The sequence below is a fragment of the Nymphaea colorata genome, chromosome 1 (genome assembly GCF_008831285.2).
Source record: "Nymphaea colorata isolate Beijing-Zhang1983 chromosome 1, ASM883128v2, whole genome shotgun sequence".
NCBI lineage: Eukaryota > Viridiplantae > Streptophyta > Magnoliopsida > Nymphaeales > Nymphaeaceae > Nymphaea > Nymphaea colorata.
Genome location: NC_045138.2, coordinates 20,996,156 through 21,067,927, shown reverse-complemented (window position 1 = coordinate 21,067,927; position 71,772 = coordinate 20,996,156). Strand labels below are relative to the sequence as shown.

Below are 71,772 nucleotides of genomic sequence, written 5' to 3'. Positions count from 1 at the left end.
TGTTATTTTACGTTCATGAAGCTTGCTGTTGTGGTGTTCAGTTAAATGAATCCCATTTACCTTCCTCTTCTTTCCCTTTCTGTTCTTTTGATCCTCTGAATCCTTGTAGTTACTCCAGATACTGAATCTCTTTTTCGCTGCTTGGATCTACAGCTTAGACACTGGCCACACGATTGTGTCAAGAAATGCATCCTGGGCATGGATCAGTTAGACAATTTACTAGATTTGGTGAGAGATGATGGATCTCTGGTTATTGATCTCCAACTTCTGGTAGGAAATCTTGGTCTCAACACTAGAACTGGTATTGGACTTGAAAATTGTATTTACATGAACTATGAGTTGCAAGAAGCACCAAGAGAAACCTAGCTTTACAAGAAGAACATCATGAAACTGAGAAACCTGAGTTGCAGATGACAAGGTTGGACCTTGATTCATGATTTTTAACACCACCCATTTCACATCAGGAAACTGACAAAGCACACTCACCTAACTTGAAAGGGTTATTTGCTTTCCCTCTTGCAAGCAAGCGTCTGTTTCGCATAAACAGTCACAGTTCAGCCTTTATGGCTGTCTGTTCTCTGCACAAATGAGAAATATAGGCTATCCATGGAGTATTTTAAGTAAGCCACCAAGTCTTTCGACCAGGGTGCAGTTTCTTCATATAATAAATGAATGAACAAATGGCTTCTTCTTAGAAGTCATATTTCCCGGAAGTCAAGCTAATAATATGCATGCTATTTAAATTCCTTCCTTCATCAAGCAGATGGCAGTTCTCTGTTTGCAGCTTAAGAGCAGGTGTAACATTACTGTCTTGGTTGATGAACTTGCAACTGAGAACTTCAACTGACAAGCAAAAAAAGCATGGCAGGCATGTCTGGAGAGTGACTAAGCTGGTGGCTGTTTTGCAGCACTACTAATGAATTAGACAGCGAAACAGCATTAGATGCCCTGTCAGATTCAGTTATGATGCAGATGAAGAATGATAGAACCTTCATACCAGATGTGGCCCATTTGCAGGGCCCTACTGCTAAACATTGTCGTATCAAATGCTGTCTTTTTGGTGTATAAATCATTTGGTACCTCCATCGACCGGTTGCTGCACATGCACTTCCTAACCAGCCATCTACCACAACAACATTCAAAGTAGCGATGTACAATATTGAGCTACCGCAACAACATTCGAGTAGGAATGTACAATGAAATTGGTAAAGCCGAGTCTGAGTTCGAGTTCGACTTGTTTAAGCTCATGTCACTTGATTCATACATTTTTTTTCTTTAAATAAAAATGAAAAAGTACAAAAAAGGTATTAAAATTTGAGTTGAGTTTAAACAAGTAGAGCTTCTGTAACTCAATTGGTTTCTAACTCGTGTCATTTATTAAACGAGTCGAGTTCCAGTCGAACTTATACGGGTGAGTTCGAATCAAGCCCAAGTTGGCTCGACTTATTGTACATCCACAATTCTAAGAGATGCCCTCTAATTGGGTTTACTTAATTGTCCCTATCTTTTGTCTTTACCTTTCCACCCAGTGAACTCTTATTGTTCTTTTGATTTGGAATATGGTCCTTGCTGAATTGAGATTGGGTCACCACCTGTTTCTTGTCTACTAGCAGATTGGGCACACATGTGGTTCTAGAGGTGCCTGGTTGTGTGTTCGTGGCCAAACACGTGTTGGCCCTGCGAAAGCTCGAACATATGTTCGAGCCGAGGGTGTTGCTGTGCTATGTCTAAGAAGCCAAGTCCAAACACGTGTTCGGTCCTGGGGCACCCGAACACGTGTTCGGCCCTAGGGTATTACTGTACTATGTCTTGATAGAAGCTAGAGTATATTGATGATTGTACGCAAACAACTAGATGAAAGGCTCTTGTTGGTTTACAATTTTTGTCCTGACAAAAAAAACCATACGGTGGGACCTTATATAGCTGAAGCATTTTCTTTATAAAAAGCTAACCATATGAATGTGATGTTCATGTCCGAAATTTTAAGAATCAAAATGAAATCATATCTATTGTTGTCTAGATCAGATTTTTCACAACCAGTTCAATTTTTACGTGGGAAAAAAATGTTCTTTATAGGGACCATATTGATATAGTTGGCAGAAACCTTCTAGATCCAAAATATTTCACCAAAATGGCAGCTTGGCAACTTTGGGTTCATGCTCAGGCTCTTCTTTTTCTCTTGTCAACGCATCAATGGTGTCGGTAGTGTTGTCTCTACATGGATGGTAGGAGCATTGGTTTCTTCATCTTTGTTCCAATTGATTGAATTGTGCACATCACATTTGTTTTTGTGGTTACCCAGCTTGATAAATTTTCCTTGTCCTTTTCATTCTTTTAAGATTTTTTTTTTGTTTTTTTTTTCTCCTTTTTCTTCATTAGACATTGGATATCATGTTTGAGATCAATGACGGAGTCAGAAAAATTGGCTGGAGGAGCACTTGTTTAGAAATACTTATATCTATTAGGACACTTATATATATGAGGATAAATGTTTAAAAATGTCTATTTAAAATTAAAGAAATTTTAAGTGACTGATATTTCAATTGGCCATGGGATAGTGATCGGGGTCTCGTGGGGCTGTTCTATATGACTGGACCTACTATTTTAAGCTGTCAATCACTAATTTAAGCTTTTACATAAGGGGCTTATGGCTCTAATGCCCCCACGGAGCCCCCACCTATCTATGTCCTTATAGTGAATTAGACAACTGAACAGCATTAGAGCCCGAGTCAGATTCCGTTATGACGTGGCCTAAGAATGACCCTCGTACCATATCTGGTCCATTTGCGGCGCTATTGATAAAAGTTGAGGTATCAAATGCTGCCCTTTTGTTCTACAAATTGATGACTTAGTGGAATGGGGCTGCTGCACATGCACTTCCTAACTAGCCATCCACCACAACAACATTCTATGTAGGGATGTATGATAATTGAGCTCGGCTCGATCTCAATGTGTTCAAGTTGAGCTTATGAGTCGAGCTCGAGTTTGACTCAGTTAACCCAGTTTGAGCTCGAGTTTGACTCATTTAAGCTCATGCCACTTGATTCATATTTCTTTAAATGAAAATAAAAAATACAAAATGGTATTAAAATTAATCAAAAATTACTGACTTACCCCTAACAAAATGGAGAAAACACAAGCCCAATCCACTTTAAACAAGTCAATCTGATATAATTCAAACTTGACTTGTTTATAACTTGAGTTTTAACCCAAGCTCGAGCTTGACTCGTTAAACAAGTAAAGCTCAAGGCGAGCTTACACGGGTGACTTCAAGATGAGCCCGAGTTAGCTTGACCCATTGCACATCCCTAATTCTAAGATGTTTAGTGAAGCAATGAACTGCCAAAGACCCAATATATGCCCTTTATATGCAAAACTAATAGGCTTTTTGTTTTGCTTACCTTTCCAGCCGATCACTCTCATTTTTCTTTTGTTTTGGAATATGGTTCTTGCTAAATTGAGATTGGGTCACCAGCTATTTCATGTAGGCTAGCAGCTTGGGCACACGTATGGTTCTCGGGGAGCTTGGTTGTGTGTTCGGGGCCGAACACGTGTTTGCCCCCGGGCACTAGTGGAACCAGAATTTTTTTTTTTTTTTGATGGAAGCACTCATTCGATTCTTATAATTTGTTTGGGGCACTTACATGTATAACAATCAAATATACCAAAATATTAACATATATATTAATTAATTTTGTGAGGCTGGTGTGGGCAACTGCCAGCACCAGCCACCATGTGGCTACGCCACTTCCCTAGGGGTGACTTCAAGATGAGCCTGAGTTAGCTTGACTCATTGCACATCCCTAACACGTGTTCGTCCCTGGGGCACCCGAACACGTGTTGAGGGTATTACTATACTATGTATTGCTAGAAGCTAAGAGTATATTGTATGAAAGGCGGTTGTTGGTGGACCATTTGGTGAAGTGAAACAGATTGCTCCTTGGATTGGGTCTTTGTTTATCATTGCTTCATACCCTTTTGTTATATGCTATTTTACATCCATTGGTAACTCTTGATAAAGAGTCTATGTTAATGGAGATAACTATGAAAAACAAAATTACTGTTTTTTTCTAACAAAAAGAAAAGCGAGGCGGTGGAATCTTAGATGAAGCATTTTCTTTACAAGAAAAAAAAACTGACCATATGAATGTTCATGTTCAAAATTTTAAGAATAAAAAATAAAATCATACTTATTGTTGTCTAAATCAATTTTTCACAACCAGTTTTGTAACAACCTGACCCACTCTTGAGCTTGGGCCCTTATTCTGGTAGAGATCTCAACCCCCCTAGCACTTTTGGTTTCAGCCTTAAAAATGTTAGAAATGAGACAACTAACATCTCCATTTATAAGTTCTAAAATATCTCTCACAAAATTCAATACGAGACTAAACTTTTAGCCTTTAAGACACATTCATTTGTGCGTGGAACCCTAGGTTAGAGTGTTAAACTGTGTTTTAATACCACTATAACAACCTGATCTACTCATGGTCTCAAGTCCCTAGTACAGCGGATCCCAACCTGCCCTCTAACAGTTTCAATTTCAACCCCAAAAAGACTAAGAACCAGGAGAACCAACAACTTAACAGCCATCTATATATGTTCTTGAAGATCTCTCACAATTTTTAATAAAAGGCTAAACTTTTGAGGTGTTACAAGTTAAATGTCTATGTAAAAAAAAAAGTGTTTTGTTTTTCAACATAGGAACCATATTGATATTGCTGGTGAAAATCTTCTAGATCCAAAATATTTCACCAAAATAGCAGCTTGGCAACTTAGGGTTCATGGCGAGGCACTTCGTCATGTTTGTCCAAAATGAATGACTTGTACACATCACATTTGCCTTTTGTGGTCATGCAGCTTGATAATGTTTCTTTGTCCTTTTTCTTTCTTTAAGAAAAAGTTTCTGCCCTTTTTTTTTCTTATTAAACATTTGATATCATGTTTAGGATGTGGCAGTTGAGAACGTTAGATGGACATGAATAAGAAATGTAGGGAGACAACTGGAAGCCTCTCCTCTCTTCCAAGTGCCCCAAGAGTTTAGGGCAATTCTGGAAAACTTCATGAACTTACGATTACTCCGTCAACTCAAAAGTAGTGTCTATCACTATTTTTAGTTCAAAAGAGTAGCACTCACAAGAATTGAACTGATGACTTGGTTTTCACTGCCCCACCAGCCCAACCAGTTGTGTTATGCCACACAAGGCAAAATGAATAAAGAGACTGAAGAGGTTGGGCTTGGTTTGAATGGGAAGCATCTGCTTGCCTCAGATCTGATCTGATCTCATTCTCTTCATTTTTTAGATCCACCAAGATAAGATCAAATCCAACCTCTTTATTTAGATCAGGCATTTGACAATACATGAAAGTAAAATGTGCATCTAAAAAATTTGATGTTAGATCTGATTTTATTACTAGTTTGATTATCCATGGATGTTCCTGTGGACGTCTGATTCTTGACATTCAAACGAATCCATCCACAAGTATGCCAATGAATGGATTCTGATTGGATATCCGGCAAAACCATTTTAAATCAGTCTAATATTAAAACGTTCAGAAACCATAATACACAACTAGACGAGATTTGGTTTTGCTAAATAAGATCTGAGTGGATTCGAATTCAGATTTGGTTTTACATAAACATCCGATTGGGTAATGGATTTTTCGTTTTTCCACGTCCTCATCCGATTCAATTTTCAAATTCAGACACTTGAATTCATTATCGCCGGAATCTGACTTGGATTTCAGATCCAAAACTGCAGATAGACTGGATCTGTTAGAGGCTACATCCAACCCATTTCCATCCCTATATGGGGCAATTTATCTTGTTTGGTAAATAAACAAATAAATAAATAGGAAAGGTACCCTTTTGGTCCCTTTTTTCAATAACATGCTGAGTTCCTTCTGTTAACTGGAAGCTCTGAAGATCTACCTGATTTTTTTTAAAAAAACCTTGTTTCAGCAAAAGCATTGGAGAAGAGAAAATGGGTTGCAAAATATGATGGGAAATGAACATTCTATTAAGGATATTACTATTAGTGCACTGAATTTTATTAAGCACAATAAGTTTTATTCATTCCATAAGGGTGATCATTTTTTTTTGTTTACATGCGGATGATTTTTTAAACCTTGTAAACATGATGTACATATACCTTTTTGGTGAAAAATAACTTTTATCTGATACAAATATAAGAATGGATGCATTGATATTTTGAAAAATGAATAACCCACAGTTCCCTAGCTGTGGTACATTTCTAACTGTTATATCTCTGTATATAATTGGCCTTCAGTGGATCATTTTTCACATGCAAAGCTTCTTTGAGAGATGTATCAGGATATTAACTTTCATGATTGAATTGGTTTTTAGGTTGGTTTAGTTACATTCAATCTCTATTTTTCGTTCGTGTTCTTGTCGCCATGAAGGACTCGACTGTCGTTTCTTTATGTTCGATACCATTTTAATCATAGATGTAACTCTCCTTAAATCACCCTTTAGGCACCGCCTCAGAATGCCGTTGCTGTTGCCGTTGCCGTTGCTTTCTCCCGGCCCTCCTCCTTCTATGCACCTTCAACTCTCCATTTGTGCAAATCTCCCCCACTGAATTACAGTGCTGTCTTTGACTGCTGCAGCATTTGTACAGGCACAGGCTCACAGCCTCTAAATCCCATGGATGTCGCTTTCTTACAATGGCGTAGCCACATGTGGGCAGTTGCCCACACTAGCTATTTTAAAATTCCTTTATTTTTACATTGATAAATTTAATATTACTTTTATACATATATAGGTGTGCCTATAGATATAAATGTTTCTAAATAGGTGTCTCTCCAACTAATTTTTTTGGCTCCAGCATTGCTTTTTTACTAGGACCACCCAAGTCCCGAAGCAACCTTGGACCTGAGGATTAGAGGAAAGCATCTCCCAAACTACAATGACTGTCATCCTTGCACTCTCTCCCATCCGACCCCTCCCTCCTCCTCCACATGTCAAAAGGACAAAATTCTAAAAGAAAAAAACAAAGAGGATGACAGGAAGCTAATCTGGTTTTAAACTTTAGGGCATCAACTCTTTGTACTGCAAAAAGGGAGACACTAATATGCAAGTCAAAACAAAATAGAGATGTCATTCAATGACATAGAAAGTAGGCTTGATACCTCAGGGGGATGAGAGGAAGGTAAGAGTCAGGGTAGGAGCTTCTGCTTTGAATTGAAAGGTAGAATGAAATACTCCTTCAGTTTTACCTAAAAATTCTAATGACTCATATCAATTCAGTGGCAGCCATCATTATTATTAAGACAAGACTGACATTGCCTTCAAAGTATCAAGCTTCAGTTCCCTCACTACTATATAATCTCTATGACATTATAGGTCAAACTTATGATACTCTACAACAAGGAAGAACTTTATCTCCAGATGATTGAGACTCATACAAGTTGGATTTGCACTTCTTATAGGATGCTAAGTTGATCCCGACCTTAGAGTAAAGCATTGGCTCTTTCCATAACTATTCGAAGTAATTGCAAATACACCAATTCCATTTGTTATGATGGATAACTTTAACTCAATTGGGAACCAATTCAAAAATCTAGCAGAGCCCCTTCTCTCTTTGTTTTCCTTGCTTTCATTGAAGGTAATGAAATTGCTGAAGTAGTTGACTCACGCTGCAGTTGCACATGGTAACAACAAACAAGGGAGCAACAATAGGTCTTCCACGTAGGGGTGAAAATGAGTTGAGTCGAGCCCGAGTGCAGTCAACTCGAACTCAGCTCAACTCAGCAATTACATGTTGAGCTCGAGCTCGGCCCGATTAAGGCTCGACAAACTCATTTGAATAGAATTGATATTCATCATTACATGTTGAGCTCGACCTTGAGCTCGATGAAGGCTCGACAAACTTGTAAACTCGTTTGAATACATCGACTTGTTTAAATCTCGACAAACTCAATTAAGGCTCGAACTCGACTCGACAGTTATGTGTTGAGCTCGAACTCAACTCAATTATTTGAACGAGTCAGACTCATGAACTCGAGCTCGACTCGTTAAGCAAATGACTCAGCTTGAACTAGTTCACGAGCCGAGCTTTAACAAGTTGAGCTTGAGTAGTTCGACTCATTGTTGACCCCTACTTCCACGGCTAGTTGCGGGGATGCTCTAACACATGAAAACACTACATTCAAGAGCTGAGGGGCTGCATTGCTAATCTCAAAAACTTAGTTGAAGCGTGAGACTTATAAAGACTTGGTATGGAAAAGGTATATAGGATGAAGTAGATTAGATTATCCTTCTTGAAAGCGGATTTCTTGGGCCAAAAAATCGAGAACAGATTGCCTCCAAAAAATCACTGGGCGAAAGGAGATTTCTTGGACTTTCACTCTCTACATTATTGAACTATCCATTGCTTCTCAACATAGATACCATCTTCTGGGTCCACAAAATAGTCAGGCTAAAATGGTAACACAATAGAAGAACAATGTATCTCTCACATCTTCAAAGTCAAGAAGAAAAAAAAAAGTTGGGGTCGGGAAGCAAAAGTTATTATCTTATGCAAAAAGAATATATGTACTAAAGCATGTTGTCAATGGAATCCTTCAATGTTGGCATATGATTGTTAAAATTTCCTTAAGTTCCATTTGTAAGATTGAATGAATTTGTGCAAACATGTTTGGCCTACCTTGCCTGCAAAGCCCTTAACAGCCATTTTAAATGGGTAAGCAAGAAACATCCGGTAGCTCAATGGCTTGAAGCTTTCCCGAAGCTCTATGTCACCATAGTGTGGGGTGTGGGTGCGGGTATTGAAACGGTACATCTCAAAAAATTTAGGTGTGGTGGTGCGGTAATGGTATTTTATTATTATTATTATTTTTAATTTATTATATATATAACATAATAAGTATATTATTGTAATTTAGTTATTAATGTATATAACATACTTGAATAATTGTATTGCATAGAAAAATATCAAAACAACATATATTATATAAGTAATGTAGTAATATGACATTCTAATTGAACTCGGATGTGAGTCGGAGCCGCACCCATGTTCGGTGCGCACCCGACTTGATGCGGACTCAGGTGCGACAGTAAAATAAAAGAGTCCGGTGACTTAGGCTATATAGAAAACTATTAGTAAAGTTTGAGTAGTATTTGCTAGCAACAACAAAATAAAGTGATCGAATGATTCGAATCCAATGTAACACCTATGGGTATATAAGAAATCTATCAAATAGATTCTCTTTAATGAATATATCCGATCACACGTTTGAATTTGAATGTCGAATTCAATGATCCAATAAGAAATGATACTCTGAATCATATAACTAGACATGAGTTGGTTGATACTCCAATTGCCATAATAATCGATGCTCAAACATAGACTTTGGTTTAGACTCAGTTCAAAATTACTGTTAGAGAATTTGTGGTTAGTCTCACAACATTAGACTTGTAATAAACTTGGCTCTATGACTGCCATCATTTATGAGAATGCCTACAATTGTCTGAGATAGATTGACAAGAAGGTGTAATATATATAGTCACAGAAAACACGCTTTTCTTCGTGATAAATTAATTGGTTGTTTAAAACTAAAAAAACACGTTATTTTGAAAAAAATATTAAAAAAACACATTTAATGCCTTTTTAATCCCTTTTTTGCATTTTTTTCAGTTTTTTCACTTTATTCATTTTTTTTAGTTTTTTATGTCAAACTTTTTTTTTTCATTTTCTATTTTATTTGTTTCAAATGTACTTATATTTTGATGTTTGTGTTATTAGTTTTTCACTTATTTTATTTTTTTTCTATTTTTAGTTTTTTAAAACTTTTAAAAATTTACCGCATTTTTTTTCTTTTTTCAAGTTCGCTGTATTGTACAAGAGAAAAACCACTGTTCAAACTCTGAGACATTATTTGTGACTATAATCTCAACATAACATTTAATTGTGCTCTTCTCTATGGTTTGGTAAACTAGAAAAAGGGAAAAACTGGCTGCTAAATCGATGCCTTCAATTAATTGAATAATCTCTTTGCAAACAAAATTCCATTGTGATACAAGGAAATAATAGAAGATGATAGATTTGATACTTCTTTGCCCTCATTTCACTAGCATTTCTAAATTCAATCTTTGCTCAAGGTTGATCACGGGCCTCTTGCCTCAGAGGCCATTCACTTGCTAAAGAATGTTTTTGAGTAAGTGCAGTTCTAGGAATGGGTTAACATTGTTGGGGATTGGAATCTTTTTTCTGGTGAAACTGGATCTCTTTTTGGATTCCATTTATTCCTATCATTTTGCAATCAGACTTTGGAGCCTCGAGGGGCATAGCTTAAAAAGGGCAGCTTGGGAACATTATGCTGCACATCTCTAATTCGACCTGTGGTTGACTCACTCGGGTACTGTAAAAGGGATCTTTCATGCAGGGTGAAACTATAGTCACAAATAATGACTCGAAGTTTTAAGCGGCAACGTTTTTCTTAGGTATAATACAATACGGCGAACTTGAAAAAAGATAGGGGGAAAGTAAAATAAGTGAAAAACTAATAACATAAACATCAAAAGATAAGTACATTTGCAACAAATAAAAAATAGAAAAAAATTGTTTGGCATTAAAAAAAACTGAAAAAAGGGGCTAAAAAAGCATTTTTTTTTCAATTTTAATGTTTTTTCAAGAAAACATGTTCTTTGGCTCCGCTCGGGCAGTGAGATTAAGCCTCCTGCTCACCATAATCAAACTTTGAAAAAGAGCTCCTAATTCCAATTCCACATTTCCAGGCCATCAAACGGCCCCTTATTGCTTAGGTGTTGTTACCATTACACATAGTATTTTGATATAAGATTTCAATCGCTTCATGTTTCAACAGTTTTTTTGAGAATGTTTAGCATTGGGTGCGTCTTGCTTTCATGGATAGGTATTTTCTCACTGTACATATATAAGGGAAGCGGGGACGAAACCCCAACAACTATTTTTCGAGGAAGTTTACAGCAAATTACCAATATTATAAATATTCGTATTAGTTGTAAATTTTATGTAAAAAATCATTTAAGACATTCAAGATTGATTTGAAAAAAAGAAAAAGTAAGGACTATATAAACCCCTAACCAGCCTTGTATCTTACTGTAAGAGGGCTATATGATGCATATGGGTGGACATACATGGATAAGCTTGGGCATTGGGTCGGGCTGCTGCTGTCGAGTGGGTTTGATAATTTTTTAATATTTATTTTATTATTTATATATATAATTATAATAGTTTATTACATTTAATTATATATATATTATTTTATATTAAAAATACATTTTTAATTTAAACAGGCCGAGCACAAACCGGGCGCGGGCTAGGGTTTTAATTATTGGGTCGAGCCCAGGCCTAAGTTTTGGGTGTCGGGCTGGTTCGAGCCCCGACTCCTTATCAGGCCAGCCCACTGCCTAAGCTTAGCTATGGACATATGTTAACAAGACTGCAACTTAGTTGTATGGATTCGAACCTAATGGTGATTAGCTAGAATATTGATCAAGTAGAACAGAAAATAGCAAAGAGAGAAATTTACTTGATCAGGACGATTTAAAAATCACTTGATAATCGAAGAAATTATCAAAAAAGGAAAAAAAAAAAAACGAACATATGACTTTGTTTCGTAGAGAGAGCCGTGGTGATGGGTATGGCGCGCGTGAAAGCCCTTTTAATTTGCACCCTCTTGTCATGTTATTTTATTATCAGACTTTAAACTCATGAATTTTAATATGAGTGAATCCGTAAAAAATGGATTATTCGAGTCAGGTGATACAAAATTGTTTTAAATTCGTTGACCTTTTTCAGAAAATCTTTCATTTAGATGACAAACTTTGGCATATATTTCAAGGTTTGAGCTTAATGTTCCTAATTTTTTGTAATTCAAGTTTTGTTTTTACTACCAATTTCTGAAAATTGCTGTTTCTTTTTAACATCAATTGGTATTGTAGATAAACATATTAAGTAAGGCGATGGAAACTGATAATAATGCCTTGTTATTATATATTAAAAAAAGGAAAGAAAGGTATTTTTGGACTTGAAAGAACCATGTAGAAAAAGCATCAATCTTTTGGGGCATTTGAATGATACCTTGGTTTAATATGTTTTATGAAAACCAAGATTTTTAATGAGTTTCAAAACACTTTGTTTTTTTCTTTTTTTGGATAATACATTAAAAACCTGGTTTTTGAATAGCCTAAAAAGGATTAGGTTTTTCACTTCCTTTTCTAATATCAGGTTTGGTCAAAACTAGATCTCAAACCCAAATATTTATGACACCCACATACTCCAATAAATTTCAAAGCTGGTTTTAAAGTATCACCCAAGCAACTCATTTCATGTTTCAATAAAACATGACCTGACTGACAGTTCTTGTCAAGGAAAGTCGAGGTTGGCATAAAAACTCTAAATTATATGGTCCTAATATGAAATTATAATTTAAAAATAGTTATATATATATATATATATATATTAGTGAAGCTTGCCGTTAGACCTCTTTTAATTTAATACTGAATTGTTCTTTTTCTCGTTTGGTATGTTTCAATATGACGGCAAGCATCGAATAGAGTTACATCCTTCGTTGCCACCTCCTCCAAGTGATCTTCAAATTTTAGGATATTAAATTAAACTTCTTAGTCAATTCATTAATTAATGTCTTGTATCTAATGCTATTATATTTTGAAAATTGGCCAAATCCGATTCAAAATTCGGGTTTGGTGTGACTTTTTTTTTATTTGCATTTGAATCTGAATTTGAATATGCATGTGAATATGATTAAAGATATATCCGATCTAAATTCGATCCGTTGACATCCCTCATTATATCGAGGATCCAGTCAATAAACGGTACCTCATGCATTAACCGTCTTCCTCAAACTTGACGATATACAGCGGACAACAAGGAAAGCCATGCATGGACGTAGGTGCAAGCCAATAAATCGAAATTCTATTCAAAGATTTATAAACCCAATACTTCAAGTTTGAGCACTATCTTAACATTAAGAGGGGAAGAGAAAATTGATGTTTGAATCTTCGATGTGTCGATAACATTGCTTCACAGGATATGGTGTCCACGGTGATGATGGTTGGCAAATTCATGGCTGAGGCTTGGATTGGCCGAAAACTAGGTCACCGGGTCAAAGAGTTGACCTGAATTTTTATAGTGCATTTTTTAATAAACAGATGGAGAAAATAAGTATGTCAAGGCATAATATTTGACTTTTTTATCAACTGAAAATGAGTAATATGTAAATCTTAAAGGGATTGATAACGTACATATTGTCCACAAACAACTGTTAATGAAAACGGATCCTATAGATAATAGCAGTGATATACATCACCGGTATAGACTAGGTTTTGGTACCAACCTTTGGAACTGGTCATAGGGACTCTTTTTTATCAAATTGGTTAGTTAATGCACATGAATGTGGCGAATCGATGGAAGCAAATACATAGGTTATTATGTACTTCGTAAGCATTGGTACTGAAGCAAATACATATGTTATTATTTCATTTTTTATGATTCATATATTATTAAGAAAAATAAGAAAAAAGTGATTCACAAATGGCGGAAAGAAAAAATGAGAAATCATATGGCGTCTGTGTCGAGAGGAAACCGTTAAGAGGAAGGAGCAAGACTCCGGTGACGATGCACTGGGTTCAGGCGAATTCCTCCGATTTCGGGGGGTTCGCTTCCTCGTCCACGAAGGTGTGTCACCTTGATCATCATAATCTTATTCTCTCTCTCTCTCTCTCAGATGTCTGACTTTCCACCGACTTATCAGTGGTCATACGGCCGTCAACGTTGGGAAATCGATGGTCGCAGTCTTCGGAGGCCTCGTGGAGAAGCGGTTCCTAAATGATCTATGCGTCTATGATACCGGTGACGTCATCCTTCCTCTTTCTTGCTGTTGGGATTCGGTAGCTTCCTTCCGTGTCATGGATTGGGACTCTCCGGTTTCCTCCCAAATTCCAACCGATAAGTTTTACGCCGCCCGAGGATGGCGCTAGCCTGATCTTGTTTTCCGTTATGGGCGGGCTTCAGAAGGAACGAGCTGCCCAATTATTCAAACATGAAAACTCGAACAGAAATAGAAGAGGAGACCGCATTACTACTATACTAGTAAAGGACGCAAACACATGGTAAGGATAAGCAGTGATGCTGCAACAAAGACAGTCTTTGCTCGGCCAGAGCATACACCTTCCCCTTCCACACAATCCTCTGATCATCTTCTCAACTTTCCAGAGAAACTCTGTATATCAGGCAACCTCCACCAGAGAGTTCCTGCACCACAAATTTCTCGCATGCATAGCCCAACATCCCATGTTTCTCTGACAACATTGCCATCAAGCTGCTGTAGTCACAATGAATGGCCAATGAAAACTCTTCTGGCCCGAAACATTCCAACACACGGTCGATTAGCGCCTCTAGCTCTGCTGCATTCTTTATTTCCTTAGAGCCTATTGCATCCACAAACTCAAAGCTTGCATAGCTGAGACCATCTTCTGGAGTGACATGAATAATCGACAAGGCCTTGTCCTTGATTGAATTCATGGAATATCCACAAGGCTCAAACTCAAAGTCATTGATATCAAAGCCGGGAAGGATGCTGCGGATTCCAGAAGCGTTAGTCATGGACTTCGCTGGGCCTTCAAAGTTCTTGTAGAATACAGATGCCCGCTCCCTGTCCAGGTTGGTCATGCACATTTCCACAGTGAGTGGCAAAGGAGGTATGGACTCCACGGACGACCTGTAGATGTGCCAATCATGGGCAGGATTGCCACCATTGATGACATAAGCATTCCCAGGCTTACCAAACAACTTCGGAAATGGTTGTTCAGCACAACAACTTCCTCCGTAAAACTTGTGTGAGGAGAAGGCTGATTCCCAGGGAAAATGAACGTCCCACGGGAATATTTGACTGAGATAGGAGCACGGGACAAGGTACCAGCATGCTTCAATACGATGGGACTGGAGCGCAGAAGCTTGGTAGTCCCACAAGTCTTGATGATGACCTTGTAAGGATAAACAAAAAGGCTGGATTCAGAAAGCACATATGAATCCAAAGCGCTGTTGGACAAACTGTCCACTATGGTGCATTCGGCAGCAGAAAGGAATTCATCAATCTGGGCACGAGAGAGGGCCCTGAGACCCTTGCTATCAGGATCAGCAAACACAGGTGGCTGACGGAAAATGATCTCCAGCCGCTTTTCATACCCTTCAAAACCGGCCATTTTGAAGCTGAGATCCAATTCTCAATACCACCTAACTGTGTCGAATTGGTGTTGCAGAAGATCAAATGATTATGGGGAAGAAGAGATGAGGAAGAGGCTACATGTCCAGGCCCGGGAGTGACCGAGACAAAACAGAATAGCATTCGTTTCCTTTCTTCCTCTTCCAAAAGTGTGCCGCAATTGGAAAAAGTTTTAGAAGTGGCAGCGGTTTGTGTCTATATATTTCTAATTGACAACGGCCTCTCGATGTTTTTAGCAAGTCAAAATGAATTTTATTTCCGCAGTATGAAAAATATTTCCTGCACTAAACTTTAGTCTTGTGGAATTCTGACAACAGGGAGCGTGGATGTTGTAATGGAGGCAAAAGGTGGTAAGAAGAAGTCCAGTAGTAGTTCCTTAATGTACGAAGTTCCCCTTGGCTACAGCATTGAAGACGTTCGTCCAAACGGTGGTATCAAGAAGTTCAAATCTGCTGCCTACTCCAACGTACGTTTTCTATCTATGATAGTGAATAGAAAACATTAATTTGGTTTTTCTGAAAGGTTAATGGTTTGTTTTCCCTTTCCTGTTTTCTAATTATGTTCTTCCTTTCTTTTTGCAGTGCGTGAGGAAGCCATCGTGATATTTCCACAATCAATTGCTGCTGATAGAGTAGGGCTTTTTTCTGTTATTTCTTTGTTTAAGTTGCGCGCAGTAGGAGACGTGTCGTCTCGGCCAGGACATATAGCCTCTTCCTCATCTCTTCTTCCCCATAATCATTTGATCTTCTGCAACACCAATTCGACACAGTTAGGTGGTATTGAGAATTGGATCTCAATGGCCGGTTTCGAAGGGCATGAAAAGCGGCTGGAGATCATTTTCCGTCAGCCGCCTGTGTTTGCTGACCCTGATAGCAAGGGTCTCAGGGCCCTCTCTCGTGCCCAGATTGATGAATTCCTTTCTGTTGCTGAATCCACCATAGTGGACAGTTTGTCCAACAGCGCTTTGGATTCCTATGTGCTTTCTGAATCCAGCCTTTTTGTTTATCCTTACAAGGTCATCGTCAAGACTCTTTGGCAACGTCTTTGGTTATCAATTTCTATTCATCATTTCAAAAATTCAAACTAATAAAAAAAAGACAAACCAGCAACTTCACCACTGCTTAATTAAAATATCAGGGGCCGAATCGGAACGGGGGTATTCGGATCGATATGACCTGATATTAATGAAGCAACATCCCACTCAAGAAGTGGCAGATGGCGACTCTCAACCTCCCCCACCATCCATCAAAAGAAAGAAAAGGGTGTGAATGTGCTGATTTCTTAAGATACTCTATAATCAGGAGTATAGGGTGTCCGGTCCCCTTTTGGGAGGACCTCCGTTTCAAAAAAGGGGGTGATCCGATAAAACTTAGCTAATTAGGCAAATGATGGAGAAGATCCTGATATCTTTTTTTTTTTTAATTGGTGCTATCAATATCAGATCATCCCCTTTTGCGAGGACCTCTTTTTGAAATTAGGTAAAGTGCCACACCCTATTTTCACAATCAATTTAGTTCTCTCTGCATTAATGAATTTAGATTGTGATTGGTCAATCACATTGATTGAATTAATTGGCATCTATAACCAGTTTTAAACTCAGATCAAGTTTAATCAAGTCTAGCTAGCAGTATGTCCTATTCATTGAGCTGGTTGAGCCTTAATGCAACCTTCTTTCTCGTATCTGAGTCTTAATCGAGTGCGACACACTACAAAAATTCCTCAGATATTGATGGTCACTCATTCAAAGTCATGAGATAAAGTTGATACATATTGATCTATGTATTAACAATATGTCCCTTACAGTCTCTATAAGAGGTTGTTTGGTAATAATAACTGTTATTATTTCATTGATCTCCATAGAAAAGTATGATAGATTCACGGAATGCTGCAATGAACTATTTAATGGATATGTACGATAAATTCATGGAACAATAGCACTATGTTACTAATGTCAAATGTTCATATGCCTTGATGGATCCTCTTTTAACAATGTTTTACATTGTCCACATTATGGATCTTGAAGTCCTGATTAGTTAGGATTAATTTAAAGGATACAATGACAAGTAATGCAGACTCTTGACCTCGTTCATCTGAAAGGTGAAAACATAATTATGTTATGTCTTGAGAACATGTTCTAACATAACAGTAATTGGTTTTTTGTTTTTTGTTTTTTTAATTAAGCTCCTCATTTGATTGGTAAAATATTAAGTATAGTACAATTTACATGGTAACTGTAACATAGACCCTAGGAGATGCATCAATCTGCGGCCACATCAAAAAATTTGGAGGCAATGAATGTCATATCTATATATATATATATATATATATATATATATATATATATATATATATATATATATATATATATATTAGCGTGTACACAGACTAAGTTATATCCTAGGCAGATCTAATCTTAAACAATTAACGAAGGCATTGACTAATATAAATGCATATTGCGCTCAATAATTCTTACTTTTACGCTCCATGCATCGGTCTAGAGAAATCATAATGAAAGCAATGTTTAAATAAACAAGTCATATAAATAAAATAGTACATGTTAATGACCAATAGCTATAACAATAGAGCAAAAAATGAGTTACAAACAAACTAAAACAAGTAAAAGAAAGGAATTTAGAACAATTTTGGTCCAAATTACTTGTAAGACCCAATTCAAGACTGACCTGAGTTCCTGAGTTCTCGGCATACCCTATAAGATTGAATATATAAAGAAAAAACTCCTCTGCTGGTTGGATCTGAACAAGCATATTTCACACATAATATTGCAAACTTCAACTATCTGCCAGTCCAATAGACTCCTTCAAAAACCTGCCCTTGTGTGGAGTATCATGCTGTTGAAAACTAATTTTCAACTCAGGTGCTCGACTTGAATAGTTTAATTCTAATAGTAGAAAGACAGAAGACATGATGTTTAAAACCACAAGATAACAGATTGAAAATGATACTGAATAAGAAATCTAACGTACCCATACATGAAAGAAAAAGATTTGTAGATAATCATAAGTTGTTCAACTATTTGTGATAGTGGTCCATTAGCTCTGTTCTTATGCATAAATAAGTGATCTATAGCGAAAAATTTCTGGTCCTACTTCTGCCATTGTTCATGGTCAAGCTTAGTTTGACTCTTTGGAGATAGTAATGTGAGGATATAGGGTTGCCAATTAGGATATCTGACCGAACCATTCCAAAAACTAGCTAGCTTTCTACAACACAACCTATGAATCAAGCTGATGGACCGCCAGTCTCTGCCATTGAACCAGTCCATCCATTCCAAGGACTTCTATCGGTTCCAGCTTAGGCACATGCAGATTCACGCACATGGCGTGAACTCTCATCCACACACTCGTACTCTCTCTTTCTATTATATAAATAACATGGATTCCTCCAGCTGTGAGAAGAATCCCTCTCACACGCAGCCCAATGTTTTTTTGTTTGGGTTGTGTTAATGAGACATGATGGGAATCCAGTGCTTTATATATATATATATCTATATATATATATATATATATATATATATATATATATATATATATATATATATATATATATATATATATATATATATATATATAATTTAAATCAAATTTAGATTGAAAATTATTTTTATATATAGAATTTACAGATTTCTCTAATCTAAGTTTAGACTGAAAATCTTCAGTCCTCAGCACATGTGCACTCATTTTCTCTTTTTTTTTTAGTGTACAAACAAGGCAAGTGTAAAACAAATTTAATAGGAAAATCAGAATAATAACAGTGCATCTATTAATTCCCCAACCAGCCACTCTCCCCAGCTGCTCACCCCCAGCTTCCAAAATAAAATGCAAAATAAAATTTATCTCCCAGCTGCTCACCCCCAGCTTCCAAAATAAAATGCAAAATAAAATTTATCTTGTGTTGCAATTTATCTTCAGGAGATATTTTGCCCCTAAAAGATTATTGTATCGCATCACATCTAAATCGGCTAATTGTCTAGCAATATAATTCCATGAGTTGGTCCTGAGACAACTAGAAAAGATTCTGCAAGTGCAATAAAGAATCCAATAGGTCGATTATTTAATCAGACAATGGTTGAACACCAGATCTAAATTCAAATGCTAGTCCAGATTGATGTGACATGTGGTAGCAATCAAGTAGTGGGGGCCTCGTATGAAAAGCCAAAAACCTTCCAAGGGACCATTTGGGATCAATACCTGTTGAGAATCTCATACACGAATCCGTGAGGGTCCCATCGTTCAAGTTTAAAAATTTTCAATAGGCAAGGCCTTGACGACCCACTTATGGCTGGGGTGTCAAAACCAATCTATGTACTTTTTATGACATCTTGTTTAGAAACGAAGGCGGTCCGATTATGAAGAATGCGGCTATAGTTATGAAATTTCATATTGGAGCTGGGTTTTGAGACGGGGTTGATCTGAAATTATTCAAGGTAAAAAAAAAAAAAACTCAAGAGAGGAAAGCAAACCGTGTGGGTTGCGCGTTAAAAAAAAAGGAAAGAAATTCTATTGAGCTTCTCCTAGGTAGCCCAGCCAGTTCCAAGCCCATGCCTCATGCCAGCCCATCCAGAGTCTGATGCAGGTTCAACTCACTCGAGCAGGCCAAACTCCCCCAAAGCTTGTCAACACTCATATGATCAATTTGGAAAATTCACAATGTGTAGTAAGAGCATGAAAAATAGCAAGATGCCAACATTGTTCACGTTAACCAAATGATCTTGGACACGACACAGGGGGCACACCTTATCATCTTCTTTCTATGGACCCGACCGGCGGCGACTAGAAAAGTTGAACCCGTCATTGAGATCCTACCCCCAAGGCCTACTTGAGGTAATCTAAAACTAAAAATCCTAAACCAATTAAGTCTTACATTTCTATCAAAGCTCTTAAACTTGTTATGCGAGCAAATGTGACATGGGCTCCAGATCTCAAACCCATAAATTTGATGTGTTAGAGACCGAGAGATCAAATTTCAACAGGCCTTTGATTACGTTAGCAGTGGACTTTCAGAAGGGCATGGGCAGTGCATTGTCGGGCACCTAGTCGACACCTAGATGGGCTAGAAACAGTAAATGAAACTTGAAAGGGAGAAAGAGGAGAAGGAGGAGAAGAACAGGAACATGGTAAAAACGAAGAAAAAGTAAACAAAGAAACGTATAAGCCGATGAAGAAGGGAAAAAAAAAGGAAAAGGAATCTAAGACATTTTTTCACTTGTGTGCCTCAGCGAGCCAACCTAGTCAAATGCCAAGCTTGAACCATCAGTCTTTTTAGAGGCCTGAACAACCTGTGTCCTGCTTTTGATTTTGACAACTTAGCTTTTATGAGCAAAAGATAATCCTCTTTAGTCTTTCCATTTTTTCGGGCTATGTTTATCATCAGACTCAAACAGTTGTTTATAATTTGTTTTCAGGTGATCGACAGTATATTGTCTCGGAAGCATTTACCAGTAATTGTAGGAGGTACAAATTATTACATCCAGGTAACAACATAGATTTGAACTTTTTTTTTTATCTCTCCTTCTAGCCCCTTTACTTGCTTTAAATTTTTTGTACCATTAACTGTTTGTTCTTTGTCCATATGACTTAAAAGCAACCACGAGTTCAGTAATAGTTTGTTAGGGTTTGGCTAAAAGTTTCTAATGCAGTCTGTATTCTTAACTGATGGCATGAGAAGATATTGTTAAAGGTTAACCGTTTGACTCTGGGCCTCATATTTTGAATTTCCAGATGGACAACAGATTGGTTGGAAGTTTGGAACTGCAAAATTGGTATCATATTGCATCGCAGAGTTCCTAAACAATGATTAGAGTGTAGGTTACCATTATCAGGATGGAAGAGGGTAGGATGTGGATACACATCATGGATCATGGGATTCTAATCTGACCTTGAAGAGCTATGGTTGTCCAAGTATAAGAGTTGAGGGAAGGGTTTGTAAAAGGGTTGAATATGTTTATATATATATATATGAGGAGCGTCGAAGCAGGCTTATTTTCCTTTTCACATTTTATCTTTGTAATAGCATTGCTGATACAATTCAGTCTGCACCAGAACATTTCCTCTTGTGGAAGGATGTTTTCTTGGCTTGATTTTGTATAACAACCCGACCCACTCTTGGGCTCGGGCCCCTGGTTCGGCGGATCCCAACCCGCCCCTAGCAGTTTCTGCTCCAACCTTAAAAAGGCTAGTAACCAGGATAATCATCTCATTAATGGTCTCTCTTTATAAGCTCTTGAAGATCTCTCACAATCTTTAATATAGGACTAAACTTCTAGGGTGTTACAATCCACCCCCCTTGAGGCACACGCATCCGTGCGTGTGGGACCCTAGGTCCGAGTGTTGAAACTGCTCTGATACCACTGTAACAACCCGACCCACTCTGCGGCTCGGGCCCCTAGTTCGACGGATCCCAACTCGCTCCCTAGCAGTTTCAGTTCTAACCTAAAAAGGCTAGGAACCAGGACAATCTTCTCATTAATGACATCTTTTTATAAGCCATTGAAGTTCCATCACAATCTTCGATACATGACTAAACTTCTGGGGTGTTACATTTTGTTCTCTGCCTCTGACAATTCGTTACCTGTTCTCATAGGAAATATAAGGGTATTATTGTCATGGTAAGTGCTGATACTTGTATGGCAGTTTCAAGAGGCCAGAGTCCCAAATTAGGAACTTAAGAAATTCTTGTCCATTTTATAAGTTTATATATTAGGGCCAAGCCGTTTGGCCATAGACAAAATATTACTCATCTTTTCATACTGGCTTATTTTATCTTTGTTCTTGGATTGTCTTGTATGTGAGCCCATTCTTACTTGATGACCTGATGGAAGAAATGGATGCATGTACTTCAGGTGAGTATCTTGGTAAGTATACTAATGCTCTTTTTTCTTTTATTTTCTGGGTGCATGACGCTGTAATGGTTACTGTTCTCACCGTTACCATTGTGATCACCTGTTTTAGGACATGCTGTTGCCTGTTTAAGCAGCAATCAAACTTGTGAGGACTCAACTTGTGATTTGGATCTCCTTAGGAAGCTCGATCCTGCGTCAGCAAATAGGATACATCTAAATGACATTAGAAAAGTAAGTGTCTCATGGTTGCCTAGTTTATGTTATTCTATTAATTGCCGGTGGTTGATCTATACTTTTCCACTCGACTTTTTTCCTTCAGTTATTGCGTTTCTTAATTGCATATTGCTACAAAAGGTGAAGTTGTAATGTTATTGAATTACTTACCACTGAATGTTCTTAGGGAATTTGCTCTACATTCGTGTGTGTATATGCACTGCCTGGCTCATTTTTTGTCATCTATATGCACAATACAAAATAGGCAAGTTTTCTTGGAGTTTGCATGATGAATGCATCTTACTGTAGTGTGTAAATTTTTAAATATCTGCTGTCAACTTTGGGGCTTGGACCAGTTAGGGTCACACTATCCCAAATTGTCTCTGAGATGAAAACTATTCTTCTTTTTGAAACTTCAACATGCATAAGTAGTCCTGCCTGCTCCCTATCTTGCTTTTTGTGTTCTGGTTCATGGGCTTCATTCTAAATACAGGCGGTCCATTGGGTTTCCACACCTTCGTAGCAACTTATAACTGCCCTTTGATCCTTGGCCGAAGCAGCTTATAACTTTGAGAAAAATCCAAAGTAATCTGGTTCATGGTTCACCAGATTTGCAATTTTACACATTCATTCTAAAATCCAGACATCAATTTTCTAGTTTTCTTTTTGTTGATTTGTGATCGGATACGGTTCATTATAGTATTCTTGAATTCAATTGAGGTTGGTGCGTCCTGATTCTCTGTTCTCCAAATTGCTCTTCATGATGATTCTAAAATGAGCCATTTGCATACAAGTGATTTGCAATTTTGATGAGGTAAAGAATGAAAGCCTTTGGTTGAACAATCTCAAAAACTTGGTTTTATTAAAACTTAGTTTTTTTTAATAAACTTTCGAAATCTAGTTTACCTGTTTAGATGACAAGGCAAAACCCCGGTTTTCACTTTTAAGAAACTCAGTTTTTTTTGTCATTCAAACACTTATTAACTTCTAAAACCAGGATTTGAAAGTATCGGCCCGGAAATTTTGAACTGAAACTTGGTCTGCACTTAGAACTTTTTTAATCTTTATAGTTTACAATTTTTTCATTCATAAAAAAAAATTAAAAAGTCCATAAATTCTCTTTAAAATCATTCCACGTTTAAAGTTTTTCCATGCATTTTTCTTAAGCAGTTAATACTTCGAGATTCTGACCTTAAAACTTTTCCAAGACGGATCTGATTCTTAGGACACGGTTCGGTTCCCTGAAGTCCCGAGGATTTCTAGTGGTGTTTTGGGAAAACTAAAAGATGGTGGTGAATCTGAGATTTATAAAAGAGAAGGAGGGACCTACGACGAAATTCGCCAGCGACTGTGTGCAAGCCTGAGCCCAGGGGTCGGACAACGCCCACCGTTTGTAAATCCCTGCTTTCAGGTTCACGAGACAGAGAGAGAGAGAGATAGAGAGAGAGGGGGTGACAGAGAGATCCTCCGTCCGGCTATCCTCACATCGATTTCTCGCATAATCTGTTTGCTTTGCTTCAGTGGATCTCGGCCATCTTCAGTTTGATCTCGCTTACAATCCGTTCCTCTTTGCATCATTGGTGGCTCTCTCTCTCTCTCTCTCTCTCTCTCTCTCTCTCTCTGTTTTATCGTTGTTCAATTACTTATTAGAGATGTGAATAAGTTCACAGCAATTTTATCGAAGCTTGGGAATCCATTATTCCGGACCGGCGAACGCCCTGTTCACTGTTCCGTACCATGCCTTCTCCTTCTTTCGATTTCAACAGTCTCTATTAATCACAAGTTATTTGGTCTCTCCGATATCAGATCCGTCTGATTCCCGATCCCTATGATTAATGGTTCGCTATCATCGTTTATCTGGATTTCGGTTGCATTTGATCTATTAGGGTTTTCTCCTTCACGATTTTTAGCTTTCCTCATTTTGGGCGCTAAATTGCAACTTTTGGTCTTTCCGTTCATCTTACTTTATGCCGGCCCACCTCAATTTTTATTAATTTTGCTCGTTAAATTACTGCCAGAGCGCAAAAGTGTGTTTATCTGATTCACGCTATCAAATTACGTTACCTTCTCTCTTTTTGGTTGTTCTATTAGTGGAACCGCAGGATTTCATTGTACCGGAGATTTGTTCTGTTAGGTGTGTTGAGGTTTTGCTAAAGGTTGGAAGAAGGAAGGGGGATTAAACTCTGCATCTCGGCGGGAGAGGAAATGGGGAGAGTTCTGATTGTTTCCTTGGTGTTACTTTTTGCTGCTGTACACATAGTCTGCGTCTCATCATTTCCCAAGACAGCTCCTGCTTTTCTTTGGACTCGGTATCGCCATGGGTATGCTTGTCGTTGCTTTCTTGTACATAGTATTTCTCTTGATTTTGGGGATCCTCATCAGCTTGTGATTGTTTGAATGATTGACTATTTGCTGGATATGGATGCTTGTGGCATGTCAAGAAGAATAGTATCTTTCTTGGGGGAAATTAAAAGCAGTTGAGCTGCTTGGGCTTGTTTAGTAGAATTCTATCGAATGTAGAAGTATTTAAACAAAAACAGAAAATTTCAAGTCAAGTAATCCTACATTTGACAGAAAATAAACCCTTTTATTGTTGTAACCTTCATATGCTTCCCTATAGCACATAACTGCTGGTGGTTATCTCTGAAGTATGGAGATGCCCGTTTTACGTAAATGAAGAGAATCTTGGTATCTGGATATCTTGCCAACTATGGGGTTGGAGGGTTAGTGTTACTGTGCATACAATGGTTTTGCTGGTTAGAATGTTGGAACAGTGTTACTTTACAAACCTGAATTCTTGTGGATGATTCCTATTTTATGGCATTAATTAAGAGTTTTCCTGTCATCGATTGTCAATTGTCATTGGTTGTCCTCGTGAGTCAATGCTTGCTTTCTACGTTGAGTAATCACATGATTATGTTTACTCCTGCTTTTCTTTTTCATATACAGCATACTTTTGTTCTTAAGCTAAAAGAAAATTGACTTTATCAAACATTTCTTATTTCGCTGTTGAAATCCAGTTACATGTTGAATTGTTTGCTCTCTAAGACTGGTAGTTCGTAAGGAATTGGTTTTGCACTACAGCCTTATCTGCAAACTTCATCAGAATTTATTGATATGTTTGAGGAGCACACTGTAGCGATCATTTTCCGCTTACCATCTATCCTAATATTAGCCTTATTAGGTTGTGCTTTCTTTCAGATTCCAAAATTTTCTTCCTCCAGTTAACAATGCTTTTTCACCATTATACTGCATCTTGATCATGCAAAGCAGATTATACTATATAGGATAGTAAAGGAAACTAGTTTCAACTCCTAATGTTCGACCAATCAACCCCAACCTCGTCCCCCGCTCCTTCTTTCCAAACACACAGGCAAATATATGCAGCCTGATGAGGTGTAGCAAATACCTAACTTTTTGTGCATAATTTTCCACATAGTTGGTGGAGCTGACATGATTGTCAGCTACTTTGTAGGCTTATGATATTTATTTGTCTAGTAAGTTCTTTACTCTACCTGGCCTCACAATAAAAAGGGATTCTATTGACATTTGTTAGTAAGCGATAAAGAAGCAAGATGAACTGCTACGGAAAATAAATTGGATTTTAAACCAGTGAAACATTTTTTTTCTAATTACTGAAAATTGGTGGGCCGTGAGCCCCTTCTTTGGGTCTTCGTTGTATCATCCATTATAATGAAATGTGTCAGGTTTAGCATGTTGTTCTCATTAAGTAATAAAATTGATTTGTAATGAAGTGGTGAAGTTCTGCTGCACATACGAAAAGAAAAGCAGATCCCCTATGTATGAAATATGCTTAAATAAAAGTTTAAAATATGTCTATTTAGATGGCTTAACGGACGAAAAGCATAAGGTAAGTTAAGTATTTGGTTACAGAAACACTTATCACAAGCAAGTATATGGTTGGTATAGCAAGTATATGGTTGGTATTGGGCTTCTGACAAGATTGTAAAATGGCAAAAATGTGTGAAATCAGACCTGGCATCTACTTGATTCATACTCAAGAATACCTGGCCTTGCTGCAGATAAATACAACATATGTATGAAAGACAATGTTCATGTTACAGTGCTACATTTTGATTTTCATAAGAAGGTAGGTTCTGGTTAAGCTTGTTTGACATTACTTGTGAAATTGAATGAGAAGATGTTTGGGATCCATATAAATTCAAGGAAGAATTCTACTAAACAAGCTCCTGGTTAAGATGCAGAAGAATCTCTCACAGATTCAAATGGATAGGGTGAAATGCAGAAGAATCTCTCACAGATTCAAATGGTTTGGGTGGGCCTAACAAATGTAGCTCTGATGGCCTTGTATCATTTTTAAGGAGTTGATGGGGATCTTTTCAATGATGCAAAAGCATTTTACTAAGAAAAATTTTCTGGTAGTATATGAATAAAAAAATTGTATGTGAGTTGGGAATCATTGTAAAGAAGGTAAAGTTAGATATTCAGAAATTTCTGATTACTTAGTTGATATTGCTGCCTGTTTTCTTTTACATCCTAATTCCTGTTACTTCGTGACCTTACCTACTGTTTAAAATGGAAGATAATGTTTCTGGGTCGGACTTTAAATCTGACTTAGGATCCTTAGTTTATCAAACCCTGGTTCGTGATGTGGATCCTTGTCACATCAGATCCATGGACTTGAGGTGCTGTGAACACTGTGTAAAGTGTAAGGGGCTTTTTTGTTTACCTAAGATATATTCTGATCGAGATCCTTGAGTGCTGACTGCTGTCATCCTTCAACTTGAAGGTCCTAAACTGACCCCCTAGCTTGGTGGGTGGAGCTTTTCTAAAACGGCCTCCACAATCAGCAGGTCAGATCTGCTCCATACACAAAAAAAAAATGCGATTTAAAACTTAAAAAAACTGTGTTTTTTTTTAAAGAAACATTAAAAACGAAAAAAGCACGTTTTTAACCCGTTTTTTAACGCGTTTTTTTTTATCTTTTTTCCACTTTTTTCATTTTTTTCAGTTTTTTAATGCCGAACATTTTTTTTCATTTTCTATTTTTTATTTGTTGCAAATCTACTTATTTTGATGTTTGTGTTATTAGTTTCTCACTTATTTTATTTTTCCTTATTTTTAGTTTTTTAAAATTTTAAAAAATTTACTGTGTTTTTTTCTTTTTTTCCCATTCTTTTCAAATTCGCCATATTATACCGGAGAATAACCTCGCCGTTTAAAACTCAGAGACGTTATTTGTGACTGTGCTCTATAGTTCTTATTTTCCTCCATATTTGGCCTCCAGTTTTGTCCATTTGTCAGGCTTGTGCAGGTTGACAGAAATAGGTTATCATCTTTGCTCATATATCCCGCAACAAAATGGAGTTGCAGAAAGGAAGCATTTTCATAAAGTAGAAAGTGCTATGAGCATGTTACATGACAATAATGTGCCCATTAGCCTTTGGACCGAGGCTTTTCATACGTCGGTCTACATTATAAACCGTCTCCTTATGTCCATCTTGAACGGAAAATCTCCTTATTATATTTTGTTTGATCAACATCCATGATATAATGAACTATGTGCTTTTGGGTGTGTATGTTATGTGCATATTAATTCATCTTTGAGAAATAAGTTTCAAGACAAGGCGGTAAAGTGCAGATTTGTAGGATATACAGATGAGTATAAAGGATATCGGTGTTATGATCCCACTTCAAAACGTATTAGAACTTCCAGAAATGTTGTTTTTGATGAACAAGATTTTGGCATGGACGTGTCAGATCAAGTGCAACCTAGAGTAGTGGAGATGTATGATCTATGGTTGAGTGTTGATATTTTTACCAATATGTAGCAGACATGTCAATCCACCATTCATTCATCCTCGAACAGTAATGAGAGTTTAAGCAACCTTCAGACCGATGAAGAACGTCCTATTGAGCACTTTTCTGGACAAGTATATGTTAGAAGAGGTAGAGAAAAGGGGCCGAGTAGTCTAGAGGTAACCACTACTGAACAAGGGGGAGATCGACTCGTATTTAGCATCCAATTCAACGATGGGTGAGTCATGATACATTTTCTCTTGATTTTCAACTATTTATGTCTCAACTCACAAAGCAGGATGAGCCACTCTCTCTCAATCAAGCTGTCAAATCGCGACAATGGATTGATGCTGTGAATAAAGAAATGGAAGCTCTTCATGAGTCTCATACTTGGGATGTGGTACCACGACCAAAAGGAATTAATGTTGTTGGTTCCAAATGGGTTTATAAAATAAAATATAAACCCGATGGGAGCATTGAAAGATATAAGACACGTTTTGTTGCTAGGGGTTTCACGCGACAATATGGCGAAAATTATGACGAAACTTTCAGTCCGGTGGTTAAAATGGATACAATGCATATCATCATATCGTTAGCTTTTGATCAAGGATGGACACTCAGTCAGATGGATGTTAAGAATGCATTCTTGCATGGAGATTTGAAGAAAGAAGTTTATATGGAACAACCCTCACGATATGCTAAAAAAAGATCCTTCCACTTGGGTGTGCAAATTGACAAGATCTTTGTATGGGTTAAGCAAGCATCTCGTTCTTGGTTTGAGAGTTTTTCTGTACAGATTCAAGGTTTTGGTTTCTAGGAGATGTTCATCGGATCATTTCTTATTTGTCTACCAAAAGAAAGGTATAACAACTCTTCTCCTCATATATGTTGATGATATTGTTATAACAGGGAGTTCAAATGAGCATGTGGGAGAGGTAAAACAAATTTTAATGAAGATCTTTAAGATGAAGGATTTAGGAGAATTGAGGTACTTTCTTGGGGTAGAGGTTGGTAGACAAGGGGACACATTGACACTCATGCAGCAAAAATATACTCTTGATCTCTTGGAAAAGACAGGCATGACAAATTGTAGACCGGTTACTACTCTAGTGTATTGCATCAGAGATTATGTTCTGGGAGGGTTCTCGAAACATTGTTGCCTGTTGGTATGTTACAGTTTTACCAGGCTTGACATTGTTTATGTTGTTAATCAGGTTTCTCAATTTATGCATGCTCCAAGAGAAGGTCATATGGAGGCATTGAAGCACATTTTAAGATATCTAAAAGGCACTTATAAAGACGACTTTGTTTACCATAAGAATGACAATGCGGATTATGGACATGAGATAATCACTTATACAAATGTGGATTGGGCAGGTGATCCAAATGAAAGGAGGTCGATGAGTGGTTATTGTGTTTTCATAGGGCATTTGGAGTAGTCAAGAACAAAAGGCTGTGGCACAATCTAGTACCGAGGCAGAATAACAGCAATGGCTGTAGGCACAATAGAAGCTGCTTGGATTAGACATTTGTTGAATGATTTAGGGGAGAAGATTGCTTGCTCAGTGTTCTTATGTAACAATCAAAGTGCAATTAACATTGTTTTTAATCCCATTTAGCATGCAGGACCAAACACATTGAAATTGATCAACATTTTATTCGACAAGGTTGAGGAAAAGAAGATAGAGCCCCAACATGTTAGAACTGAAGATCAGCTGACAGACTTATTTACTAAAGGATTAACAGTATGACAATTCTGGTTGCTAAAGTACAAGTTGTACATTGTACAAGACCATGTACAACTTGAGGGAGGGTGTTAAAACGTGTTTAAGGTTTGGGTCATGACGTCTGGATCTGGATCCAGATTCAGATGTCATATTAGGTGTTTCCTTTTTAACGTTGTGTTTTCTCATCAATTGTAATATTCATTGTTTTTAATGGGACTTATTAGTCCATGGTGTAAAAGATTGATTTCATAGTATAATCTTAGGGTTCAACAAACAGAGCTGCTGCTGCTGCCATCCCTGTCCTTTGACACTTCTCTTCTCCTTCTTTCTTGTTTTTCTGTGCATAAGTCTTTGTTGGATGACACGGTAATCTGATATTACAAAATCTTAGAAGGTGCCACACCCGTGTTGACACGACGCTGGTGTTGGTGCGGATACGGGTGTAGCTCCGACACGCACCGCAACTGGACCCTCTTTTATGCATGTTCAAAATATTTTTCTATTATTATTTTTTTCTTTTCTCTCTACCTTTCTTTCTTTATTTACATTAATAAAAGTAACAAAAACAGATTGAGCTAAGAAATAAGCTTAAAATTATATATATATATACCCTCGCTGCACCCAAATTTTTTGGGATGTGCCACACAAGCAGCAGCACCCACACCCCACACTCATGTGACATAGCATATAATGGGTGAAATGACACATTATAGTTAACAATTACATGCATCACTTCGTTGCCCCATTTCCTGTTTCATTGTAGTCAATAGTTGCATTATCATTGTGTCTGTGCTTTGAGTAGGTTGAATCCATGTCTGATGTTTGTCCTAACATTCTTTCACCATATTACAATTTATTTTGTTCCAAGCGAAAGCATCATGCTCTCAGAAAATCTAATGCTTGACAATGGTGGTTCTTATCTGCCATATTTTGCCTGCAATCCTGTTTATTTAGTCATTTTCTTCTGTCATTTCCCATACAAAGTATGCCTTCTAACTTTTGTGATTTTCACTACTCTCTCTCTTTTTCTCTCTCTAATGTTGCTTCCGCTGCTTGCAGATCAAATAACGGCCTCAAGGAGGTGGTAGACTATCGTACACTCACATCAAAGGATTTAGCCCAGTCTGTTCTTTCCGAAGGTGGATGGTCAGACATTCTGGTAATCAATATTGTATTCTGGATCTTTGAAACTGATGAATAATTGTGATCTGTGGCCTTTCTAGCTTTGCCAAGCAGTGGTTGAAGTAGAAATGTGGTTACATGCTTGTTTGTCTTTGCAGTGCTCTTCTGGGAGGCAAAGTGAACCTGTGGATATTGCGCTACTCTTTGTTGGAAAAGAGGTTTGTGTCCAGGAGTTTTTTTTGCAAAATTTGTTCCAAGTACCTTTTGCATACACTTGTCATTATGTTGTCGTTTCAACAATTGATTTGTCTGTTTCTCATGTAGTTAGAAAGTTCAAACCTCTTTAGATACTTCTTTTCACTTGAATAAATTTGAAATATCTAATGTAGGAAACTCACTAGCCTGTAAGATTTTAATTTCCTTCTTTGGTTCCTCATATAATCTGAAAGAACTGAGGTATTCTGTAAGTCAATTGTTAGTAGCCCAATTGGTTCCTCATATAATCCTCATATAATCTCATGTAGCCCAATTTTTTACCTAGCAGCGTTCATTCCCAAGAATAGCTCTTTTTGTTTTATTGCTGGAGCACCATTGATGATCTGCACCATCTTTATTTTATCTTGATTATACTCAAGTTATTGACCCCCAATACTGTGCACTTTCATGGTATCCATACTGGTTAGCCTGAGAAGTACCTGGCTTTTATGCAACTGTGGCCAGGTAAGGTGGTCCGGTGCAGAGAAGGTAGGTAATGTGGCCAAGCCAGGGCCCATGATTGCTTTGTGCACACAAGGAAATCGTGATGTATTGCTTGATACATGCAAAAAAATGGTGAATTTGTCCTTGGCATGCAGACTGCCAACTATTCACCGTAGTGGTGTTACCGTGTTAGTATAACTGGACATGATAAAGAGGTGGTTGGCCAGTCAAAGCTCCAGCTGGCCCTGGTAGTGTATGCACAAGCAGTTTTCTAACCATTATTGAGTGCATATTACTTGAGCACTGGCTCAATCGCTCATCAGAGTAGTTCTGAGAGAGTTCGAGCAAGTAAAAACCAATAAAAAAGCGTAAATGTTTGCCACTCAACAAGTTCAAGTGTTTTGTGTGATGTCCTGCAGGAATGTCTTGGACAGACCAAGTTTTGGAATTTAGCTTGTTCTAAGACCTGCCACCACACTTGCTTGACCATGTTGGCTGCATGCGATTTGGAACTAGATCCTTGTTGAGGATTAGGCTGCTAAGCCACCTCTGCTGAGTAGGAGGACAAAAAATTTACTGGTTTGACTGCTTGTGTCCTCTTGATCTCTACTACTTTTTTGCCCTATGTAACATAGACTCTTCAAAAAGGTTGCCACAGCTGAGTCGTGTCGGATGAGGATCGTGTGCGTCTTGGGTGCAGCAACAAAGAAATTGCTTTCTCTTATTTTGAAGTTTTGAAGCACTGACAAAATCCAGTTTGGTAAATATCTTGATATTTTTATTACGTGTCAACAGTTTCATTGCTAGTTTGGTAGTTTTTATATATATATATATATATATATATATATATATCCTCGCCACACCAGGACCCATGTTTTCTTGGGAAGTGCAGCACCCGCACCCATGTTTTCTTGGGAAGTGCAGCACCCGCACCCACACGTCACACCTGTATGACATAGTTTTTGCCTTATTTCTGGAAATAACTGAACTTGAAGAAGTCTAGAGATCTACTCATGCTCAAGCCTTCCTTCGTATATATAAACTGCAACCAAATGATCAATTGACTTCCTCTCGTGGAGTGCTTTATCCTCTTAATTGTGCATTTCTGGAGATTTACTTTGTCTTCTATGCACCAGTAGTGCCGTGCTGATGTTTGGTTTTGTCAACATTTAGCCCTTGTGGGTCTGGGATGAATGACGGTGTGATTGAGTCATAACACAAGCACACGTCTTGTGCTATTCAAAATTTTTTTTCCTCAGAATCTTGCATGTTTTCTTTTGCCAAAATAAGCATGAAATTGAATGCCTTATGGTAGAACATGTCCATCAGCCTAGGTTGTGCATATAGCTCAATCAATATTCATTTTTTTCTTCAAAGTTGAAACATTGCTGACATTTTCTGTTCCATCTTTAAGTTGCATTCTGCAGATATATCAAAAAAGAGACATGGAGTTCGCAAGCTTCTGGAGTTACTTGAGGTAGTTGCTTCTATCATTGTCTTGAACTATCGTATTCTATTTGTTTTATTGAGAAAGTAATTTTTTCTTTTTTTGTTTCCAGGCATCATTTACAGGATCAAATTTTTCTTTAGCACTCCCATTTGTTGCTGCGGATCACAATAAGCAGACATTGGAAAATTTTCTAGTTTCAAGCTTCACTGATCATTGTGGGAACTCACGACCAAATGATATTACTTTCTTCCAATCTTGTGCTTTGGAGAATAAGGCGTTCAAGAGGCTGGCTGGTCCCAGTGCATTCAATGTAATTCAAGTTTAGACAATTTTCTCGTCCTTACTTTCTTGTGACAAACTCTGATTGATACAACATGCCTTCCAGGACTTTGTAAAGACGAGGATGAACTCGAGACAGAATGAACACACAGACTTGATTGTGTTCTGTGATGATGTAGCTGATTATTCTGAAAAGAGTGATACTGAAGGTATTTTTCTGTCCCTTGAAGTTCTCTTTATGACCATGTGCTTCTCTAATCACTGGGTTTTCATTGGGCTTCTAGGTGCCATTCTATCTGAATTGATCTCTTCCATGGAGGACACTGGTGCTGCATACACAATTCTTTATGCTTCAGATCCATACATCCCTTTGAAGTTTCCTTATGGCACCTTGGAGAGGTTTCTTGCTGAGAGCGGCACCGGAAACACTTCGACAAACACCACATGTGATGGAGTATGCCAGATTAAATCATCTCTTTTGGAAGGCGTTTTTGTGGTAATTATCTTTTTCATGAACAAAAGCTGCATTCTAGCCCTTGTCGATTCACTTTCGAGCTTTCTTAGTTTTATGCTGTTCTGTACTTTGAGTTCCTTTTGCATGGTTCTAGTGTGTGACTCTTCTCTTTCTGTTTCAGGGTATCGTCCTACTTATAATCTTGTTATCTGGTCTCTGCTGTATGATGGGCATCGAGACTCCCACAAGGTTTGAGACACCTCAAGAGTCCTAAAATTTAAATTGTCCCGTGGCATTAGCCATAACATGGAAATAGCAGCTCACTCTTGGAATGATGGTTGGTTCATTCGGTGCTTGCATCCTTTTCTTGTGTCTTGAACAAATGGAGATCATAGTTTGATCATTAGCCTCGTCGAGCTGAGAGCCAGATTGTGAAATTATTGTATCGATGTTTACTAGGACTTTTTATCTATTTGGGCTGATGAAAATCATACATGTACAATTTTGTCTGGCAATAAAGTACACGGTAGTTGTGAAGCAGTCAAGCTAATAAACGAATGAGCATCGAGATTGAAGTTCAATCATCTGAATCGCAGTCACGATTGGAAGAACGTCCAAACAGGAACTATCCTCATTTTCTTAGATAAATGTTCAGCACATTTGGCTCAATATTTTGGTGATTGGTCAATCCGTTGTTTAGTTTCCCTTGCTTGGATGAACTTCACATTTGGTGTTGGTGTTTTGAGCTCTGTTTTTCCCTTTTGTATGCTTATTCTCCTGTTGTTTTCCCTGTCAATAGTCAGCTGGTGAAAAGTTCGTTGAGACACTGAGGATATCAGTTGGTATAGGGCCATTTTGCTACTGCTATTGATAATCACTTCTCTTTTTTCTGGATGCGGTTGTTTTCCCTCCCATAGTTATTCCACCATTTCCTCCCAACTCTTCTTTGCCTGGGTGGAAAATAACCGGGAAGATACATTGTTACGGCAGGCACGAGTAAACCCAAGATATTTGTCCAGTGTATGGTTTTCCACATGTTCTAGAGTCAAAGGAAACAAGAGCAACTTATCGCCCAAGTTGACAAATCCACAAACCGTAACAGGTTGGCCCTTAGTCCTTACTTAGCATAGTCAGCAGGGACTCGCAGGCTGTTCATCCATAGCACACGAAAGCCATTGCCTCCAATGAAGTAGCTTTTCCAACAACACTACCAAATTGCGTTAGTTTCAAATCGTTGGCAATATCTGCAGGTTTTCCCCAGAAATTTCTTCCACCTCTCAAGTTCCTTGAGGGGTTAAAGCAGCTTCCACAAGAACACGTTTCTGCTGAATCATGTAACAAAAAACTGTTCCACCTGTTCGGCGTTCTTTTTGCAGGTCTGAAAGCCCAACACTAGCATGAGCTCTAGAAAGCCGCTGAACGCCGATTCTCTCAATGGTGCAAAGAAGCCGCGGTAGGGAATTGGGTATCAAAGTCTTGAACCTGTGTTGTAATTTCTTGCACTATAAGACTAATATTCAAGTTTTGAATCATATTCATCAGTGGCATCCCGATCCCCAAAAGGTTTTCCATGTGGCCTTCTTCTGTCAGACCCACAGTGCATAATTTATGAATTATGACAGAGGCACCCATCCCCTCTTAAATCCTATACCTAATAACCCACCAAGCTCCCTGCATTCCCCAAGAGAATCCACAACAATCCTGCAACTATTCTGATTCAGTACACGATCATTTAACATCATATCCCTGAGAACGAAGCAAACCTCATTCAGCATCTCTCTCTTGCAAAATTCAGCAATTAGGATGTTTAGAATTGGGCCATCAGGAGCAACACCCATCACCAACATTTTCCCCAAAGCCACTCTGAACTCATTCGCCTTCCCTTGCCTGCACAGACAATTTAGCAGAGTGGTGAAAGTAACGGCATCAGCATCCACGCCATGTTGGAACATCAAATCGAGAACTCTCGTACTGTCTCTGATCAATCCAGCATTGCTGAATCCGTTCATCATTGTATTGAACGTGATCGTATCTGATCTAATTCCGGCAGACTCCATTTTGGAGATGATCTCATTCGCTCGATCGATCTCCCCACTTCTACAGAAGCCGTTGATCAGCGTGTTATACACAACAACATCCGGCTCTCTTCCCCGATTCTTCATTTGATCCAGGATGCCGAGTGCAAGGTCGAATCGATTAAAGGAGCAGGACCAAGAGACTAGAAAACCATAACAACGCAAGTCTGGTACGCATCCTTTGAGCGCCATGAATTCAAGAAGCTCAATGGCAGAGTCCACACTCCCCTTCTCACAACATGCCCTAACAAGTGCCATAACGTTTCGAATCTTTGGGTCGTACCCCAGCCGGTGAGCGTCCATGAACAAAGCTCTAGCCGAATCAAGCCGATCTGATTGAACGAGCGATTCAAGGAGTCTTGTGAAAACCCTCTCCGAGCAATCACAGCCAAAATCCCTAATTCTGTAGAGAAGTTCCACGGCTCGATCCAGCAAGCCCGCTTCGGCGTAGATTTCGATAAGGTCGCCGAAAACGCCGGAATCGCAGGTTACGCCCTCGCTTTTCATCCTCTCTATAAACAACTCCATCGCCCTGAACCTCTTCTGGCGGCCAAGTTTGTTGATGATGAGCCTATAGGTCGGGTAGTCGTGCTTGAAACCCTTTTGCTTGGCGGCTTTCTTGAAGATTTGGATGATTTTAGGAAGGTGGGTCTCGTCGGAGAGGGACCTCAGGACGTCCTTGTTCGTGATTCTGTGTGTCTGAGCTCCCGTTCTTGGGGTTGTTTCTTTGGGTATTGGCAGCCATGATAGGGGAGTGGTGGTGGACGACGCGAAACGGGAAAGGAGAAGGTGACGACGGGGGTAGTTGCGGATGAAAGGCAAAGTCGAATGGCTGAGCTGAGATCTCATCAGGGAGACAACGAGTCGAAAGTCCAGATTTGCGGGATCTCATCAGAGAGACAACGAGTCGGAAAACAAAATTTGTTCTCTCTCTCTCCAAAGCGACGAAGCTCCCTCCGGATTTGCGCATTGCCCAAGTCGAAAGTAAAAGAGCATACCTCTGCGATTACCGAAGCACCATTTGTGACAGTTGCCTCTTTGCATCAAAGATACTCTGCTTCTGCTTTCATGTAGTGAGATTTCCAAAACTCGGCACTCCTACTCTAAATCAAAAAAAGAAAAATTCCAACTTTTATGCGGTGAAAAATGATGCATAACTGGTCACATCAACACATTTTTCTAGTTTGATTTATGTGGGCACATAGCGTAACCGGTCAGGTTAAGAACATATAAAGAACACATTTTTCTAGTTTGATTTATTTTTCTAGTTTGATTTATGTCGGCACTACCGACTAAGCGTTTTATGGGACACAACATTCAGCTTGAAAGGCTGTTGGAGTGGACCTCTCATGCTCACTCACCTGAAAAGTGATCTGTGTAAAGAGTTTTATATGCTTAATAGAGTAAAGGAAAGGAAGAACATGTATTTTGACCATGGGTATGAGCTTTGCCTTTTTCCTCTTATGCATTGGATTGTAAAACTGATCCATCCTATTTTTTGTCATTTGGTTACACGATTTATGCTTCAAGAGTCAATATTTGCTTGTAATATAATCACGTAGATGTTGTAATTGTATACAAATTCATAAATTTTATCCTCATAGACGCATCTTGTAAGCTCAAGCTCCAAATTAAAATGCGGACTAACCGAAGAAAATTGTCCATTGCGAGTTAAAGTTAAACCAGAAGGTCTTCATATCCACGACGCTAAGAAAACGAAACTTATTCAACCAATGGGATATCAGATTGAAATAAATATTAAAGACCAAAAGATGAAAAAATTGCATATTAAAATTTTCCTGTTTTCATCTCGCTTCAAATAACCCAACAAAATTTTGAAATCTTTCTTGTAATAACTTTTCATAACTTGTTTCTGATGAGCATATAATTGTTCATGTTTAAATAAGACATGTTGGATTCTTCCTGATTCATTGGCCAAAATATTCTTAACTTGTGATATAGCCGTATGCATGATCCAATAATACTATCTACCACTTGTTTGTCAGAACTTCTGATTCATTGGAATATTCTATACAAAACTTAATATGCTTCTGTGTGCAACTTAAATGTCATGCCCTTGCTAGGAGTAAGAATCACATCAAACAACTTGTGAGGCAAAATGTTTTGTGTTATCATCATCATAATCGCATGAACAACCGCATAGAGTGCATGCAGGGGCAGAGTCAAGGGAGGGAGGGCCTGCATGAGCCTTGACTCCACTTCATTTAAAAAAAAAAAAATACATGTAAATTTAGAAAATTTTACTGTCCTATATAAAAATTTTGAAAAATAACATTTCAGCTTGTGTTAAAATTTAGAAACTTTAATTCGTCCCTCTCAAATTTCTAGCTCCGCCCTGAGTGCATGAACTTTGCACTTTGGTGTAGGAACAACCAAATTCCACACATAGTGTGTGGACTTTGTGCTTTGTCGCACTAACACCCGAACACCTGCACTAAGTGTGTGGACTTTGTGCTATTACACATGAACACCCATACAAAATGCACAAATTTTGTGCTTTAGCGCACGAATACCTACACATAATAGGTGGACCTCGTGCTTCAACATACCTTTTGAACAATCCTACAAACTAGAATTCATGTGATGTGCATTGGACTCATGCAACGTGACTAGAACAACGGACAACCAATGCAATACACATAACAAGAAGGTATTCTATCTAAAACATGGTTTTCATACGATTTTCCATCTTTGTTCAATATTTGAAGGGAACAATCTTCATCTATGCACATCACTGTTCAAGCGATTTCATCAATTTCCAAGCAATTCGATACAACTATGTCCAATCTTGTTACCACATCCATGGAACTTAAACTTCCCATGAAATTCATTACAAAGATTAGAACAAACAATGCAATCTTAAAAACAAATAAATTCATTCATACGATTGAAGCAACTTTCTCCAGACTTGTGTCAAAAGGTATGTATAGGGAAAACTAATGTTCGTTTAAAATCAATGTAAAATTCAATCATAATCTGATTACTAGTTTCCAGGGATCAAGGGAATGTTTTAGAGTGAGACACTTGAATGATAGAGGTTTGAGCACTCAAACACCAACTTCGCGGGACCAAGAAAAGTTGAGAGTGGGACCCAAACCTGTTCAGTATCCATGGTCCAGAACGTTCCATTCGCTTCTTTGTGGGACCCACATAAGGCAGTCAAAGAGACACCGCCGCGACGGCGAAGGCTGAACAGAGCAGCGGCAAAGCGACCGCCACCACCATCTCCGCCGCAGTCAGGGAGGGACAGGGACAAGGAGAGAGAGGGAGGGAGGGACAGGGAGAGAGAGGAGAGGGGAAAAGGGATATAAGAATTGACCTCCATAGCGGCACTCTTATTCACAGATCGAAACTCTCCAATATGACAATATCATCATCATAATATCACCCTCAAAACTCGAACGGAGGGCGTGTTTAAGACACGCCAGCCAACTCGCCCGCTTGCGCTGAACGGGCAGAGATAGCGGCAACAATAAGCGAGGCAGGAGGAGGAGAAGGGATTTCCAGACCCTTGGGAGAAGAAAGAATGGGGGGAGAGGGTTCAGGGGAGGCGTTACAATGCGTAGGGACGCTGGAGGTGATGAAGCCGAAGCCCGTCGGTGGATTCATCTGCGGAACTCTCCACGTTCCCACTGACCAGTCTTTCCATTCTGCTCTCGTCCCTTCCCCGGTCTCACAGAAGAAGTAATCATCACATCTTTATCATTATCATCTTCTCAGTCCCGCCCCTGATGTGTGTAGTCAGTATTGTCGGTTTCTTTTCTGTGAATCGTGATTTGATTTTCCCTTTGCAGGGTGGTGGCGCCTCGATACCGGCTGATTCCGACGGAGACGGACCTCAATGACCTCCCTCTGCTACCGAATTTCCCCCACAAGGTCTTCGCCGGATGCGACCGAGGTATGGAGCCATCGTCGCCCGTTTGTCTCGTGTGCTTGTGTTTCATGTGAAGTTTGATACATAGCAGGACTTTCGGAGTCTCTTTTCTGTTTTAAATTGGGTTCGGTTTAGCAGCTTTTGTGAATTTTTTACTTTCTTGAATTCAATCATTAAATTCCTGCAGGCAGTTTCACTGTTAGTTTCGATAAAGCATACTCTGTTAGTTTATTGTTTGGAACCGCGAACCGCGACATCTGTGATAATGATGTTCTTATTTTACACAACGATGGGTTTCAAATAATATTTAGTACTACCTGGCTGTAAACCACTTCGTGTACTTGCAGAACACCAATTCAATTTAGAGTTGCCTACCTGCATTGGATTTTAGAGATGGAGTTGTTTGCTTTTATTAAGGCAATCTAATCTGTTGTATTGTTTATGAGTGCAGAAACTCTGGATTGGCTTTTAGCTCAGGACAATATTGACTCTGAAACTCTTTTGAGATATCTTTAGAACACTACAATGTATTAATGCATCCGAATCATGAAAATTTTTGTTATATTTTTAGCATATGTTGCTTGAAACTCAGTACTAGATACGAACATGTGCCATGAGGATGAAGGCCACATTGATGGATAAGGACAATATGATGCATATGAAGAGATACTGAACATTAGATCCGAATATAGCACCAATTTCAGTTCAGGTCTTTTCCCCTCCCTAGGATCCTGTCCTGGGTTGAGGATGGTTGTGGAGAGGAAAAAATAAAGAAAAAACGGGGAGAGAAAAAAATAGGTGAGAGAGTGAAACAACCAGTTCTAAAATGCCAGAAACGGTAGGAGAAAAAAGTCTGAACAAACATTCAAATAAACAAAAATAAAAAATAATGAAAAAAGAATATTACATACCTTAATGAAAATTTTCCACCGTCCACCGAAAAGCTCAGCCTGTTCCTTGGGGCTGGAGCAGGCTGTCAAAGGTTGGTGCAGATGGAGGGGGAGGGAAACTGGAAGACAACAGGAAGAGGGAGGTAGTGTTTTGGGGGTTTAGGGACCTGGTGCATCTCTTGGACGTGGCCCTACTAAAACCGCCAAAGAGTGAGACATCAGCTCTTTTAAGCTTGATATTGGCAATCATCCCTAATGCCATACAATGTTTAGCAGCCTATAAGGCACTTCATACCAGTTCACTAAGAATTGGGAAGACACCACTTACTTTGCCAGGACATGTTTGGGGAGGGCCTACAAGAGACTGAAAAAGTGGTCGGATCCTGATTGGTGACCTGTCAAGTAGAAAAATGGTAACTTAATCGTGATGAAGGTGCCGCTGCATCAATTAAAGGTGCTTCATAAAATACATGAGGGGCTTATTCACAAGTATGAATAGACTTCGACTGCTTCCTTCCTATGCAGTACACGTGTGATTTTTGGGGGGATTTGGTTGGAAGTCTGGCCGGTGTCCACCCGACTAGACACATGGAGAAGTTAATTGAGTACAGAAAATAACTTCAAGCTTTACCTTGTTTGGAGCATTCGGAGCAAAATCATGGAGTCACAGAATGAAGTCCTTTGTTTATTTCAGAGGTTCTGACCCTCAGTGAGCTAGAAATTACTAAGTGGCATATTCCATATGTTGACCACAACAACATTTCATAGAGGGAGATAATTGGTGGTGAACCCAAAAAGACTAATATATCTACAACTAATCCTGATGGCAGCCAAATAAAGGGTGTGAATGCGAGATGTCAGTGAAATTATTTGTGAGACAGAGAGTAGGGCTGCTTCCCTCCCATCACATCCTTCTTTCTATGTCAGAGATACCAAGTGAGTGCATAGAAAAGGAATGGGAACTGGGTTGATCTATTCTGTTGTAAGGAACACTCAGCATTAACGTGACGTGACCTTTGCCAAGAGATTGGTGCATTTGGTGGAACCAAGTTGCTCTTCAAAGATATAGTCAATAAAAAAATGTAGAAATAAACACAAGAACTAAAGTCTAGAGTAACCCAATGCTAGATTCCTTGGGATGGGTGGAGAAATCTCTGTTTTGTGTGCATATACATACACACACACACACACATAGGAAAATTGAAATAATCTGCTACCTCAGTGGTTGGATGGTTGCTTCTTTATTTTGTGTCGCTAAAAAACTATTGCAAAAGATGCATTCCGTTGCTACAAACCATGGCCAAACAACTAGCCGTCGTCAGTGCATCTTTTGTGACTGTTTTTAGCGACACAAATGTAGAAAGGCAACCACAGAGGTAGATGGATCCGTCTACTATATATATATATATAGCGAGAGAGAGAGAGAGAGCTGAAAACGGCCGTCTACTATGTACATATATAATTGTCTGCAGTCAACAAAACTAACAAAAAAATTGTTAATAAGCAATAAAAATAGCAATCAGTGATTAACAAGCTATGTTGTTAATGCTTCAATGGAAAAAGAGGCAATTTGTTTGTTGTTGCAGCTAAATATATATATCCTCACCGCACTAGCACCCGCACCCTCTGACACGTGACATAGGTTTTTTTTTCTTTAAAAAAGGAAAAACTATGTAAACAAAAGAGAAACATGCGAAAAAGGATGCAGTCCTTGGCTAGTTGACTAAGTTAGTCGCTAGTAAGTAGTCTATACTATAGAACTGGTCTACCAGTTTTTATGCCCATGGATTAATCGACTGTCTGCCAACTTGGACAACTAGTTGACTGGTCCAAGGGTTGCAACCAAGGTTACATTTGATTGTTCTTGATTTGCCGATTTTAGAATTCTTATTATGGACCTCAACCTCTTCATGTCCAAGATTTGTGATTTTTCTAAAAGAACTTTTGACAAGTTTCTATTACCATACTTCGTTATACAAATTTCTTCTTCCAAATTTCATGATCTAAGGAAAATTTCTAAATCATCTCTAGAACTGGAACTTGAATAAAAATGGCCGACTGCCTTGCATAGTCTGCATTATGATAATTAAGGGTAAGCATTGGATCGGGTTTGGGCCGATAATTTTTTTAATTTTAATTTATATATATATATATATATATATATATATATATATATATATATATATATATATATATATATAATATACTTTGAATTTGTTTATTAAAATAAAACTGGGCCAGGCCCAACTTGGCCTGGCCTGGGCCGAGGCCCGATGCCCACCCTGCGTACAATAATCACAGATTAGTATCATAAAATTCTGTCATGATTGTCATGTTCCCCGGTTTTGCTGGGTCAATCTTGTTTTGGGATCAATACAGCAAGTGAAAAGGCTGTCTGACCTTTAGTTATGAAGCCGTTGCATTTAGTTGGCTGTTCAGGCTATCATTCTTCACAAGTCACAACCTACCAGTAATTGGTTTTCTACATACATTATTTGAAATAGACTAGCCATTTCTCCTTCACTAGAATTAAAGAATATCCTACACTTTTATATGATCTACACATCTCAAAATTATATGTGAAAGACAGTGCAGCATGAAATGAAATTCCAATAATTGGTTGGATGACATTTGATGCAATAATTATATCACATCATTGGCATCATATGGCAAGATTCTTGTTAAGAAATAATGAAGACTTCTGGTTCCAATAATTGGTCAAAAATGACGTTTGATGCAGTAATAATATCACACCATCAGCTTCACAGGGTAAGATTGCTTGTTATGGAAGGAAGAAGACAAGATAATCAGCATTGTGCTTCACATTAATTCAAAACGTTTTAGACCATCTTTTGCATGCACATATTTTGTGTTCTATTTGCAGACCAGTACATACGTATAAAAACAAAACTTTGTTCATGCTCCACTGTAAAGGGCAGGTTTCAAATCTTGAAGATGTGTTTATTATGTCACAGAAACTGCAGTGATATAAAACTATGATGTCCTCTGGAATCCATCTTTAGCATTTCTTTTCTGAAAAGAAGCATAGTTTGAGGTTGTTAATTACTTTTATCTTGTAACTGTTGATTCTGTCTTTAGCTTTCTATTTTGTTGCTCTGCAATAAAACTGTCTTGATTCTTTACATGAAACATGCAGAGCTACAATTGGGAAGTGGTCAGATCAGTCAAAATCTTGCAAGAAAATGTGAGGCACTTGCTGTGTCTGGGCTTGCTGAGTATGGAGATGAAATAGATGTCATAGCTCCTGCAGACATATTAAAGCAAATCTTCAAGATTCCTTACTCGAAGGCTCGGCTATCTATTGCAGTGCATCGCATTGGACAGACACTTGTTCTCAATGCTGGGTACATCACTTTCCTTTGTCTGTCTGTAGCTACTGTTTGTAATCTATTTCTAACTAGCGGTTGATTGCAGTCCCGATGTGGAAGAAGGAGAAAAGATGTCTAGAAGAAAAAAGGACAAACCAAAAGCCATGGACCCTTCCCTTTTCCTAAACTTTGCAATGCATTCTGTCAGAGCAGAGGCTTGTGATTGCCCTCCTTCGCAGTTTATGCCATCTGAGGAAAGTCCAAGCCCTAGTATCTTACCTGGACAGTTTAAACCTGGGGAAGGTTCTTGTGTTTCTTCAAGAACTTCTACAGACTATGGTAACTCTGGATTTCTTTATGGGAATGCTGCTGGTAGTCAGCAGACTGGCTTTGATGGCCTTCCGGACTATTCACAGGGAAACCATGATAATACTATTTGGGGCGACCAGCAGAATAAGAGATGTGATGCCCTTGAGAAAGCTTCGAAAGTTGATGAAACTGGCAGGTCTCCAGTACATGAGCCAGAGAAGCATAGAAGGCTCACTAATGATGCTTTTTTAAGAGTCCTTTTTTGGCAGTTCCAGAACTTTCGCATGCTTCTGGGCAGTGACCTTCTTCTCTTTAGCAATGAAAAATATGCTGCTGTGAGTTTGCATTTGTGGGATGTCAGTCGCCAGGTTAGTAATTTCTTTTCACTGTTTTATGTTAAACTGCTTATACTGTTTCAGCTAAGTAGTTTGTTTCTTTTGTCAGATAACTCCACTAATGTGGCTTGAAGCCTGGCTAGATAATGTGATGGCTAGTGTCCCTGAATTGGCCATTTGTTATCATCGAAATGGTGTAGTTCAGGGCTATGAACTTCTAAAAACTGAGGATGTATTTCTACTGAAGGGCATATCAGAAGATGGAACAACTACCTTTCATCCTCAAGTTGTCCAACAAAATGGTCTATCTGTACTAAGGTTTCTCCAGGATAATTGTAAGCATGATCCTGGCTCTTACTGGGTACATGTCTCAGACCTTTATGTTTATCTGTTCATGTTACCTTTTGCAACCATAATTTAATGTGGTATTATTGCTAACATTTGTACTATCCTTCTGAAATGATTTATATGACAGCTGTTTAAAAGTGCTGGTGAGGACATAATTCAGCTTTTTGATCTTTCTGTTATACCAAAAAGCCATGCATCTGATGACCATGATCAAGGGTGTAGCTCCCTTCCAACTTTTATGAATAAAGGGAGACAAGATCCATTTTTTTCACTTGGAACCCTTCTTTATCGTCTTGCACATAGACTATCACTTTCGAAGGTACATCTCTCTCTCACTCTCTTTTTCTCTCTCTCTTCTGCAATGTGGCTACTGCTTTTATAACCTTGTGCTGGTGAATGCTGTTGAATGATGCAGGTGCATGATAATAGAACAAAGTGTGCTAAACTGTTCAAAAAGTGCTTGGAGTTTCTGGATAGCCGAGAGCATCTGGTATGGCGGTTGTTTGTATGTGTTATAGCAAACATTTTGTTGTTAGTTCACTTTTATATTCATGTTAAAAGCTTTTGTAATAACAAGTTGTGATGCTGACTTTTCCTTGCTTAAATTCTCATTAGGTCATTCGTGCATATGCACATGAACAATTTGCAAGGCTCATTTTGAATTGCCACAAGGAGCTTGATTTGACAATGGAACCTACACTGGAATACGGAGCTACAGTAACTGACATGGAAGATGAGTCATCAAAACTTTCTTCAGTAGCATCTAAGTTAATAATTGATGATGAATTACAATCATACTATGTGGATGGTAATCTTTCAACCAAAGAATCTGCAGTTCATCATGGTTCAACATCAGACCTTTCTCAGGTGAACCTGGAAGCTGGTCTTACAGCAACACCTGATTCAAGTAGAACTGAAAGTCTGGCCATGTGTCATGTCCCAGCAACTCAGCAATTGTTTCATGCCATTTCTGATCCAATTTCTTCCAAATTAGCTGCAATTCATCATGTTTCTCAGGCTATTAAGTCCCTTAGGTGGAAAAGACAGCTTCAAAATGCTGAAGGGAAGTTGGATGATCAAGGCAGGGAGATTCCAGACGTGGCTCCAGGTGTCCATCAATTTTCTATATGCACTTGTGGTGAAGCTGATTGTATTGAAGTCTGTGACATACGTGAGTGGCTTCCTAGATCAAAAATGGACCATAAGTTGTGGAAGCTTGTTCTTCTGCTTGGAGAGTCATATTTAGCTCTTGGAGATTCATATAAAGAAGATGGTCAATTGCTTCAGACTCTAAAAGTCGTGGAATTAGCATGTTCTGTATATGGGTCTATGCCTCCATGTTTGGATGACGTTCAGTTTGTCTCGTCCATAGGAAGCAAGGCACATAGTCGAGTAAGCTATGATGATATAAGAAATGAACAGAACTCTTCCTTGTCAAGAACTGCAAATATCTCCAAATGCAATTCCGGTAGTAGTGGCCCTAGTATTGATCAGAGTAACTCCAAGTGTCTTTTCTGGGCCAAGGCTTGGATGCTTGTTGGAGATGTGTATGTCGAATACCATAGGACGAAGGGCATGGAAGAATTAGAGCAACCACAAAGGCCTATTCATCAACCTGACCTGACTATGCCAACAGAGGTTTTTAAAGAGGTCAAAAGGCTAAAGAAGAAGTTAGGTCAGTTCAAGCAAAATTGTAGCATGTGTTCTTTGATGAATTGCAGCTGCCAAAGTGACAGAGCAAGTAGTGGTAATAGTGCAAGCTCCAGCACTGGAGATGTAACTTCTTTTGCTTGTGGAAGGAAACTGAGTAGAAAATCACAAGTTAGAAGCCCACATCAATCATCTCATGAGTCTTCAGAAAATAGTTATGGTTCCAGTTCCTATCAATCTGGTATTTCAGAAGGTTTGCATCTGCAGAGTGAAAATAGAGAGGTGCCTAATAGTAATCCATTTACTTCCGAGAGAAGCAAAGCATCATCATTATCCTTTGGCTCTGATTTTGCTGCATCTGGACAAGCCTCTCATGTGCAGCCTGTATCCTTTTCAGCTGGACACAAAAACAACGCGGGAACCATGAATCCTGAGTCTGCTGGGATCGAAGAATGTGGAGGAATTTTTACATATTTAAGGGGGCCAAAATTGGGAGAAGTTAAACATAATCTTTTGGCTGCTATACATTGCTATGATGCATCAAGGGAGGCAATAAGCGGCATTTCGGCTGCTTCTCAAGAAATACAGTCTGCATCTAAAAAGAAGGGTTGGGTATGCAATGAATTGGGTCGATATCTACTTGATCATGGGGACCTGGGAAATGCTGAACTTGCTTTTTCAGATGCAATAACAGCCTTTAGAGAAGTTTCTGACTTGACTAACATAATATTGATCAACTGTAACTTAGGTCATGGAAGAAGAGCATTAGCTGAGGCTATGGTGTCTAAGCTGGATGATCTCAGGAAATATGGTGTGCTGGGGAACACCTATAAGCAAGTTGTAGAGAATGCGAAATCCGAGTACAGAGAGGCACTGAAATATTATTGTGCAGCCAGGACAGAATTAACATATTGCAAAGAAGCATTGACATCGGAATTGTTGAGCCTCTCAAATGAAGTCTGTACACAGTATGCTCATACTTATTTGAGGCTTGGGATGCTTTTGGCAAGAGAGGATACAACTGCAGAGGTTTATGGTAATGCCAGTATTACTGATCTGCTGGTTGGTTGCAGCAGTATCAGTGAACGGAAAACGTATGGTAAGGAACCAAGAAAACGTGAAATTTCAGCTAGTGATGCTACTCGAGAAGCTATATCTACATATGAGTCACTGGGTGAATTGCGTGCACAAGAAGCTGCTTTTGCATATTTTCAACTTGGTTCTTACCATAGAGATTGCTGTTTAAAGATTTTAGATGGAATCACAAGTGCCATAAAAATCAGATCTAAGTCTAACCATCTGCAGAAGCTCAAAAGATATGCCTCTCTGGCGGAGAGGAGCTGGCAAAAGGCAATTGAATTTTATGGTCCAAAATCACATCCTATTATGTACATGAAAATTCTCTTGGAGCGTTCCAATCTAGCTTCAAGGTTATCAAATTCTATTCATCCAAGCATGGTATGTTTCCTAAAGCAACTCATGAGACATACGTAGTTATGCAATAACTTGTTATCTTCTGCATATCTGCCAATCAGAAGCTGTCTACTTAAAAAGTTATAATTTTGATTTTTGATTGTTTTTTTCTCTTGATCTTTTTTTATTTTTCTTTGTTCTCTTATGCTAAACCTTGCAAGTCTTAAGGAAAGTGAATATTTTTATTTGCAGATGTTCATGTGTTTTTTTGGGCGGTTAGCTTCCATGTGTTTGCTTGTTTTTTATTCTTTTAGGGTTTGAAAAGATGCCAAGACATCTCACTATTTTTTCTTTAGCATGGTGGATTGGCATATTTTGAATTTGAGGCTGCAGAGATGCAAGAAGGCTGTCACAGAAATACCCGTATTGAGTGTAAATACTCCTTTTTTTTCCTTCTGTACAAGTCCTCTCATCATGGTTGTGTCCTTGTGTTTGCAGCTGTGTCTGTGATATAACAAGATGGATGTGATTATGCACTCAAATTTCCTACTGACTACCAAGAAATCAATCTATTAGTCACCTTCTCAAAGAAACCAAGCCTTTAAGCTCCATTGGTCGTTCTTAGTTTATACCTTTTTCAGGAAAGGGGAGAAGAAAAAATATTTCTGGTCATAACGAGCTCACCCCATCAAACTAGTCTCCAAAGTAAATAGGTTGCCTTTCTATGTTAGTTCAAATTTTAGTCCTTGAAGGCAAATGATGCCTCAGTTTTTTGTAATCTTCTTCAAATTGCAAATATTTGATTGAATATAACCCTTTGGTTTGCTTCCATCGCATTTGTTATGCATATTCACTTCTGCAGGATTGGCAGCATTTATCCAGGTAGAATAAAATCATCGACCTGGCCAAAACCTATATACTTGAGATAGGAGAGGGACATTTTGAAGCGGGCCTTGTTTCTTGTAGGTAGAATATATTCTGTGACACCCTTACTTTTTTGCTTGCATTTCAACCCTTCTAATATAGCCTACCATGGTCTTGGCTAACTCACACGGGCCTATGGCCTTGTAAGTATTTCTGAATAGCTCGCTGATGGTCCTTTACTGTCTGGAGTGGGAAAAGAAGCAAGGCACTTCATCTTGATCTTGCATGCTCTAGAATCAAGGGAGATTTGTGCACCTAATGCCACTCTTTCCTCTTGCTTAATCAGTTCCTGTCTTCATGTAATCTGTTGCCTGCCAAGCTCTTCTGCTTTCATGCTTCCTTGTGATTAATTAGATGGTTGAAAGCTGGCGTTTTCATCCTTGTGAGGCATGCCACAGGTTAATTCTATCAATTTGAGAGATATTTCCTTATGCGACTTTATCCTCTTGCTTAACGAAATCTTGTCCTTGAAACGATCTGTTGCCTTCCCTTTCTCTTTTGTGTTTTCGTTCTCTTGTGGTTGGTTGCCTGAGAGGACTCCTTTGCAAATTGCTTATCCAACTTGTGTGGTCAAACCTTGCTTGTTGTTTCTGTAGGTGCTGCAGCTTGAATCTATCAGCCCATGACATATTCAATTAGCAATTTGTCGTCATATCCATAATGAAGTTTCATGCTCTGCTACTAGAATAGGGTTTATACTTATCCAGGACCGATCATTTTTGACAGAACCACCATAATTTTATGTCAGGATCTGATCATTATGCCTCAAGTTTCAGTTAATTGTTTGATTCTCATCTTTATGACAATTTTAGTGACTGTTCACCTTCATATTGAGCAACGGAATGAGATTCTAATGGCATTTATTGCAGATGTTGGAGACGGCATTAATGCATCTGCTTGAAGGGCGACATGTGGTTGTGGGAGAACCGAGTGATGATGTGGTAGAAAGTGACCTGACTGTGATTTGTAAGACATTTTTTGACCAGTTACAGTCATTGCTGAAGAAGATGTTATCAAGTGCACTGGCTGGAAATACCAATAAATCGACTGATATCCATCAAGGTGTTCCTAACAGGGGTTGTGATGTTAGGAAGCTCAAGGAGATATATCGTATGTCCCTTAAACCTGTTGGTGTAGCACAATTGAATGGAATGTACGAGTTATGGGCATCCTGAGTCTCTGAATTTTATATGTTATCCATTTGGACTGTCCCCATGCACAAATCACATAAATCAACATCTTGTTTGGGGATAGAACTGTTCGCTCTCTTGAAACTATTGGCAGCCTGATGTTTGCTTTGGTAGTGAAGCAGTTATGATGATAGTAAAAGAGCTTGCTGTTTGGGAAACCTTCTGTTTTTACCAAGTGTTGCTGCATCAGCTTGTGTATGTGCTTAAGTTAAATGGAAATAATGTATATTTCACGTTTCGTTGTTTTTCTTTTTCTATGCAAGACTGCTGCAGGTAGGAGGCAGCGAAATGCAAAGACTGCTGAGAGATTAACCCTCAACTGTTATGAAAGGGTGAACGTCTACAAAACCACATTGAAGGAGCCGAAAACAAGAGAAAAAAAAAAGGATGGACCACAGCGGCAGCGTAAATACAAACGATACAATAAGATTGGAAAATTGATTTCGTCAGCCAAGACAGGTTAATTCTTGACTGGGAGTTCTGAAACAAGCTGCACTCTTCCTGAACTGTGTTCAGATTAGGAAGCTATGCTATGAGAAAAGTTCCATTGCCTTTCTGGTCTTATATTTTGTTTCTCCCCCTTACAGCTCCATTGAGCCTTTCTACCATCCAACATTGTTAGAGGTTAACCATTTCAGCCGTGGGTGGCAATTATGTCCTCATGAATACTTCCAATACCTCTTTTTTCCAGGAAGAGTATGTTCCATTTTTCTAAGGCATTTGAACCAAAAGTTCCTCCTGGACAACCTTTCTTCCTTCCTGTACCATCCTTACCTCTGGTATGGTATAGGCAGCAGCCATTTATGATTATTTCTCTATCCTGTATTATCAGGAATGGTTCTTGACAGGTCCCCGTTCTCATCCACGTCTGAAAGTACATTATAGTCTTCGTCATACGGGTATCTCAAGAAGTGTTCAGTACAGGAATTCCATACCTGGTTATGGAAATACTATAGCTGGATTTGCATCTGTTATAAGTTGTGTGTTTAAATCCCTTCTTGCATTCTTTGAGGAAATAGCTACTTGCATTCTTACTGGTAGGACCATCTGTTAGGACCGCTGCATGCTGTTAGTTGATATCAGCTTCAAAACCTATTTTCAAAACCGCACGTATACCTTGCGAATGTAAATGCCCACCATACTTGGCCATTTGGTAGTGAGACGCACATGAAAATGGACCTTGAATAACTGGAGGCCTACCCCCTGGCAGGATTACATCGGATGCTCGGAATCCCATTACTACATTTCAAAGAACAATGGTCATGAAGATGTTGTCAATCTCGTGGGATTCAAGCATTTTTGTATCCCTTAAAACCGTTGTGTTTTAATCAAATGAACAGAAGAAATCTTATTTACATGGTCAATAATCAACTTAGTATATTGCGATTCAGAAGGTGTTCTCCTATAGTCTTGCAGATAAGGTTTTTACTCGACCATACTCGGCAACCTGAAATTGTGGGATTGATGCTGCCCATCTGCGCATGTTAGGAGGTTCTCATAACCATTTTCAAGGGTCTCATGCAAGTAGATTTAGATACTAACAACAGGAAAATAAGCAATAAATCCTTTTTGTGGGTTTTGTTGGTGGGTGCACACCTGCCCTGCAAGACGGTAAGGGCTCCAATATGCTCCTCATCATGTGCATCACAGAGCACCGTGTCCCTGAGAGTTTATATCCCACAGATTTTAAGCCTCTCTTTTACGGTGGTTCTGCATCTTAATATAGTCTTGCACATATAATCTTACGATAGAGAAAAAAAGTAGACGACTTGAAGACTTTCATGCATAGTTGCGTTTCTTAGAGTAAAAGTCTTGGTGTCTTGGTGATACTACATTGCGGAAAGACAAACAACCTCAAATGCCAAAATAATATAGCTGAAGGTAGCTTTTATATCACTTCATATTTTCTTAGAAACCAATTTACTGTGCACCAAACTTCTAATTAGCAGAATGCAAATAAAGTTCTGCAGAAGGTAACTCGGAAGATTTTGAGCAGATCTCAAGCGCAAAATGAGCATGATAAGATACGTTTTTCCTCCCGTACCAACCGAAGGATAGGTTCTAAACAGCTTTCTAGAACTTGGGGAATGATCACAGAGGACGAGAAAATCACTTGTTCAAAGGTGTAAGCAGATCTTGAAATTCCTTTAGCGATATTCAGCAGCTTACATTAAAACATGTTCAGATTTATCCATGACCTCAGTCCTTTCCTACGGCATCATATCATTCTAATCGCTTTGGTCGACCGGAGATCATCATAACCAGCTTACAAGAGCCTCTATCTATCTGGTAAGTTTGGATTATGGATACCACCAAGTTGATGGTACACCACAGGATCTCAGTGTGCCACAAAACTGAAACATGGTGATCAATTATGGGATTGTAGACTTGGTACCCGAAAAATACATACGTACACGGCACATTTGATATGATCCCATGCACATCCTTGCACATAAAAAAGGGCAAAGCAAGTAACGCTTCACGCCCAAAGTTTAAAACTAGGTAAGAATGAGCAGTACAAAAGCTTTATACACCCGTGCACTGCCACGTAGCCCTTTTTACCACTGATGCGTTCTCTCATTTTGCTTTTAGTTGTTCCGTTAGTTATGTTGCAGCAAACATTTGAAGGAAAACATAAGTTAAATAGAAAACTGCACTTCCATATAAAATTAGAATGCTAATATACAGTCCCTGCATCATTTTTCAACCTGTACAGGCAACAAAAATGAAGCCATCTGCAGTCAGAAACATAAAATGAATATAATGGAAACCAAAATTCACAAAAGCATCAACAGCAGGCAACCTTGCTGTTACAAAGGAGCAGAATGGGCCAAAATGAAACGAAAACGAGTAAAGCTTTGGATAGAGCAAGCACTGATCTCGAGCTGCTGATGCACTTTAGATGAGCATGCGGAGTGATGTTCTGGATCTTTCAATGCTACATCATCGAATGACAGCCCATAAGCAAACACCAAACCACAATCGACATCAAAGCCTTCACAATTTCATTGGTTCAGTGGTGGTATTTGATTTGATCACTAGGACCCTCGTCGCTCTCGAAGCTTGAGTCTGTCCACAGAAAATTTACAAGCACCTCTAGACAAAGTAATCATGCCGGAGAATGGTGATAAACTCTGGAGATAATCCATCCTCATCTTTCAGCTTATCAGACTCTCCATTGGGCAGATGTACATGCCAGGACATTGTAGGAGAGAGTGGTGCATATAAATCTGCACGAATTTCCCATATCATGAGACAATGAGAATAAAAAAAAAAAAAGAAATTGAGGACACATGGTGAATACAAACACAAACGCTTAACAGAGTATTAGAGAGGAGAGAAAAGGGGATTGGGTGCATGTGTGGTTGGAATGCTCAGAAGAAAGTCCAAAGATGTGTGTGTGCGATTGTATATAATGTTGTAAATGTACTTTGTATATAGGTTAAATATGTAACTTTTTTGCTTATTTTCTTTTCTATATATATGTTTTATTTTTTATTTCTCTCCCAGTTTCTGGTCTTTTTTAGATTTTTGAGCTGTATAGATTTAAGGGGATCCCTGCTGTTTATCATGCTTCTCTAAGCATTTGGCCTCTAACAAAGACTGTTTCGGTGTTTTATATCCCAGCACACTTGTAAATAATCGTTTTTTGGTATTATTTGTCAAGTTCTTTATTTGATCTTGATGTTATGTACTCGAGAACTAATTTCACATGGTATCAAAGCTTGAACTAATTGTTTCGTGAGTCCACAAGGGAGAAGAGAAGAGGGAGAGAGAGAGAGAGAGAGAGAGAAACAAATTCGTTACTCATTAATTTGCCCTAATCTCATGTTAAAGGAGAATGAGGGTGAAACCAACAAATTACAAAATAAGTCCAAGACTAAAACAATTATTAATAAAGAGTTGTTCCTAAAACTATTAAACATTCAAAACACCACCTAACATAAATATTATTCACCACTCCCCCTCAAGCTGGAGCATAGATGTTAATCATGCTCAGCTTGTCACAACATCTAAAAAACTCCGCAATAGGCAAAACTTTAGTAAGGATCTTTTGAGGCAAGATGTATAGTGGAGATGATTTCCCCCTGAACCATGTCATGGATGTAATGACAATCTACTTCGTTTGCTACAATATCAAGTGTTGATCCTCGCTTAAATAGCAATCGTTTACTAAGGGAAGACTTTAAGTACCTGAGCATCATTGTGGCTGCATCCTAGTGTACCTTAGTCAGTTTATTCATAAATTGACAAACTTTCTAATTGCCAAAGCTATATCAAATCCAGTGACAGTGACATAGAGGAGCTTACCAACTAGTGGACGATAATTATAACCATCAACTGGCTCATGTTGTCCATGGAATTAATGTTTCTTGGGGTCCAGAGGAATAATAAAGGAAGTGACAAAAAAAATTAAAGAAATCAGATGTCCATTGGAAAATTAATTTGGAATGATAGATTTGGGAGATAGACTTGGGATACTTGTCACTTTTTTAGGCATTGAAGTTTTTCTTATACATGTTATTTTTGTTTTAAATTAAGTTTGCCTCAGATATTATTGTTAGATCCAGTCAGACTAATGAAAAGGAAAAGTTGAGACACCAGAAGTAAATGGGTTCGAAAATGGAGATTGACGACGTAGTACCCTTTGAAGAATTTAACACTACATAGACAATTGGCTGGAGCACTCATGTGTTTAAGCATTACCAAACCAGTGTAAATCAGGCCTGAACTTAATGATAGAAACACTTCAAGAGTCACACTCATGAAGATATCAGCCATGCTGCACGTGGAAGAGAGAGAGAGAGAGAGACATGAAAGAGATATTCTTATTATTGTGCCCTAGTCTCTACTTAAAGAGAGGTTAGGACACGTTTAGAGCTGTTACATAAGGGAGCCTCATAAAGTTGTAAAAAGACAAAACAAGACTCCAACTTTTAAATAATAAAAAACTACTACACTTAAAATAAACTTTCTGGTTCAACACTCCCCCTCAAGCTGGAACATAGATATCAACCATGCTCAGCTTGTCACAACATCTAGAGAAATCACCAATTGGAAGAGCCTTCGTAAACATATCTGCTGCCTGATCTTCAGAAGCTACATGAACCGTAGACACCACACCTTCTTTTATAAGATCCCGAACATAATGACAATCCACCTCTATGTGTTTAGTTCTTGTTACAGCCAGCAGCCTTAGAGAGAGAAAACGTAACCTCATTCACTAACCCTAATCTCCATAATAAAGAGATTAGGGTTGAAGAGAGATTTACAAAGTACATCAACAGAAAATAGATAAATGTTTAAAAAGACCTCCTAACTATTAAATATTACAAAAGAACCACCTAGAAACATAAACTCTTCTAATTCAACACTCCCCCTCAAGCTGCAGCATACATATTAATCATGCTCAACTTGTCACAACATCTAGAATAGTCACCAATAGGAAGAGCTTTAGTGAAGACATCTGTAGCTTGATCTTCTGATGATACATGAATGGTGGTTATGGTTCCTCCTTGAACGAGATCCCGAATGTAATGATAGTCCACTTCAATATGTTTAGTTCTCTCATGGAAAACTGGATTACTGGATTATTCGCAATGTATGTGGCTGCTCGATTGTCACAATACATCTTCATGGGAAGCGGAATTGACACACTTAGGCTAGATAGCATGGATTTAGCCCAAGTCATTTCAGCGGCAGTTTGAGCCATAGCTCTGTATTCAGATTCTGCACTAGATCTTGACAACACACCTTGCTTTTTGCTTCTCCAAGATATAAGGTTGCCTCCCACAAATACACAGAATCTTGTGGTAGATTTCCTGTCTTCGACTGAGCCAGCATAGTCAGCATCACTATAGGCTTCCACATCCAGGGTCTTGCCTTTTGTGAACAAAAGTCCTTTGCCATGAGACGATTTCAGATATTTGACCACCATTAAAGCAGCATCCCAATGAACTTTCCTGGGTCTTTCCATAAATTGACTTAGTTTCCCCACTGCAAAACTAATGTCTGGTCTGGTCACAGTAACATAGAGGAGCTTTCCAATAAGAGACCTGTATGATCGAGAATCGACTAATTCTGATTGGTCATCATGATGATGTATGCGTGGATTCATATGTAGATTGGCCGGTTTAGCTCCTAGCATCCCGGTGTCTTGCAATAAATCCAGAACATACTTTCGTTGAGAGAGAACTACACCTTACCCATTGCGAGCCACCTCTATTCCCAAGAAATATCGTAGTTGACCAAGATCTTTCGTCACAAAGTGTTTTTGAAGGAACAACTTTGTATCAGAAATTTCTTGATCGGAATCACCTGTCAGGATAATATCATCAACATAAACTACTAGAACGGTCATACCCCTGGAATTCTTCTTGATAAACAGAGAATGATCAAGAGGGGATCTCGCAAAGCCACAGTTTGAGACTACCTCAGAGAACTTGTGAAACCAAGCACGAGGACTCTGCTTGAGTCCATAAATAGCTCTCTTCAGTTTACACACTTTTCCACACTCCCCCTGTCGTTCAAACCCTGGTGGTTGTGGCATATAGACAGTCTCATCGAGATCACCATACAAAACAGCATTTTTGACATCAAGCTGATACATGTGCCAGTCATGGTGTTCAGCCACAGAGATGATAAGACGAATGGTTCCCAACCGAGCAACAGGAGAGAAAGTCTCGAAGAAATCAATCCCGTAAGTCTGCGTGTAGCCCTTAGCAACCAACCGAGCTTTGTATATTTCCATAGAACCATCAGAATTATATTTCACTGTGAATACCCACTTGGAGCCAACAATGTCACAACCAGGAGGAGGATCAACAAGTTCCCAAGTGTCTCGCTGAACTAATGCATTCATCTCTTCTTGCATAGCTTGTCTCTATTGGGTATCTAATAAGGCCTGTTGGTGACAAGTAGGAACTGCATGGGCCGCCAGAGCTTGAATAAACTGTTGCATACTTTTACCAACACCGTCAGTAGAAACAAAATGAGATATAGGATGCAGAGTACATTGTCGCTTGCCTTTACGAAGAGCAATAGGTAAGTAGATTAGTATGAAGCATTAGGGAGTGTGCCACATTTAAAAGTTGGCGATGTTTTCACTCAGCTACTCCATTTTGTTGGGAGGTATGGGGACAAGTAAACTGAGAAGAAATGCAATTATCAGAGTAAAATTTCATTAAGGTAGATGCCTTGAACTTAAGAGCATTATCAGTGCGAACGCTTTTAACAAGAATACCAAACTGGGTCTTTATTTCAATAATAAGGTTCTTGAGAGTACATATGACCTCAGACCTTTCTTTCAAAAGGAAAACCCAAGTGACTCGAGAATAATCATCAACAATGACGAGGAAAAAACAAAATCTAGACCTACTAGCAACTCTGCTAGGACCCCACACATCAACATGAAGAAGATCAAATAGTCCACAACTAGACGGACTAAGACTCGATGAATAACTGCTACGGGTGTGCTTGCCAAATTGACAGGCCTCACATTGGAACGACTCTGGAACTAATAGATGAGGAAGTAGGTGATGAACCTTGGAGACAGATGGATGACCAAGTCTGAGATGCCACTGGAAGGAGGAGGACAATGAAGAAGTCGAGAAGTCGAGACAGCTGCAATACCCACAGAATCAAACAGGAAGTAGATGCCCCATTTCTAGTTGTGGACTATTTGATCTTCTCCATGTTGATGTGTGGGGTCCTTAAAAGATTAGTGGGAAACTTAGGAGCATATAACACATTAGGAATTGTCATAGCCTCCACCAATCGTTTTCCTAGTTTGCAAGTCCTGAAATGAACATACACCAGAGTCAAATGTAACACGACAATGTAAATCATTAATCAATTGTCCAACTGATAAAAGATTAGTGGGAAACTTAGGAGCATATAACACATTAGGAATTGTCATAAGCTGAGAAATCTTAATATCTCCATAGCCCATAATAAGAGACCATCTACCATTTGCAAGTCTCACATGACGTGTCTGATGTAATGAGTGTAGCACGATAAACATAGAAGGCCTACTACAAAAGTGTCTCGATGCTCCTGAATCAATAATCCAAGTAGTACATGTATCATGTGGAGCAGCATCAACGGACATAGCACTGTCTATCATAACTGTAGAGGCCGACGATTGAGTAGATTTGTGTGCTAAGAACTCCTCATACTCTGACTTGTTGATATTCACAGTCACAGTCACAGGATTGAAAGAAGGTAAAGACCCCTCTACTACTGATGAAGCTGCCTGGATAGATCCAATAGGAGATTGTAATGAATTCTTGCCCTGCTTAAATGCAACACCTTTTCCTAGGGGTACAGCGGAAGGACGACCAAGCTTATCCCAACATCTGTCTTCCAACTTAGGAGCATCTAACTTTACAGTGAAGCCATAAGAAAAGAGATTGTCTGTGTTCTTATGCTCATATTGTGTCTCTGTCTTGCCTTCAATGGCCATAGTGCACGACTTGACAATGTGATCTTAATCTGGTTGCGCTATGATACAATCAAGAGTATAGCATGCAACAATCAAAACAATCAACTTGAGAAAACTTAGGCAGCAGATATATATATATATATATATATATATATATATATATATATATATATATATATATTTTCTTGCACCAAAAGCAGTCCTTAAAAAGAATTTCTGTGAACTTGCCGCTCAGTAAATCACTCCACCAATCACAGCAATCAATAAATGAACAAGAATATACGAACTTCTTGTTCAAAACAGTCCACCAGGCTTCTACATATCCACATATGCATATAAAAAAACTTTGTTGTTCCAAATCAGTCCACCAGATTATAAAACAGACATTCAATCTGATAAAAAAATATACCCAATGTGCAGCTACTCCACTTGCAGCCACTTTTCCACAGTCATCAAAAATATGATAAGAATATGGTTCACGTGCATTTAATCTTCCACGAGCCCAGATCTGAACTAAATCCACATGCAGCTACGCTTCCCATGAGCCTAGATCTGAATAATAATGGAGTCCATGTGCTGCTATTCATCCATGAAGCTAGATCTGACTTACAACTTTCCACTGCAACTCCCACGCAGTTGCTTACGCTCCACTACATCCACATTGGGGACCTAATCACAAATACCTCTCACATGTGATTAGGTTCCCCTTTCACACTGCTTCACTATCTTTCGATCAGCAGAGAGAAGAGAGAAAGGAGGGATAGAGGAAGAGAAGAAGTGGGAAGAGATGGGAGAGGAAGAGGAGAAGGGGTCGCCGGAAAATCACGATAGCCACCGGCGGAGAAGGGTGGAGATCACCGGCTCTGATACCATGTAACAGCCGGCAGCCTTAGAGAGAGAAAACGTAACCTCATTCACTAACCCTAATCTCCATAATAAAGAGATTAGGGTTGAAGAGAGATTTACAAAGTACATCAACAGAAAATAGAGAAATGTTTAAACAGACCTCCTAACTATTAGATATTGTAAAGAACCACCTAGAAACATAAACTCTTCTAATTCAACAGTTCTTTCATGAAATACTGGGTTGTTTGCAATATAAGTAGCAGCCTTGTTATCGCAGTACATTTTCATAGGAAGAGGAACATGAATATTCATATTTGTTAGCACAGATTTAACCCACGTCAACTCAGTAGCTGTTTGAGCCATTGCTCTATATTCAGACTCCGCACTGGATCTAGAGACTACATTTTGTTTCTTACTTCTCCATGATATGAGATTGCCCCCAACAAAGATACAGAAGCCAGTGGTGGATTTTCTATCATCAACAGACCCTGCATAATCAGCATCACTGTAAGCTACAACTTCTAGAGATTCACTTTTCTTAAAGAAGAGGCCTCTGCCCGGGGATGACTTTAGGTATTTCAACACCATCAACGCAACATCCCAGTGGACTCTTCTAGGTTTTTCCATAAACTGACTTAATTTCCCAACAGCAAAGCTAATGTCTGGTCTTGTTACAGTAACATAAAGAAATTTGCCAATGAGAGACCTATAAGATCGTGAATCTACTAGATTCAATTGATTATCATGAAGATGAAGACGTGGATTCATAGGGAGATTAGCTGGCTTGGTTCCTAACATCCCTGTATCCTGGAGTAGGTCAAGGACATACTTCCTCCAAGACAATACTATACCTTTTTTGTTCTGCGCAACCTCAATCCCAAGAAAATATCGCAAGTGACCAAGATCTTTCGTGACAAAATGCTTTTGAAGGAAAGCCTTTGTAGCTGAGATTTCTTGATCACAATCACCTGTCAAGATAATGTCATCAACATATACTACCATAACAACTATACCTTTGGAGGTCTTCCTGATGAATAGAGAATGATCCAAAAGAGATCTTTCAAATCCACATTGTGAAACCACCTCTGATAATTTGTGGAACCATGCCCTGGGACTTTGTTTGAGTCCATAAGTCGCCTTCTTCAAACGACACACTTTACTACACTCCCTCTGTCGCTCAAACCCTGGGGGTTGCTGCATATATACAGTCTCCTCAAGATCATTATAAAGAAAGACATTCTTCACATCAAGCTGATACATAGGCCAATCAGAGTGTACTGCAACAGAAATAATGAGGCGAATAGTGCCCAACCTAGCCACAGGAGAGAACGTCTCAAAAAAGTCATCGTATGACTGAGTGTAACCCTTAGTCACTAATCGAGCCTTATATCGCTCTACTGACCCATCTGAATGATACTTGACCGTAAATACCCATTTGGAGCCAACAATGTCACAATTTTCAGGTAGATCAACCAATTCCCAAGTATGATGTTGTACGAGAGCATCCATCTCATCTTACATAGCTTTCCGCCATTTACAGTCTACTAAAGACTGTTGATGACCAGTTGGTACAGTATAGACTGACATAGCCTTAAGAAACTGTTGTAAGTTGTCATCAAGATGGTCAATGAAAACAAAGTGAGAGATAGGATGCATGGTACACTGTCAAGTCCTGTGAATGATCAACATCAGGTATACTTACTTCAGTGGAGCTCACATCCTGAGGAGAGTCTGATGGTCGACCATGAGAGGGATCCTGTCGCCGAGTGTAGACCAATGGAGGGTCGTGGAACCTATTCATAGTCGAAGTGGGAGAAGGAAATGGTGAAGGAAAAGATTGCAACGGGATAGGAGGAATAGGTAGAGGAATACAACATGGCATCTCAGACGACACTGAAGTAGGACTAAAGTAGGACTGAGACTCAAAAAAAGTGACATCCGCACTGATATACTCTTTTTGAGTTATAGGGTCAAAGCACTTGTATCCTTTTTGGTTTTTAGGATAGCCAACGAACACACATTTAATGGCTTGCGCAGAAAGTTTATCACGTTTAGACCCAAGAATATGAACAAAACAGGTACACCCAAAAACTTTAGGTGCAACAAGAAATAAGCTTCGATTGGAATAAACAAGTTTAATGGGTACTTTGTTTTCAATGGAGGATGAAGGTAAACGATTTGTTAGGTAACAAGCCATGAGTATGGCATCACCTCACAAGTATGCAGGTACATGATTATGAAACATTAAGGTACGAGCAACAGTTAGAAGTTACCTATGTTTTCGTTCGGCAACTCCATTCTGTTGTGAGGTATGAGTGCATGTAAATTGAGGAGAGATACCATTTTCAGCATAAAAGGTCATTAAGATAGATGATTTGAACTCGAGAGCATTATCAGTGCGAATACACTTAACAACGGAATCAAACTGAGTTTTTATTTCAATAATCAAGTTTTTGAGAATGCAAACTGCTTCAGACCTTTCCTTTAAAAGGAACACCCAACTGACTCGAGAGTAATCATCAACAACGACCATAAAATACCTAAACTTAGCTTGGCTAGTAACCCTGCTAGGCCCCCACACATCAACATGGAGAAGATCAAACAACCCTTGACTCGAAGGACTAAGACTCGAAGGAAAACTACTACGAGTGTGCTTGCCAAGTTGACAAGCCTCACATTGAAAAGAATCTGGAACTGAGACATTAGGTAAGATAGAACGGAGCTTGGGCGTTGAAGGATGACCAAGCCTGAGATGCCATTGGAAGAATGTAGACTCTAATGTAGAGGAGGTAGCAGCAAGACCCATAGGAACCGACAGGATGTCGACGCCCCCTTTCTCATAGCCGCCACCAATCGTCTTCCCAATTTGTAAGTCCTGAAATGAACATGAACCAGGGTCAAAAATAATGCGATAGTGTAAATCAGTAGTCAACTGTTTGACAAAGAGCAAATGAGATGGAAATTCAGGAGCATATAAAACATGTGGAATAGTCATGGATTGAGAAAGCTTCACATCTCCATAACCCAATATGGGTGACATTCTACCATCTGCAATTTTGACATGACGTGGCTGAGAGAATCTATGTAAAATAGTAAAAGAACCAGGTCTACTGCAAAAATGTCTCGATGCTCCCGAGTCAATAATCCAAGAGATACCTGATTCAGACGTGGACGTATCCGCTGAGAAGGCTCGATCAGTCAAAGCTATGGAAGCTGAAGCCTGTGAGGCTTTGTGTGTCAAAAACTGTTCATACTCAAATCTGTCACTGCTAACTGTAATTGTCTCTGATACTGTGCTAGACGACGGGCCATCCACAGCAGGAGTGGCAACCTGTGTAGAACCCATGGGAGGAAGAGTAAGACTCTTGCCTTGTTTGGTGACCATACCTCTCCCCTGTGACATAGAGGATGGACGACCATGTTTATCCCAACAACGATCCTCCAAGTGTCCTATCTTTCCACAATAGGTGCATTGGAACCTCCCACGACCACCAGTTCCACGACCTATACCTCTTCCTCTGGCACTATAGGTGGTGCCCTGACCACAACCACCCCCCACAGCAAGCGCAGAAGCTGGCATCACATTAGCTGATTAGGACAAGCTAATAGTCAGGCGACTAAGTCTGTTGTATGCATCAGAGAGATCAGGAATTTCACTCCCAGTGAGCATCTGATCTTTGGCAACGGCATACTTAGGAGAAAGACAAGCAAGAAACTTTGCAACCATGGTAGGTTCAAAGTGTGACTTATAACAAGATTTGCATGGAGGGCGCAAGAATTTCAGTCGCTCATACGTAGCTTTAACTGTTGCAAAGTATTGTGATACATCTTGATTTCCTGTCGGAGATTGTGCAATTCTTCTTCAACTTGGAGGATTTTACTTACATTTTTATCTTGTGAATATGTCTGCCTAAGGAATTCCTACATCTCCTTAACAGTAGTATAGTAAGTAATAGTAGAGGCAATTTGTGGTTGGACGCTATTCATAATCCAAGACATAACTATGTTGTCGTCCTCTTCCTAGGTCATGTACTTCCCTGACTTGTCAATAGGTTCATCCTCTTCAATTATGTGCCTCTTTCGATGTCCTTTAACTGACAACATAAAGGACCTGGACCACAGTTCATAGTTGTGTCCATCTAACTTCACAGTAGATCCATAGGAGAAGGGATTTCCAGCTCCTTTATGATCACTACCACCCTCTGGTTTGTTGCTCTCAACCATAATGAACCACAACAGGAATTAAGAACAAGAATACCACAATAAAATTGTGCAGCAGTTAGGGCGCATGAAATCAGTCCTATTTATAATCAGTCATGCAAGGGAGCTGATAAACAAAGTAGAAATCAGCAACATCGCATGCACATCAATAACCCACAGAAAATAATCTTGCCCTTCTCCACGAAGACTTCAACAAACAAAACAGTAAACGACACAAACCTCCTTCACCAATCTGCCTATTGTCTGTATTTTGTAGCAGGAGTTTCAGAGAAAAAAAAAAAAAGCAAACGTGCAGACTTTCTTCATGCAGATTTTACCAGACTACATACCTTCAACCACGACATGTCTTCAACTTCATAATTATATAACAGAAATAACTAGAGGTAGAGAACATCAAACCCTAGTATCCACAACGTAAACTTCTGAAGAATACAAATCAGTCATCCATTAACCACGAGATCATTAAAAAAATAGTCTGCCTTTGACTGCAATGGCTGCCTTTGACTGCAACCATCACCCACAACTTTGAAACATGTGTCTTCATATCCCCAATGATCTTCAGACCTTGCAACTACTTTGAAACATGTGTCTTCATATCCCCAACGATCTTCAGACCTTGAAACTACCAGATCTAGGGCATCTAATCACTACTGATCATGTCTTGGCAGTGATTAGATCCCTGATCTCCCATAAGATACAGCCCCTTAGGGCAAACTGTTACCCACGACAGATCTGGACAGGATACTAGAGATGAAGAGGAAGAAAAAGAGAGAAGGAAAGCAGGAGAGGGAAGACGATCAGCAGCTGGAGTCAGACAGGTCCAGGGAGACGAGGCTCTGATACCATGTTGCACGTGGAAGAGAGAGAGAGAGACGTGAAAGAGATATTTTTATTATCGTGCCCTAGTCTCTACTTAAAGAGAGGTTAGGGCACATCTAGAGCTGTTATATAAGGAAGCCTCATAAAGTTGTAAAAAGACAAAACAGGACTCCAACTTTTAAATAATCAGAAAACTACTACACTTACAATAAACTTTCTGATTCAACAAACCACTCCAATAAATCTCACAAGGAGAAACCTCAAACTAGAGATAAAAAACTTGTACTCAATCTCAAAGAATACCCAAAATCAGGCCTTAAAGCCCATCCTAAGCAAGGGACCCAAGTCCCTTATTTATAAAAGAAAGGAAGGAAGAAGGAGCTAGCTGTTGGGCAGTTCCAACGGCTAGATTTCTAGCCGCTGGGAGCAGCCAACAGCTAGTTCCCTTTGCTAACAAAAATAAATAAAAAAATAAACGAAAAATAAAAGGAAAATAAATACAAAAAGGCCTATGTATACATACATATATTTATATATACAAATCATACATCAACCTACTCGGAGTTTAAGATATATGATAGTAGAGTACATATAAAAACATATATGCATGCCTACATTAGAGGTAATCCTTAAATTCTAACAGTCAGACACTACTCATGCCATACATATGGCAACTGAATTTCAACTAAATCCCACATTTTTATGTACAAGTGTAGTTATGCATATAATTAGGCATATTAAAGGAATAATATGTACATGATTATTTTTATCACCATCTTCTTTGAATTTATTACATTACTAGCTCTGACTTTGGAAAGGGAAACAGTTCTTCAACAATCATCACTTCAAAACTAGATTTTTGTGTTTTGTGTAAGTAATTTTTTGATATCTTGGAAGCGCAAAAAGCAACAAAAAATTCCTTCCCTTTATAGAAGCAAAGTAAGAGAAACATCTGCCACTACAATGGACATTGTGTGACTGAAACACTTGATTCATTATCTGATGAATGATTTACAAGTTCGTACGAAGTATGTTGTAACAACAAAAGTGCAATATAAATTGCCAGTATCCATACTTTTCATGAGAGGACTAAAGTCCAAACATATTGAGATGGACTGTCATCATGCTAGAGAAGAATACTCGAAGAAGAATATTGATCTTGCTTATGTTACTTCATAACTTCAGCTGGTCGAGATCTTTACCAAAGCCTTGACCTCTCCGATGTTTCATTTTTTTTTTTCCTTGGCAAACATTTGATTGTAAAATCATAAGTTTGCTAAAGGATGTTAGAAATATTATGTAGGCACATTGTAAAGATAGATTAAAAATGTGATTTTTCTGTTCTTTTTCTGTTATTTTATATTTTCCACTTTTTATCTCACTGGTCAGTTTAGCCGTTGACTGGGACTACGCTATCCAATGGCAAACATTATTAGCTGTTGGAGCTTGCCCTGTGGCCTCTGATAACAATTACCCTTTCATGTTTTGTGCTTTATTTCACTTGCACATGATTCTTCTTCATTCTTCAGTATTGTTTATCAAGTTCTTTATGTCAAGTTGACTTTGTGTTTCCTGAAAGCTATTTCTACAACGTCCACTATACCAGTTCATGAAGCCTAGAAAATTTAAATCATCAGAGAAAGCTAAATTGGTAACTAATCAAGTTTATTTATTTAAAAAAAGTACAATTAAACAAGTAGTTCATACTTTTCCTTTAGAGGGTAAAACAGAAAAGTTAAACTACAACAAATTCTACAGGCAAAAATCTAAACTTCTGTTTGATCTGCCAAGAGTGCTTAAGTTGTACACTCTAGTTACGAGTGTGGTATGCTATCTAAAACAACATTTAAACATAACAAACATTCATCACCATATCGCCAGTAAAAAAAGTATGCATTCATAACAAAAGTTTTTATATGAAAAAGGGTAGTTGCACTTGCCTGCTTTTTGAGGTGGTTCAGGTTCTTTTGTAGTATGCAATATTGTAGTCCCAGAAAGCACCGTGATCATTCCACAAATCTCAGATGCTATACTGCTTGCACTTTGGCCAGACCAGTCCTAGGTGATGCCCAAGAAAAACAATTCCCAACCCCCGAAAAATTTTGTAAGAGAATGAGAAAGAATATCAACATACTAACAAATAAAACTATGAGAGCATGAAAAAAAAATATATTGATGGATACCTTGAACATTATGGAACTTGCTACAATGGTAAGAATTGTGAACATTGCGTAATAGATTGGCGATACGGTTGCAGCATTGAATGTATCAAGTGCCTGCCAAATTTCCACAACCAACAAAGGTTTAGAAATTTAGAACATCTTGTTACCACATTCCCCACCCTGCTCAGGTACATTAGATTGAGAAGCACAGGGATTAAATATCAGACAATTTGGTCAAGCAAGGTCACTGGTAATCAGTATTGGGATACCATCTCTCAAATTCCAGGAGATTTCAACTTTTACTTCTTACACAATGAGTTAAGGTATAAATACTTGTCTGTATATGAAAAGAGACAAGAAAGCACACGTGTATATATCCACAATAAAATTTACCAAATAATTTATGCGATCTCTTATGAGACTATCTAATAAGGGCCAGCATTTCAGTTCTTCTGAAGAAACTCCCATTCTCGGAAGATTGTTTAAAAAAAAAAAGAATGAAAGGAAAAGCTTCAGCGTCAATGCATATAGTGTATCGTGACAGTTCCACTTCAGTTTGTTAAATTAATATCTCCGTTGGCAGAGACTCTTTAACAGAATCTCAATTTTCAACATAACATGACATAAAGTAGATATATCCAAACACTATCACCAAAAAAAAAAAGAAAAGGATTTGATCAACTTAATACTTCTGGAGAGCAACAACTGCACCAAATGTTATTTTATGACTGCCAGTATGGAAACCTAGAATTTACATGTTCCCAAATCTTTTACCACACAACATCAATAAATGTCCAAGGAAAATACACAAAATATTATAGGTCATGATTACTTCAACTGCCTCCAACAACAACAATATGGGGTCAAAGCATTAGAGCATTGTCACAAATATAATTCCTAGGTCTTTATACGTGATGTTTTTCTTGGTTACTAATTGAATTTTTTTTTCTCTCGAGAAAAATCTTGGGAACTAAACAAACAAAAAATGCATAAGAATAATAGAACAGCTACGAAGGTATGAGTTTCTTTTAATTTTGTAAAAAAATTTATTGAGAAAAAAAGAAAATGGTTATTAAAATGTGAAAAAATTAGAATATACTAAATGATTTTTCAAACAAACCTCATGCAACTATTGCAATATGTTTACAACATTTTCATTTTGGCAATACTTTCAGAACATTGCAACAGGAAGCACAGTTGCAGGGCATGATATCACACTTTTGGCTCCATCTATTACAGCATGAAGCCACTGTCAGTTGATCGGTTTTGTCTTTTATATAAGTGGACAGCAACCCTTAAATTCTTGTTTTTTATATAACTTTTTCCTTTGGATTGATATTTGGATTCCCTAAGGGGATCTAAACCTGATATTCATCTGAACTGAAGAACCTATTATTCGTCTGAATTGAAGAACCTATAATTCTACCATCAAGAAGCCTTGCTTATCCTAGCAGGTTCACAACAAACTTGTTATGCAATGCCAATACCTTGGTATGGCAAAATAGTTAGGTATTCCAAACATTTTTCTTGCCTCCCTCCTACAACTTCTAGAGTCTAGAGCAAACTAATATCGCATGTAATAGCAATCTTATCTAAATACAAAAGTGGATAGATGGCCTTATATGCATATGACATAAATCTGAGAAAGAAGCTTATTTGCAAATGGCAATAATCTTCCTTATTGTATTTTCTCAAAAGAATCCCTCACTACTGAGACTATGCAGGTCTACAAAATAAACAATTTTGCCTCTAGATTGGTTACTAACTTACATGCCAATATGACATAATGTGCAGTTGCATTTTCAAGTCACTATTAAAATGGATGTTTTAGCAATTGAGATTCAAAAGATCTCATGTCTGAAAGTTGACACTGTAAAAAACGAACATGGTAGCTATATATGCCCCAGTGCACCATTCTACATGATCAAGTCCAAGTTGCTTGCTATATTCCTGACCGCAGGACAAAGTTCATCTCTCTGTGCTGGCTGTAGCACTAAGATTTATCCTATAAATCTTTTCTGCAGATAACTGTCATATGAGCAACCTAAATCTCATGCTATGGCCCCTCAAGATCCATCATAGCCTAGTTGCCACTTACGATTTGAACATGAGAATGAACTGATGAAAAATTTTCTTGAGTTCAAAGAAAAAGGAATTCTGAGAAACAAACATGAAGGAGGTACTAGGATATGAATGGTTAACTACCTAAGTGGCAGTACTTGTGTTTGCCATCACCAGGGGAAAAATCAAGCCTTTTGAGTTCAAAGAGGAAAAGCTTTTGCATCAAAAGAGTCATTTGGACACTCAAATGTATACCAAAAATATGCATGATTCCAACAAGAGGAAGTTAATAAATATTGTTCAAAAGTGGGTTTGGTCCTTGGACAAATCTGAAATCTAAAACTCCTAACAAACATGAGATCAGTAAAGAGTTCATAACTTCAGTAATATTTTGTGCTTTGAAGAGGTTCTCCCACAATGTGCTACATCTGTTGGTGCATCAGACCATAATAGTGTTGACGTTTTTGCTCCTCAGAGAAACCAATAACGTGATTAATCACCCTAGGTAAAAGCTTATTTATCTTAATAACACAGAACAATACGCATGGAAATATCGAATAAATCGTGCACAGGATATTATGAACAGATTCACAGTCATTCAAAAGGTCAAAGGGTATGTACCTTACAAGGTAAACTACAACTCCAGGAGCTATTACCAAAAAAAAGTGGTCATAGACTTAGTAATAATTGATACTTTGATAGTAAACCAATTTACTCAAGGGACATTTAGAGAATGTCACTGTACTCCCAAAATATGTTTGAGTTAATTGCACATGTGGAAGGTCAGACAGTTAACTAGTTAGCCATAAACAAGTCTTGCTTCATAGAATCATTGAACTGTATAAGACGATAACATTCCACTCACCATGTTCAGATAATTCAACTGAATCACAATGCATGTCACTGCAACCATAGCAAAAATCCATGTCTCAGGATACACGGCCTGGTTTGTACCTTCCACTGTGAGTTTGATAGCAATTCCAATAGCTTTGATGCTCATTACCTTCAGATAATACAATGAATATGTAATTAGTGGTTTGTAATGGAACAATAATAGAAACTTCTGTGATGTAATCATAATGTTTTTAATTATATAGATTCAATAACACAATAGTCGAACAAAACAAGCATAAGCTCAAATACAGTAGAAATTACCGTTAATGAGCCAAATAGAGAACATATGGCCAAGTACACCATTATATTTGTCTGTCCATATCGAGGGCCACAATGTAACATCAAAACCAACGATGTCACGACTGCCGATGCTGTATAAAGAAGAAATGCTGGAATGTGGACAAGAAGTAAAAACGTAAAAGCATGAGAATAAGTCGATCATGAAGTAGGACAATGGCGCATTAACAAAGGCAGAAGTAAGATATTGACATCCAGAAAGAATATATAAAGAACATTATTTACCAGGCTGAGTTGCCAAACTCCAGATCTCTAACACCGAAGTCAAGCTATGCTCCGAAGGTGCATGGAGCACGATCACTGTTGAACCTACTATGCAAAGTAGGCAACCAAGCATGCCCATCTTCTGCAACCTCTCGTTCAGCATAAAATGAGCTAGAACAGCACTGCATGCAGTAACAATGTCACAAGTAGCAAGAGGAGGTGTGAAGACATGATCGATCCGGATCTCAGAATTAAGTTGCAAATTAATCCGAGCGAAGAAACTCTACTCAAGCAACGCTTACAACATACTTGCCTGACAATTATGCTCAATGCTCCTAAAGGCGTTACTAGAACAGCTGGGGCAAAAATGTACGCCACAAAGTTCGCGATCTCTCCAGCGATCACTAATTATATCAGTTAAGAAACTTAAGCTTGTACATCGGCGAAAAATTTTAGAAAAAAAAAATCTAAAAGTCGAGCAGGAAGTACTGCATTTCAATAAATCTTACTCGATATCATTCCCACCCACCAAAGGGGTTCTAACAGATAACCATATCCTCCAGAACCTTAAGCCAAAGAAACAATAATCTTTTCAATAAAATACTGAAGACGTCAATCCCAAGAAAAGAGGAGGAAAATGAATTGGGTAGGTCGCATTTTACCTGCACGTTCGCCGTATGCTCCCGCCCGCTTAAGCCCCTTCTTTTTCAAAATGAAACTCGATCCAATGAAAGCACTCGAAACGACCGCAAGAAGAAACCCTTTCAGATTACTCGCATTCAACACAGAACCGACTCTGAGCAGCAGAGTCATGGTTCATTTGCTCCTCCGTTTTATCACCATACAACCACCCGAGATCCCATTTCACAAACCCATGATTCCACCAACCCCTCAAACTAGAAAGCCAATCAATCCAATTTTGGGAAGAAAATCGAGATTCCCACGTACAAAATCACTTGCAGACTGTCCAATCGAAGTGGTCCTCAAGACAATCACAGCAGGAGACCAAATATGAAGGATGAAGCAACGCCAGAACCGGTGTCTTTCCTTTTAACCGGAGAAGGATTTCTACCGAGCGGCAGCAGTAGAATCAGGAGTACCAACGTTGACCACTAAAGAAGGAAAGGCTACGAAAGAGATGAGCCTGCTTAAAATTTTACCGAAAGAGATGAGTCTGCTTAAAACTTTTCACATGCAAGGAGAGGGTTAAAGCGGAGACTGAGGAAAGTATAGCTTCTGTTTCTTCCTCACCTGCCAGTCCAAGAGAGAGGGAGAGAGGGATGACCGTGGCCTTGCTGTGATGCCAGCAAATGACATGAGCCTCACTGAGTTGTTTTTGTCTCCGCAAGAGAGAGAGAGAGAGAAAGTTTCGATACGAAGATTGAACCCCGTGTCGAGGCTGCCAATGTTGGCTCACCACCACATGCATGATCGCCGTTATTGTCGACGGCGATGAGGTGTAAAATGGGTGGGGTCGGGGCCGGCCACAATAGGTGAGGCTCACGATTCATTCCAAAAATGGATTTGAGGTACATGTTTGATGGGCGGGGCAAAAAGTCCTCTCTTCTTCTGAAAAACTCGAAAGATGTGTGGAAAATTGGGAGTAGAAGCCCAGGAAGACTTCCCCTCCACTTGAG

General features: G+C 38.7%; 4 protein-coding genes and 1 pseudogene across 7 annotated transcripts; 2 read left to right on the top strand and 3 right to left on the bottom strand.

Moving 5' to 3' along the window:
• Positions 1-14,225: 14,225 nt before the first annotated feature.
• Positions 14,226-15,332, bottom strand: LOC116264580 (S-adenosylmethionine decarboxylase proenzyme-like; annotated as a pseudogene).
• Positions 15,333-23,679: 8,347 nt separating this feature from the next.
• LOC116257852 (uncharacterized) lies at positions 23,680-34,370 on the top strand. 2 transcript variants are annotated; one of them, XM_031634863.2, is made up of 9 exons: positions 23,680-23,898; positions 24,410-24,639; positions 30,886-30,985; positions 31,107-31,166; positions 33,062-33,124; positions 33,207-33,407; positions 33,483-33,585; positions 33,661-33,872; positions 34,012-34,370. In XM_031634863.2, the coding sequence occupies exons 2-9, from the start codon at positions 24,524-24,526 to the stop codon at positions 34,102-34,104; spliced, it is 948 nt and encodes a 315-aa protein (XP_031490723.1). In that variant the 5' UTR covers positions 23,680-23,898; positions 24,410-24,523; the 3' UTR covers positions 34,105-34,370. The 2 variants fall into 2 exon arrangements, with proteins under 2 accessions (XP_031490723.1, XP_031490715.1); XM_031634855.2 differs by having other exon boundaries at positions 23,681-23,898; positions 24,453-24,639.
• A 971-nt stretch (positions 34,371-35,341) lies between these two features.
• Positions 35,342-37,270, bottom strand: LOC116257843 (pentatricopeptide repeat-containing protein At5g46100-like). The gene has a single exon (XM_031634843.2). The coding sequence runs from the start codon at positions 36,752-36,754 to the stop codon at positions 35,444-35,446; it is 1,311 nt and encodes a 436-aa protein (XP_031490703.1). The 5' UTR covers positions 36,755-37,270; the 3' UTR covers positions 35,342-35,443.
• A 1,884-nt stretch (positions 37,271-39,154) lies between these two features.
• Positions 39,155-50,427, top strand: LOC116262066 (uncharacterized). The gene is made up of 9 exons (XM_031641106.2): positions 39,155-39,610; positions 39,721-39,824; positions 43,848-44,055; positions 44,126-44,696; positions 44,773-45,024; positions 45,139-45,330; positions 45,427-45,501; positions 45,627-48,119; positions 49,868-50,427. The coding sequence occupies exons 1-9, from the start codon at positions 39,453-39,455 to the stop codon at positions 50,171-50,173; spliced, it is 4,359 nt and encodes a 1,452-aa protein (XP_031496966.1). The 5' UTR covers positions 39,155-39,452; the 3' UTR covers positions 50,174-50,427.
• Positions 50,428-52,823: 2,396 nt separating this feature from the next.
• LOC116261251 (probable magnesium transporter NIPA6) lies at positions 52,824-71,543 on the bottom strand. Of its 3 annotated transcripts, XM_031639936.2 has the most exons (10): positions 71,387-71,543; positions 70,798-71,279; positions 70,645-70,701; positions 70,449-70,539; positions 70,157-70,317; positions 69,896-70,023; positions 69,606-69,743; positions 66,701-66,793; positions 66,458-66,575; positions 52,824-53,418 (listed from the first exon to the last, which is right to left on the bottom strand). In XM_031639936.2, the coding sequence occupies exons 2-10, from the start codon at positions 70,946-70,948 to the stop codon at positions 53,285-53,287; spliced, it is 1,071 nt and encodes a 356-aa protein (XP_031495796.1). In that variant the 5' UTR covers positions 70,949-71,279; positions 71,387-71,543; the 3' UTR covers positions 52,824-53,284. The 3 variants fall into 3 exon arrangements, with proteins under 3 accessions (XP_031495796.1, XP_031495787.1, XP_031495805.1); XM_031639927.2 differs by having other exon boundaries at positions 70,798-71,539; XM_031639945.2 differs by lacking the exon at positions 52,824-53,418 and adding an exon at positions 61,683-62,352 and having other exon boundaries at positions 70,798-71,541.
• Positions 71,544-71,772: the final 229 nt, after the last annotated feature.

What these genes read in the sequence shown, in the direction of transcription:
- LOC116257843 (XM_031634843.2), bottom strand. Translation starts at nt 36,754, where the DNA reads ATGAGATCTCAGCTCAGCCATTCGACTTTGCCTTTCATCCGCAACTAC.
- LOC116262066 (XM_031641106.2), top strand. Translation starts at nt 39,453, where the DNA reads ATGGGGGGAGAGGGTTCAGGGGAGGCGTTACAATGCGTAGGGACGCTG. An exon ending in ACACTTGTTCTCAATGCTGG is followed by an intron (nt 44,056 to 44,125) that starts GTACATCACTTT and finishes GGTTGATTGCAG; the next exon opens with TCCCGATGTGGAAGAAGGAG. An exon ending in ATTCTATTCATCCAAGCATG is followed by an intron (nt 48,120 to 49,867) that starts GTATGTTTCCTA and finishes CATTTATTGCAG; the next exon opens with ATGTTGGAGACGGCATTAAT.
- LOC116257852 (XM_031634863.2), top strand. Translation starts at nt 24,524, where the DNA reads ATGGGGAGAGTTCTGATTGTTTCCTTGGTGTTACTTTTTGCTGCTGTA. An exon ending in TGAAAAGAGTGATACTGAAG is followed by an intron (nt 33,586 to 33,660) that starts GTATTTTTCTGT and finishes TTGGGCTTCTAG; the next exon opens with GTGCCATTCTATCTGAATTG. An exon ending in TTTTGGAAGGCGTTTTTGTG is followed by an intron (nt 33,873 to 34,011) that starts GTAATTATCTTT and finishes TTTCTGTTTCAG; the next exon opens with GGTATCGTCCTACTTATAAT.
- LOC116261251 (XM_031639936.2), bottom strand. Translation starts at nt 70,948, where the DNA reads ATGACTCTGCTGCTCAGAGTCGGTTCTGTGTTGAATGCGAGTAATCTG. An exon ending in GCATTGAGCATAATTGTCAG is followed by an intron (nt 70,318 to 70,448) that starts GCAAGTATGTTG and finishes TACTGCATGCAG; the next exon opens with TGCTGTTCTAGCTCATTTTA. An exon ending in TGAACCACCTCAAAAAGCAG is followed by an intron (nt 53,419 to 66,457) that starts GCAAGTGCAACT and finishes AAATTCGTGCAG; the next exon opens with ATTTATATGCACCACTCTCT.